This window comes from Sceloporus occidentalis, unplaced genomic scaffold (genome assembly GCF_023333645.1).
Source record: "Sceloporus occidentalis isolate IW3139 unplaced genomic scaffold, rSceOcc1.0.p SCAF_203, whole genome shotgun sequence".
NCBI classification, from domain to species: domain Eukaryota; kingdom Metazoa; phylum Chordata; class Lepidosauria; order Squamata; family Phrynosomatidae; genus Sceloporus; species Sceloporus occidentalis.
This window is the reverse complement of record NW_028317183.1, coordinates 172,395-244,483: the sequence shown is the minus strand read 5'-3', so window position 1 is coordinate 244,483 and position 72,089 is coordinate 172,395. Positions and strand designations below refer to the sequence as shown.

The following is a 72,089-nucleotide window of genomic DNA, read 5'->3' as shown; positions in this document are numbered from 1 at the left end:
GTATAGATCAAATCAATACATGGAAACAGCATTGCAGGTATTAATCAACTGAACAAGACATACAAACCCTGTATTTTAAGGTATACATAAATAATGTATGGAAACATAGCATAGCAGATATGGATCTACAGAATAACACAAAAACCCAGCTTTGTAGGTACAGATCAATTGGAATTCACATAAAAACACGGCATTAAAGGTATATTTAAAACCCCTAAATTACAGGCATAGATCACAGGTTGCACACCCCAACCACGATGCCCACATAGAACCTGGCCAGCACCCAGATAACACACATAAGATTTGCCATCTTTGTCCCATATACACCCTGCCTGTGCCATCCTGTTCCCCAAGGCTCAAACATCCTGCTAGTGCCATCTTTGCCCTTCCACAATTATACATCTATGATACACACAATCACTTTAACTCATGCTCTCCCTCATTCAGACAACTCATCCACATATTAACTCATGCTCTCCCTCATTCAGACAAATCATCCACATATTAACTCATGCTCTCCCTCATTCAGACAAATCATCCACATATTAACTCATGCTCTCCCTCATTCAGACAAATCATCCACATATTAACTCATGCTCTCCCTCATTCAGACAGTTCATCCACATATTAACTCATGCTCTCCCTCATTCAGACAATTCATCCATTTTAAGAAATTACACCCCTTGGAGCTTCAAATGAGGGGTTACATGTATTTCTAGGACAAAAGTTGAGTGCACAAATAATGATGGAATGTGTCGCTTTGGCTTGAAAATATGTTTTTTCTATCCATAGCGACATGTTCGTTTGTGTCTTGCGCACTCCAGGTTTGTACTAGAAACACATGCAGCCCCTCATTTGATGCGCCAAGGGATGTCGTTTTTGCAAATGTGTACTTTTTGTGCAATAATTTAACTTCCTACGTGAGCAGTAATACCACATCAAGGCTTTAACCCTAATTACTGACCATTCACACGCCTTTCATATCTCCATTCACTCACAGAAGCACACGCCATTCTTTCCATACATTTACTCACAGAAGCACACACACCATTCTTTCCCCTTACAATCCCAAAGAAATGATGGTAAAGGGAGAAAAAAAATCACTTTTACAGCAAAAATAAGTTTTGCCGTAAAAAAATGCAAGGCGCTCCAGGGATGAGATGGTTACTCACGTACCGCACAGGCTAAATGGCTGATTTTAATAATATTTGCAGTTCATCAGGATTTCAAAAATTGCCTCCCTCTACCGTTGGCTAAATTTAACCCCATGATCAAAGGGATCATAGGATTAAAAATTAGTATCGGCCATTTTTAAAAAGGGAATGTGACTTTTTATAGCTATATGATCGCTGTGGTAACATTGGCTACCACAGTGATCATTTAGCTAGAATACTTAAACTTTTTTTTTTTTTAAGTTAAACTACTTTATGTTTAAATAATTTAATTTGGGGGTCTCTAGGCAATTTTGATCTTTTTTTATCTGCCTTAAGAGACCCCCAAATCATTTTTTTTACATTTTTATTTTTTTTAACTTAATATTTTTTATTCTTTTTTTACAATCTATATACCGTTGGAAAGGTGAGGCGATTACCTTTCCAATGGTATATGTTGGGGGTATGTAGCTGCTTAGGTGCCTGAGATACAGGCATCTAAGCAGCATGCCCCCACACCTCTTTAACTGACAATTGTCAGTTGTTAATAAAGTTGCGCGGTGACGTCATCGCGTCATTGCGCGAGACGTCACCGGGCAGATCGGGTGGCCCTGGTGATGCCCTTCAGTGTGAGGGGCAGATCGCCGGGGTAGGTGGTGATGGAGGTCTGTGGTAAGATAGTGCTAGTGACGGCATGGTGCCGTCGTTAGCACCTGACTGGGACTGCTAGCGACGGCACCATGCTTTGGTTTCAAATTCGGCGGGGGGGCAACAGGGGGGGCAAGGCAATTGCCCCCCCTTGCCCCCCTGTAGCGACGCCACTGGTAACAAATGTATGTGTATATATTAAAAAACTGTTTCATGTGCACTTTTTGCTTCTTGGACAGGAGGGATATATATTACACAGGCTATTTACTTAACATGTACACAGGTTCCAAAGACCTGTTGATAGAGGACATCTGCACAAAGTTTATCGTCTGTCTGTGGTTTTTACAACAGCATATGACCTTCATGTCAGTGCTGAATATTTGTCTGTTATATATTTGCCTTTTTTCCCTTCATAATATTCTCAATCACCTTCAACCACTTTTATTGGCATTACAAAAATGGAGATAAAGCCTTTTATCCACGCACAACATACTGTAGCTTATGTTCTGAGAAAAAATGTCTACATAAATCATGGGTTCTCTTTTTTTTACAACATTACAAAAGGTCTTTGGGGGTCTTTGTAAACTACATGGGTCTTATACTCGGAGGACCTAACCTTCCAATCATACGGTGATCAAGCACCACCTTTTTCATAGCAACTAAAATAGGGGTGATCAGTAGTATCTAAATGGGCTTATTAAAAGTTGTTATGAAAACCTTGACATGTGAGGAGGTATTCTAAATTATTATTCACACAGGGATTTCAACTATGATCTACCATTAATGAAACCTTGTATCGTTAACAAAAGTTGCAGAAAATACAGTATATCTGCTGACAGACAACACATTTTCTATATCAGCTGACTCACAGATGATCATCTGTATATATATATATATATATATATATATATATATATATATATATATATATATAGTGGTGTATTTAGCTGTGGCACTGCCCTAGGCAGCTGGGCCCTTTTCTCAGTCGGCACCCTTAATGCATTAAAAGGCCCACAGCACCCTTAAAACATGGTGAGCCAGGATCTGGAGTCATATCCGGAGCACTGTTTCTTAAAGGTGAGCCGCATGTATGTATGTTATTCTATGTTGTTAGCATGTCAGAGGTGAGACTAGGATTCATGGTGCTTATGATCAGGGCTGGTGCAACGATTTTTGCCCCCCTAGGCAAAACAAAATTTTGCCGCCCCCTAGCTCCACCCCCCACAAGCCCATCCCCTTGCCCCACCCACGTATACCCCACCTCTTTTAATGCTTGTTATTCTGGGCTGCCCCCAACCAAGTCTCCTCCCTCCTCCCACCAACATCTATGCGAGGGGCAGGAGTGTAATTACAATAGGGGTGCCGCGCAAGCGTGCTGCGGCGCTCCCATAAGGTCCTCCTAACTGACTGACTCGCTCCCACTCCTCCCCATAGTGACCGCAAGCCGCGGGCCCGCTTACTGAATGACTGCAGACGGCGGCTCGCAGCTGCAGGCTGCACTGTCTGCGCGGCAGCCTGCCTCCCATCAACTGACTGCGAGCCACAGCCGCACTTCTAATGAATGACCGTGGCCAGGGCCAGACTGGGAATGAAAAGCAGCCCTGGAAACATTTGGAGACCAGCCCCATATAGTTTATCTCGCGGTCGAGCTCTTATACCCACATGCACCCCTAATACATACCCGAGTCACACTATTTGCCATAAAACATTCTTTTTATCACATTATTTGTATTAAAATGGCAGAAAGCAAAAGTGTTAAAAGGCCCTATTAAATTAAATACATTTGACATAATGGAATCAAAGCATTTGCTACTGCAAAAGTTTTTAGATGAAAAAGTTCCATTTTAAAAAGGTTCACATTATTCTTCACAATATTCTTGTAAGAATCTTTTATTTCTTTATTTATTAATGTCAACTATATTTTTATATTTAATAAAAGCTATGATTGAGAAATTTGTTTTTATTTCCTTTTATTTGCCAACCTGCCCTCCCAGTTATGCACATCTGCCCCCAGGCTTGCCACTCTGCTCCAAAAATACCATATACCCCCCTATATGCCACTCTGGCATATAGGGGGTTCAAAGGCAAATCATGGAACAGAGTGGCATATAGGGGGGGTATAAGGCATTTCTGGAGGCAGAGTGGAAATTTCATGAAGTGCTGATGAACAGCCATTGGGCGGCACGGTGCGTGCACACCATCCCCTTTAATTTCATTAGACGCCGGCGGCTGGAGGAGGCGGCTTTAAATCCCGCTCGGCTGTTTTGTTGGTCTGCCGGCCGGCCGCCCGGCTCACGGACCTGCCGGCGCACCGGGAAATTTCATGGTATCCAAGCAGGCGGGAAGTGACGTCACATCACGTGACTCCGCTGTGTTCCTGGGTGGAGCGGGACTGCGTGGGATTATCGGGACCCGCAGGTACAGTGTCTGACCGCCCACTTCCTCCTGCAAGACCAGCAAGATCGCCTGCGCCCACGAGTTTTTTGGCGTCCCAATGCAGTCCTCTATTATGTAGAACAACTTTTAACAAGCTGAAGTTTGTGATTAATAGAGAAACACAATATTTAATATGTTTCCTTGTAGATTGTAAACCTTGCAGTTTGTACGATCTTTTAACTTCACATATGACATTCCTGATACATCAAGAACAGTTCCAGTGCTAAATGAGTAAAGTGGTCATACAGTGGATATATAAAGTCTAAACACCCCTGTTAAAATGCCAGGTTCTTGTGATGTTAAAGAATGAGACAAGGACAAATCATGTCAGAACTTTTTCCACCTTTAGGCTAGGTTTCCACTTGGTTTTTTTAGCTAAAAACGCCCATAAAAACGCCAATAGCGCCACCTGGCGTTTTTTTTGTGAAAAAACGCAGCAGCCAGATGTTAGCTGTTCTTCAATAGGAAATCGCAGAATGCCATATCCACTTGGCGTTTTTTTGTTTGGCGTTTTTTCAGTCCTCTTTGGCGTTTTTCTGCTTTTTTGGGCTCTGTGGCAGTTTTTCAAAATCGCAGCATGTTGACACTCTGGCGTTTTTTGCAAGGAAATCTTGGCGTTTTTCTCCAATAGAAGTCTATGGGAGAGAAAAAACGCCATGAAAAAGCCATGTGGGTTTATTGCCTTGGCGTTTTTTATGGCGTTTTTTCCACAGTTACAATGCAGAGGATGGACCCAGTATCTGTGTGTCCTACGAGAAAAAGGCTGGAAACAAACAGTTTCACACAAAACAAAGTTCATATTGAATTCTACACCATTTGGAACAAACATGCCATTACAAACAAACATACCCAACTGGATCCTGCGTGCCAAAAGCAACAGCAAACAATTTGCACCATCATTTGGGGGCCAATCTTCCTAGAGGAGCAGACATTCGGAATAAAGCATGCCTTACAAACCACAGAAAAGTGACAAAAGGGTCCGCCGGGGCGTTTAAGTAGAACTCTACCAAGTAAATGACATCAGGGGGCAGATACTTGCCATTTATCCTAATCCCTTTTGTAGCTGGGTGAAACTTCTAACTTGTAAAGGCTGGAAAAACTGCCTAAGGTCAAAAAAAGCAATTTCCACAGAAAAAAACGCCAAAACGCAGAAAAATGCAGTGGCAGTTTTCTTGGCGTTTTTCATCAAGAAAAAAAACGCAGGACAAAAACCCAAGTGGAAACCTAGCCTTAATGTGACCTATAACGTGAACAATATAATTGCAAAACAAATTGAAATCTTTGAGGGTGGCTAAACTCACAATAACCTGGTTGCATAAGTGTGCACACCCTCTTATAACTGGGGCTGGGGCTGTGTTCAGAATTAACCAATCACATTCAAACTCATGTTAAATAGAAGTCATTACATACCTGCCATCATTTAAAGTGACTCTGATTAATCACAAATAAAGTTCAGCTGTTCTAGTATGATTTACCTAACATTTGCTTAGTTGCATCTCAGAGTAAATCCATGGTCCGCAAAGAGCTTGAAAAGCATCAGAGGGATCTCATTGTTGAAAGATATCAGTCAAGAGAAGGGTACAAAGGAATTTCCAAAGTATTAGATATACCATGGAACACAGTGAAGTCATCAAGTGGAGAAAATATGTCACAACAGAGACATTACCAAGAACTGGACGTCCCTCCAAAATTGATAAAAAGACAAGAAGAAAACTGATCAGGGATGCTTACAAGAGGCCTACTGCAACATTAAAGGAACTGCAGGAATTTCTGGCAAGTACTGGCTGTGTGCTACACATGACAACAATCTCCCGTATTCTTCATATGAATGGGCTATGGGGTAGGGTGGCAAGACGGAAGCCTTTTCTTACAAAGAAAAACATCCAAGCCCGGCTGAAGTTTGCAAAAACAAACATCAAGCCCCCCAAAAGCATGTGGGAAAATGTGTTATGACGTGATGAAACCAAGCTTGAACTTTTTGGCCATAATTCCAAAAGGTATGCTTGGCGCAAAAATAACACTGCACGTCACCCAAAGAACACCATACCCACAGTGAAGCATGGTGGTGGCATCATGCTTTGGGGCTGGTTTTCTTCAGCTGAAACAGGGGCCTTAGTAAGGGTGGAGGGAGCAATTCCAAATACCAGGCAATTTGGGCACAAAACCTTCAGGTGTCCGTTAGGAAGCTGAAGATGAAGAGGAAGTTCACCTTTCAGCACGACAACGACCCAAAACACACATCCAAATCCACAAAAGCATGGCTTCACCAGTAGAAGATTCACGTTTTGGAATGGCCCAGCCAGAGCCCAGACCTGAATCCAATTGAACATCTGTGGGGTGATCTGAAGAGGGCTGTGCACAGGAGATGTCCTCGCTTCAAAAGGTGCTTCAACAAAGTATTAGTTTAAGGGTGTGCACACTTATGCAACCAAGTTATTGTGATTTTTTTACCCTCATTAAACTTAAACTGCTGAATCAGCTTGAATTTTGGCTTTAATATTGATCCTTATTTATCTGCATAGATGGTTGCTTCATCTTTCTGAAAGTGTGTGGGTGTCTAGTGATAGCACATCCAAATAATTATTTTTCTTCTTTTTCAAAGCCATGACAACAGTTCTTTCCATCTTGCAAGGTCTGCCAGATGTTCTCAATTTGAACTTTGTGCTGGATTGCCATAATAAAATAAAAAGCTGTGTGAAAACATGATCACTGATCTGGTTACGTGACTTACGTGATTGATCCACTAAAGTTATCAAAGACATATCTAAATTTACTGGAATTATGTGGCTAGATTAGGATAGCACAACACATTTTTCAAGAATGTGTCCATTTTATTAATAAAAAAAAAATACGTAATCTTCTTTAGTTTGAACACAGCCTTTAAAAATGAATCACTGAATAATTAAATGATACAATATGATTGTAGGGATACAAAATCCTTTCCTTATAATATCCTTATGATGTATTTTGGGAAGAAGTATCTTATAAGAACATCACAAATCTTAATGTAGCTAAGTGTATTTATCATATCTTCCTTTATTACATTATTACACCTTATCATTGCAGAGAGCAGAAGATAAATTACCGGTTGCTCAGTATTTGAGATATTGAGTAGTATGATACAATCTAAGATATGTTTTTGGTGAGACGGTTTTGTGAAACGAAAAGAAGAGGCAAGAGAGGCCCGAAGAGGAAAGGTGGATTAGCATGTAATTAGCATAGAGGTAGTAAAGAATAGAGACTCTATAATTGAATCTTGAGGTACACCAACATAAATAAATAGATGTGCCACAGAAGGAGAACTTACAGCCATGAACTTGAGCAACAAGAGATCAATTTGGTGGTCATCAGAGTGTCGAGATGGTGGTCTACTGTGAGTGATCAAAGAAGAATGTAACAGGCATCAGTTTAGAGGCATTACCTAGGATTAGTGTGGGGAACATAGAGGAGAGTGATGTAGGACCAGAGTGTCAACCAACCACATGAACAGTTAGGGGAGACGAGATTGGACAGAGTGAACCCCAAAGAAAGGATATTGGCAGTATATGATTAAAGATGAAGTGGGACAGAAGACCAATACTCCCTCTGTCTGTCTACATGTCTAGCAGTGTGACTGAAGTGTAGGCGCTGTAAGAAAATAAACAGATGAAGAGGTTGTATTATAAATATTCAGTAATAGCAAGGAGGCTAAATAAAGAGGATGCGAATGGCAGTGAGTTTGGAACTATTTTTTAGATTAACTTGACCAGTTCTGTTTGGTGTCATCGCTGTGTTTTTTTGTTGTGTAAGGCTCCTCTATGCCTCCCTGATATTCTTTTTAACCCCATATATGCCACTCTGCCTCCCTGATATTCCTTTTAACCACTCATATGCCACTTTTACCCTCCCCCGACTTCCCCATGCTGCAGATTCTTTGGTGTGTAGTGGGGGCAGCTGGTGAAGGTCTGCACGATGCATGCAGACAACCTCTGCTGCTGCTGCTGCTGGCACTTTCGCTGGGGCTTCTATGAATGAGCACCAGAAGGTCATGTGACGCCGGCGCTCCGTCAATGAAGCCCGGCAGCAGCAAAGGTTGCCTGCGCATTGCACAGACCTCCACTGCCAGAGAGGAGGATCCAGGTCCCCTGCAGCGCTGCGGGGGATCTGGATCTTAGTCTTGTAGTCAGAGCTCTATTTGAGGTCTGATGAGAAGACGACCTCGAATATAAGACATCTTATAATCAAGCAAATACGGTATCCTGACGTGGAATAAGGCAGGTCTGTTCACTCTAAAAAATGGCAACTCACATATTCACTAATAGCACCAAGTATTTGCACTAATTCTCAACTTGCATGTATTAGTGTGCAAGCAACTTGCTGATTTGAGTTTCAGGGGTGCTTGCCAGTTGTAAATGTGTCACATTCCACATATTCCATTTTCGTGTATGATTGTATATATATATATATATATATATATATATATATATATATATATATATACAATCATATACAATATGTATACACATACAAAGAAAAAACAAACAGAATGGGTATCCCCAGGACACCCTATTAACCAAGAACCCTGCCAATACATCCTGCACTTTCCATGCCTTGTTCAATGGGATGGCATGGCTTATAGAAATATAAATATTCTCTATGGGAGACACTGACTTCATTCTATGCCTACTGGGAAAGGAGGTAGATTAAATGTAATGAAAAATCTCTTCAGGGGCATCTACATTTATAATTTTAGTTGTAGGTTTATTTGAACAGTGAGAGACAGAATAACAACAACAAAAATCCAGAATAACGCATTTCAAATAAATTATGAATTGATTTGCATTTTACTCAGTGAATTAAGTATTTGCAAAACATGACTTAGTTCTTGGTGGCAAAACCCTTGTTGGCAATCACAGAGGTAAGACGTTTCTTGTAGTTGGCCACCAGGTTTGCACACATCTCAAGAGGGCTTTTGTCCTCTCAAGTCATTAAGGTTTCGAGGCTGACGTTTGGCAACTTGAACCTCCAGCTCCCTCCACAGATTTTCTATGGGATTAAGGTCTGGAGACTGGCTAGGGCACTCCAGGACCTACATGTGCTTAGACTTAAGCCACTCTCTTGTTGCCTTGGCATGACAATGTTTGGGTCACTGTCATGCTGGAATACCCATGCATGACCCATTTTCAATACCCGAGCTGAGGGAAGGAGCTTCTCACCCAACATTTGTTGGTACATGGCCCCAACCATCGTCCCTTTGATGCGGTAAACTTGTCCTGTCCCCTTAGCAGAAAAACACCCTCAAAAGCATAATGTTTCCACCTCCATGTTTGACAATGGGGATGTGTTCTTGGGGTCATAGGCATCCTCCTGCTCCAAACACGGCGAGTTGAGTTGATGCCAAATAGCTCGATTTTGGTCTCATCTGACCACAACACTTTCACACAGTTCTTCTTTGAATCATTCAGATGTTCACTGGCAAACTTCAGTACATGTGCTTTCTTAAGCAGGGGGACTTTAAGGGCGCTGCAGGATTTCAGTCCTTCATGGCATGTGTTACCAATTGTTTTCTTGGTGACTATGGTCCCAGCTGCCTTGAAATCATTCACAAGATCCTCCCGTGTAGTTCTGGGCTGATTCCTCAACATTCTCATGATCATTAAAACTCCACAAGGTGAGAACTTGCATGGAGCCCCAGATCAAGGGAGATTGACAGTTATTTTGTGTTTCTTTCATTTGCGAATAATTGCACCAACTATTGTCACCTTCTCACCAGGCTGCTTGGCGATGGTTTTGTAGCCCATTCCAGCCTTGTGTAGGTCTACAATCTTGTCCCTGACATCCTTGGACAGCTTTTTGGTCTTGGCCATGGTGGAGTGTTTGGAATCTGACTCATTGCTTCTGTGGACAGGTGCCTTTTATACAGGTAACAAGCTGAGATTAGGGCCACTCATTTTAAGAGAATGCTCCTAATCTCACCCCGTTACCTGTATAAAAGACACCTGGGAGCCAGACATCTTGCTGATTGATAGGGGATGCAAATCAATCAAATAATCAATAAAATGCAAATCAATTTATAATTTATTTGAAATGCGTTATTCTGGTTTTAGTTGTGTTTGTTGTTCTGTCTCTCACTATTCAAATAAACCTACCATTAAAATTATAGACTGATCATGTCTTTGTCAGTGGGCAAACATACAAAATCAGCAGGGGATCAAATATTTCCTTCACTGTATGCTTCACACCCATTGCCCTTTGGCAATTGCCCTAGGGCTTATCTTTCTAAAACACGTTGGAGTTGCAAAAACCCAATCCTATGCTCCCCTTCCACTCTTTGCCTGTAGGTTAGTTGTGTTTTTTTAAGAATAATGACAATAAAATATAACCTTAACTACCCCCCAGACCTATGGGTGCCAGGGGGACTGTAAAAATCAAAGTGAAAGCAATGTCTGGATGGAGCCTTCTATATACCGTATTTGCTCGATTATAAGATGACCCTGATTATAAGACGACCCCCCAAAATCTGAAATTTTTTACCAGTAAATCTTAATTCATGTAAACTATGTAAGCTATTTTTTTTAATAAAAGCTATGGTTGAGAAAAATATTTTGTTTTTATTTCCTTTTATTTTCCAACCTGCCCCCGCAGTTATGCACATCTGCCCCAGAAATGCCTTATACCCCCTTTATGCCACTGTGCCCCATGATATGCCTTTTAACCCTCTATATGCCACTGTGCCCCATGATTATTATTATTATTATTATTATCTTTTATTTATATAGCGCCAACAATTTACGCAGCGCTTAATACAATACATAAGTTCAAGGGATATGACAAGACGAGAATTGACAGACTAAGACAAACCGAAACATTAGGTGGAGAGAGCCCTGCTCGCAAGCTTACAATCTAGAGGGAAATGGGTGACAAACATAAGGCACAGAGAAAGGGTGAGAGGTAGTGCGGGGGGTATCAGTGACGGGTGAGAGGTAGTGTGGGGGGTATAAGGCACAGAGAAAGGGTGAGAGGTAGTGCGGGGTTATCAGTGACGGGTGAGAGGTAGTGTGGGGGTATAAGGCACAGAGAAAGGGTGAGAGGTAGTGTGGTGGTTGTCTCAATGACAAGGAAGTTCTAGCAGCTAAGGTGGAATGCTTCTCTGAAGAAGTGGGTTTTGGGATTTTTGTTGACTGTTGGGAGGGAGGGTGAAAGCTGAAAGTTCAGTAGAAGTAGATTCCAGAGATATGGGGCAGCTTGAGTGAAATCTTGTAGACGGGAAAAGGAAGAGGTGATAACCCTTTATGGTTGGAGATGATGGGAATAAAATTGGTTAGGTTGACCATGTTGGTTAAGTTTGGTGGTTGCGAGTGATAGGAATAGGGAGGAATATGTGGGGGGCAGAAGTAGCAGAGCAGAGGTACTGGGATAGCTGTGATGGCAGAGGGATGGTATTTGGAATGGTTTAATGGGGAGAAGTGGGTACTAAAGGGATCCAAAGAGTTGGTGCCCTCTACTGGCATGATATGCCTTTTGACCCCCTATGTGCCACTCTGCCTCCAGAAATGCCTTATACCCCTAAATGCCACTCTGGCATTTAGGGGGTTAAAAGGCATATTATGGGGCAGAGTGGCATATAAGGAGGTATAAGGCATTTCAGGAGGCAGAGTGCCATATAGAGGGTTAAAAGGCATTTCTAGAGGCAGAGTGGCATTAAGGGGGCTAAAAGGCATTTCATAGAGCACTTTGCCTACAGAAATGCATTATGCCCCCCCATTTAACACTCCCCCGCCCCCCAAACTTACCGGTGCTTCTGACTCCCCGGTCATGTAGCTGGGGCAGCGTGTAGACGTCTATGCGATTCGCGTAGGCAACTTCCACTGCAGCCGGTGCGGGGAACTCTGATCTCTGACAGCCAGGGAAGGTCTGCGCGATGGACGTCTATACATTGCCTCGGCTACATGACCGGGGAGTCGGAAGCACAGGTAAGTTGGGCTAAATGGGGGCATAAAACAGGAGGATCCAGGTCCCCTGCAGCGCTGCGGGGGATCTGGATCTTAGTCTCATAGTCAAGCCTATTTGCTCTGAAAAAAACCTTGTCTTATAATCAAGCAAATATGGTAGTCTCTTATTATAAATTAACCTCCCAATCCCACAGAGCAGGGGATGGGGAAATTAAAATTATTGTTAGGACCTACACACCAAACATTTATTTTATCACCGTTCAACCTATGTGGCCAATTGTCCTCCTCCTTAATATAGAGTCCATTTCTTTTTTGTTTCCTTGTTATTTCTTTATTGTTAATTGTAATCATATGGAGTATGAGGTATGCTAATTTTGTGAGTTTATAGTGAGGACATGGGAAGACATGCATTTATAGAATCTGAAACGTAGAATTTGACTACAGATAAGAACCATTCACGCCATCTATTCTGCCGGTTTTACCTGATGTATGGACACAGTCCTTAGTTTCATTTTACATTCAGGATAGGCATAGGCTTAGCCTGTGCAATCACGAGTAATTTCTAGTGAATATATGAAGTAATTTTGAGAGTTATGATACAATACATACAAATGGTGTTAAGTCTGGTCAGTCAAGTTACTCCTTATCTCGACTGAACACTCAAGTTCGAAGGCAGTGGAGTAGAGTGACCACATCGGCCATGTCTTCCAGGACATATCTAATTTTTACTTATTGTTGACCAACCAAATAGTCAGTTACCTGTGCCTCATATTGCAAGGCAGCATTTTATCTGGGCTGGTCAGCAATATGTAAAAATTATACGTGTACTGGAAAACATGGCCAATGTGGTCACCCTACGGTGGAAAGAGTTTAGCATTCAAACTTGACACATGCTTTACAGGTTTGGGGGACAGAGCCCTAAATCTTGACTGGCACACGTGACATAGAATGTATTGTATGAGGGAGTCAACTAATTTATTACGTATATATTACAGAATGTGTGCACAATGGCAAGCGTTCAGTGAAATGTATGCCCTGCAGGTAAAGAGAGTAAGTACATAGAGGGGATTCCTCTGTATTTATTCATGAATTTGCAACGGGAGGGTGAAAGCGTATATCATTGCTGGAGTGTCCTTTTAGACACACATTTTGCTGAGAAAGCATCCCCTGAGGTAATATTTGTTTTGTACAGAATTTACACAGGTATTTGGCATGAAAGCACAATAAATATATATTTAATTCTACTGCCAAGGAACAGTGAGTGATATCTGGAAATAAACATGGACCCTGTATTTGAAAACATGGTTATTTACCCAGTAGGACCATTTGAAGCCTCTAAGTTTGAAACTAATTTTTCTTTATTATATAGATTTTAGATAAGCTTACAATATGAAATAAATAAATAAAGCATGCTATTGCCTCTGTCAGGCCCCATTCAGGCAGCAGAGCTGCTTAACTCTAATTTCCCCTGCAGGGGCGTACCTAGAGTATTTGGCACCTGGGGCGGATCCTGTATGTGGCACCCCCCCCCCACACACACTTTAATACTGCATAGTTTCTATCATTATATACTGAGGCAGACATTGATGGTGGTACAGCATAACACCTGTCACTATATACTGAGGCAGACAATGACAGTAGTATAGCATAACACCTATCACTATATACTGAGGCAGACATTGATGGGGTAAGGCATAACACCTATTACTATATACTTAGGTAGACATTGATGGGGGTACAGCATTACACCTATCACTATATACGGAGGCAGACATTGACGGGGTACAGCATCACACCTATCACTTTAAACTGAGGCAGACATTGACCGGGGTACAGCATAACACCTATCACTATATACTGAGGCAGACATTGACGGCGGTACAGCATAACCCCTATCACTATATACTAAGCCAAACATTGATGTGGTGTAGGCCTACCACTTCACTGTCTGGCTTAGTAGGGATGCAACGAAATGAAAATTCTGGACCGAAACCGAAAATTCAGCATTTACTTGGCCGACACCGAAAATGACCCCCCAACATAAAAAAAAAATCTCACACTTTTATTAAAAGTAAGTAACACACCGAAATTGGACAAAAATTCAAAAACAATATTAATATATATATGATTGTTAACAGCAATCACACTCCTATCATGCCCAGGCATATCCAGGTTCTAACATTTACTGGTTGCCTGGCCATGATAAGAGTGTGATTGCTGTTATATATTAATATTGTCATTATTATTCACATGTGAACTGAAGGCATAGAATCAGACATACAAATCCCATATTTGCAGGTATACAATAATAATGTATGGAAACATAGCATTGCAGGGATAGATCAACTGGAAATCACATAAAAACTCAGCAATGAAGGTATAGATAAAACCCCCTAAATTACAGGCAAAGATGACAGCCCTGGCATCCACACTGCCCACATAGAACCTGACCAGCACCTAAATTACACAAATTACAGTCCAGAGTGAGACAACATTTTCACCAAACAGCCCAGTGTGAGCCAACTGTGTCCCCAAACAGCCCCGCATGAGCCAGCTTTGTCCCTAAACAGCCCAGTGTGAGCCATCTTTGTCCCCAAACAGCCTGCCCTGACACCAGTTTAGGCTCTGCAACATCAACACACCAAACACACATCATCTTCGTCCCCAAACAGCCCAGCATGAGTCAACTTTGTTCCCAAAGAGCCTGGCCTGTGCCATCTTTGTCCCATAAATACCCTGCCTGTGTCATCTTGGTCTACAAGGCTCAAACATCCTGCTTGTGCCATCTTTGCCTTTCCACAAATCAATTATACATCTATGCTACACACAAACACTTTTATAGTCACTCATTAATTCACACTTTCATTCTCATAATTAATTCACACAATAATTTATTCTCTCACTCATTCACACAAACTCATGAATTATCTCCCTCATTCACACAATGCGTCCACACATTCATTCATTCTCTCACTTATTCTCACTGTTTATTTATTTCAAGATACTTACTATCCTCTTTCTCACTATCTACCCCCTCTCCTTCACTTCTCACTATCTAGCCCCCTCTCCCTCTTTTCTCACTATCTCCCCCTCTCCCTCCCTTCTCACTATCTACCCCCTCTCCCTCCCTTCTCACTATCTAGCCCCCTCTCCCTTCTCACTATCTACCCCCTCTCCCTCCCTTCTCACTATCTACCCCCTTGCTCCCTTCTCACTATCTATCCCTCCCTCCCTTCTCCCTATCTACCCCTTCCTCCCTTCTCCCTATCAACCCCCCTCCCTTCTCAATATCTACCCCTCCCTTCTCACTATCTACCCCCTCCCTCCCTTCTATCTACACCCCTCTCCCTCCCTTCTCACTATCTACCCCACTCTCACTACCTACCCCCTCTCCCTTCTCACTCTCTACCCCCTCTCCCTTCTCACTATATACCCCCTCTCCTTCGCTTCTCACTATATACCCCCTCTCCTTCGCTTCTCACTATCTACCCCCCTCCCTCATTTTTTACTATCTACCCTCTCCTCCTTTGTAGTTAAAGGCAAACAGGTTTTGTACTTACCATCCTGCGGCGGGAACGCAACGCCTCCGTCTCCCTGCTCTGCCGCGCGCTGCCTCACTGCTGAGCGCCGGAGTATGATGTCATAATCCGGCGCTCATCATTCCATGCCAGCACTGCAACGGAGTTAGAGGCCTCGCGGAGGAGACTGAGGGGTGCAGAGCGGTTGCTAGGCGCCCCCTCTCTCCCCCGAGACCTGGGCAATCCGGGAGATGTGGTCACCCTAGCCATGGCACCCCCCTGATGAGCGGCACCCGGGGCGGACCGCCCTCCCCCGCCCCCGCTAGGTACGCTACTGTTCCCCTGTCTCAGTACAGTTCCCCCTGTCTTGCTACAGTTCTCTCTTTGCTGTATCCATTCCTGGGTTTCCTTATGTTCTGTCCTGTACTTCTGATTCTTTAATGCCAGTACTGCTCTTAGCTTCAGCTTCTGTTTCCTTTATAAGGTGTGCCCCACCCTTTTGTTATGTCTGTCTCAGTCTGCAGTCTAAAGGTATGTCCTTCTCGGGTCTGTGTTTAGATTCAATGTTTAGTTTCAGCTTATTAGTAATTCAATAGGCAGGGTTTAGCACTAGGACCTACTTTGGTGTGGTGGTGGGCTAAGCATACTATGGCCATAAGATGTGACTAAATCTCCCAATTGTTATCATATAGTCCTAGGCTAGTTCCTGTATCTTTGTGTGTCAGTCTTTTATGTACCTTTGCCCTCCTTTCCCTGAATCATCTGGTGATCTCGGTTCCTCTCTCCTCCTCCCATGTCCCAGTTAAGATATCCTATCCTTGCTTAAAGGAGAAGCTTCTGAGGATCTCGGCTCATAACTCCATCCCCTGTGTTTCTTGTCTTGTTCCCTGTCCTTTGTTGTGCCCTGCATCATGTATGTCTTGTCTGGTTATGTTTCTTGCTCGGTCTCCCTGTCCCTTGCTTGCTCTGTCCCCCTTGCTTGCTATGTTTCTGCTATTACTCTGCTTAGCTTCCCCACTCCCAGCACCCTGCACATTCGTCTGTAGAGCTATGTCTCATGCCTGCTTCAGGGTACCTGCAGGATATCACTTAGTTTTGTTCTGGACAACATCCCTGGTATGTGGCCACACAACCCTAGGTGCTCAACATGCTGGAGAGTGCAGTCGCCCTGCCCCAGACCCTGTCCAACTCCACTACTGTGTAATATCTCCTGAACACCATCATACTTTTAAGAATCTCTTTAGAACATTCTTTGTAGTGACACACCAGGCGTGTTTCCAATGTATAAAAAAATGTCTCTCAGACTCTGTCTCATGAAAACCGTACCCTGTCATTATGTAAAGATACACTTTATTGGGTCAAGCAGGGGCAACAAGCATAACATACTGATAACAAAAGCACCAATTGGAGTCTTAGATATGATAACAGCATTGTAGAATAAAAAAAGGAGTCAGTTCCAGATTGTGTGACTGTGAGAATCTGCCCCGTCTCCCTGAGAGTCACACTACATGCATGAGAGTTCCAAGCTAAAAGGACTGAAGTACTGGGTCTCTGAGTCACTGCAGGGTAACTCCAGGCCGTGAGAGCAGCGTTGCAGCATGTCCCATTTCCCCTCCAAAAATGTGTGTCCACCGATGAGTGGTCCTTCTGACATCAGTGGACAGTGCCGCCGAGCTTGTCGGGGTCCTACTGATTTTGCGGGACACATGCCATGGATCAGTGGTACATAGGGAGGATTAGATAGCAATACTGCTATGGTCATCTGACACCATTCATAGATGTATACATTGAGCTTGAGTCTGGCCAAACCTTGTCGTAGTCAGAAAATAGAGAATGGTCGAACATCAGAAGTATCTGACAGTGGGTATATGAAGAGCATTGTACAGTATATCATACGCAATACACCTTTGCACATATCACAAATCCATAACATAAGTACATAAACATTATCTAGCACATTTTTTATTTTACACATACAACATATTACACACTTTAGACGTGTGACTGGCAATTGACATGGCATTTTGTAAGACTGGAGTGTATGTAGACTTGTAAGTGGCTTTTGAGCACACTTAGTAATGTGTAAGTAGTGCAAGACTAAGAGTGTTGTTGATATCTTATGGTACATAACATGGGCCAACATTGAAAGGTAAAACGTGTTTGGTAAGGTTTATTTTTGATTGACTGCACATGTGCAGTGTGTTAAATTGGTTCTTGTACAGTGTGTATGGTTAGTTTAGTTGGATCTAGTAGGATTTAGACAAAACATGTAATTGCCTGAAATGTACAGGAAAGGGTTGCCTCTGAAGTGAGGATTTTCTATAGTTTCAATGTAGCGGTAAAAAAATGCTTCTGCTACCTTAATTATAAGTGGAGTGGTTTCCAATCACCTTTGCCCCACCAAAACTTATGTTGTGTGTGTTTCATGTATTGCTCTAAAATTCAGGCAATAAGCCAATATCCAACCTCATGCACATAAGTCCCATTAAGGCCAAAACAGATGTCCATTAGTGGTTATCTGGCTTCTGCATTCTGTCCCAGGCTTTACATGAAAGCTGTCTAGTACAGTGTACATTGTACATGGATGGCTTGGAGCAAAAGTTAATATAAACGAAAACATCATTGTTGGCCTTGTTTACATATACCTACCCGGAATCCAGGGCCGGCCCTACCATGGAGCAGAGTGGGTCGATTGCCCCAGGCGGCGTTTTTGAAGAGCCAGCACTTTGCCGCCCCAAACGCCTTTTTTTTTTTTTTTAAGTGGAGGAGAGAGAGGGGTGCCGAGTGGTTTTAGCTTATCAAGTTGTCAGTACCCGCTTGGCTCCCCTCTCTCTCCTCTATGAGCCCTCTAGCTCGGTCTCGGTGCCAGCTTGTAATGCTGAGCACCGGAATATGACGTCATTTCCGCCGCTCAGCAGTAAAGCAGCACGCACCGTGGCAGAGCAGGGAGACTCACCACAGGACTGCTGAAAGGTAAGCGAAGTACAAAGGGGGGGTAGGGTAGATAATAGGGAGGGAGGGAGAGGAAGGGTAGATAATGACCCCTGGCATCGTCACGGGGGGGGTGGTATTTTAAACTTCGCCCCAGGAGGCATTATGTCTTGGGCCGACCCTGCTGCAATCCCTTGCAACAGTGGCAGCACTACAAGATTTATGTGGGAAAAGTAGGTCTTCTGGTTGGTGAGTGTGGATGAGTGTTTAATATTGCTTCTGCTACCCATGAAAATGGTGGTCTTCGTGAGCACCAGTGCCTCTTCATTTGCAATCATGGATTAATCAGAAAGACAGACAGACTTGTGTTCTTGTATTAAAGATTTTGAAGACATGCGTATAAAAGGTACCAAGCACTCCATGCCCGTTGTACCCTGGACCTCCTTCCATTTCTGGTCCCTCAGGATAAAAGATTGGAAGTCTCAGATGAAGTTGGAGAGTAAATCCATTTTCTAGTATAAGACTTTATCTATCTGTCTGCCTATGTACTTATCTAAGCTGTCATTATATTACTGTATTTGTTCGAATAGAAGATGAGGTTTTTTTTAGAGCAAATACTCTGAAAAATACACCTTGTCTTATATTCAAGGTCGTCTTATAAGCCAACCTCAAATAGAGGTCTGACTATAAGACTAAGATCCAGATCCCCGTAGCGCTGCAGGGGACCTGGATCCTCCTCTCTGGCAGACGGTGAACATCTGCGGAGCGTTGGCCTGACATGACCTACTGGTGCTCAGTCATAGAACCTGGTCCCACTAGACACCAGAGAGTCTGGAGCATGGGGGGCTAGTCTGGTGATACATTGGTCGGGGGGCAGAGAGGCTTATATGGCATAGGCAGGGCAGAGTGGCATATAGGGAGTATAAGGCATATCTGGGGGCAGAGTGGCAAGCCTGGTGTCAGATGTGCATAACTGGGGGGAAGGTTGTCAAATAAAAGGAAACAAAAACAAGAAATGCATTTTTCTCAATCTACCTATCTTTCATCTATCTATGATATAGCTATATATATATATATATATATATATATATATATATATATAATCTCTATAGCTACAGCTATATCATATACTATCTATCTCTGTCGTTGTTATATAAACTGCAATAAAGGGAAGCAGGGTTATTTTCCTTTGTGTGACCTTTTCAAATAGTTGGAAGAAAAGTAGATTGGGGACAGACACCTTAAACAAGGATCAGTTTGTTTAACCTTTTGTTCATAGTTTGATAAAGTAATTACCAAAGACTTTGTTTGAGCTTAACCATTACAAGCTGATTTACAAGGTCTTTCCAAGAGAAGTGGGCCAAGACACGTCTAACATAAAACAAGTTAAATATTTTTTCCCATTACTTGTTTAGATTTGGGATTGTCAGCTAGGCAAATATTAATAAAATATGAGGTAGATTGGTTAATTATTTTCTGGGTTTTTTTTCCTTGAAATAGTATAAAAGGAATGATTTTCATCTTCTCCATTAGGCTTCAAAAAAGGTCCTCCTCCCAGAAAAACGCAGTCATGAAGTGGTTCATCCTAATCTGTTTGATAATTGGCTCCACGGAATCAAGAAATATATTAAAGAGAGATTCTGGTATGGTTATAGTATGCATAAGTTCCCCTTTAAAAGATATTTATTTATAGACAATACTTACAATATCATGCATTTATATACTGAGTTAATGTTATGCAGAATGTTGCTATGTAAAACACCTTATATGAAAACTGTTAATATACCATTGCATGAAATCTCTTCAATTTTAATAAAAAAAATATTTATTAGTATTCAATAAAAGTGGTATTTTCGTTGACAATTACCTTGAAGTAATTATAGAGTTTTTATACTTTTATTAGTGACTGTAGTATTTGTCCTTAAAGTGCTTTTAAAGCATAAAAACTCCCAATGTTATGTAAAATATGCTGCTCCGTGTCAAATTTTTTTCAGCTTTAATTGTTTTAAGGGAAAATAACTCAGAAAAGCATGTCATAATATTTTGAGAAAGTGTCAAGAGTGAACCAGGGCATTTTGTGCTAAGATACAAATCCAAACATTTTTATGCAAGCTGAAATGAAAGTGTATTTTATATATTGTATACATTGTAATTATTTTTTGGTTATAGCTTTATTTAATCTTATAAAATATTTCTAGAAATCATAGTCAAAAACCTTTCCTCAGGAAACAAAATGCATGTTTTATATTTTGTACCACTAATGTTATAGTATGCAATGTCATGCATCATTTGTATTTTAATGTAAAAAAAAATATTTATCATGTAAAATTCTTTTTTTTTTTTCCCTTTCCAGAGCCAAGCCACAGGCACATTGCGGATATTTACAATGCCTTAGGAGAAAATTACTTTGACGCAATGTAAGAATTTTTTATAATATTTTTTAAAAATATATATATATAATCTAAGTCCAGACTGGGTCTTATGCCAACGAGGGCTTTAAAAATCTGGACAGGACATCCTCCCTAACCTTTTTACAACTAACTATGCATGCCCTACTGCATGGCTCTCCTGTCTAAAGGGGAAAGTAAGGCCACTTTCTAGGTAGCCAATTTTTTTTTTAAGCCAAGCGATGCCAAATATTAGGAAACAGAGGGGGAGAGTGACAAAATCATAATTTGCATATCACTTGCCTTGTCCTGCCAGATCACAAGAAAATGCTCTCATCTGCCATCAAAGCCTATGAGGTTTTGTATAAAGGTGTCAAAACTACACAAAGTGCAATGCCTAAAATATGTCACGCTTGTGACATAATGGCACATATAAATAGAATTACTAGCCTTTATACATATGGCCTAGGAAGATGTTTAGGTTAATTTAGTCAGGTTTCTTGGGAGCAAAAACCGACAAATATTTATACATAACGCATGCAAAATTGTTTTGAGTGCATACTATATAAAAAATATAGAATATATAGAAAAAAACTCTCTATATATGTGTGTGTATGTGTATATGTATGTATATATATATATATATATATATATATATATATATATATACAAATGCACAGCCCTTCAGTGCTATACCAATGGCATAAAGTTGAAACAGCAGAATTCAATCCAGAATGCAACTACAAAGGGAGAATGCACTGGGAACATTCAGCACACCTAGTAGAACCAATTGTCTAACTGGTGTTGTCTTCCTCTTATATAAGTTAAACTATTTTGCCTAATTGAAGTTAAGATATATGGTTATTTTGTAGAGTTCTTGTCATGCTGTCACAAAATCTCCAGAAATGTCCACTGGAAGAGCATAATAAACTTGTGACAAAAATTACTGACTTTGCCAAGCACTGTGTTCAGGAGCCTAAAGATGAGGAATGCCTTAAACCACTGGTAAGTGACTAATCCTCATTTGTATTATTGTTATAGATAGTTTATTGTTCGTGTGTTATCCTGTGATGTATGTAATGAAAGCTTATTTATTTTCAATAAAGGTATATAGGTTTAACTTTCTGGCATCTGCCAGAGGTCCTAGTATGGAACTGGTGTCATCAATTCCACAGGGTCTAACTATAACGTTTATTTATGGATTGTCAGTTACTGATTTTTTCTTTTTCTTTCAGGCAACTCTTTTCTTTGATGCAATTTGCGCAGTTCCAGATCTAAATACTCATTATGACTGGAGCAATGAATGTTGTGGTAAGGAAGGTGAAGAGAGAAGCAAGTGCTTCAGGGAACACAGGAATATTGTCCATGAGCCATACAAGAGACCAACACCAGAAGAACTTTGCGTTGAGTTCAAGAAGGACCCAAAGCACATTTTGCAACAGTAAGAATGATCAATCTTGAGCTGTCAATGAACAATCTAGCATTCTGATTCTAGAGCTTAATAACATGATAGATATATATGAATTTCTTTTTTTTTTTATTTGCAGTTACATTCATGAAGCTTCTAGGAGATATCCAAACCTCTATTCTCCAGCAATCTTAGGACTTACTGAACAGTATAAAACAATTCTATCTGACTGTTGTGAAGCAGAAGAGAAGGACAAATGCTTTACAGAGAGGGTACTGTAATAAACCTATTTTTATAGACAATATTTTTTTTTGTTATATAATAAAGAGAATACAATATATATATATATATATATATATATATATATATATATATATATATAATTACACATGACCAAATGCAGGATGTTTTTCATACGTTTTATAATAATTTGTTTCATTTTTCTGCTTGCATACTGTAGTACTGAGTAACCAATGAAGTATTTCTTCTTTAGATGACAGAACATAAGAAAGTGAAACATATTATTGAAGCTCAACAGACACACATTTGCCACATTCTTGATCACTTTCCAGTCAGAGTACTGAAAGCTGTGTAAGTCTCTACTTCTATTTTTTTTTTTAAATATGGTTGCCATTAGTAGCTAGTTTGAATGACTTAGGATACAAGGTGTCATCCTTTATGATGTTACATGGAAGAAATAGGAGTGAGTGGTTCCTGCTTTATATATGAATCTTAAGTCCTAGTGTACAGCTTTAGTTGTTGTGATCCTGTGATATAGAACCACCAGCCAGGGCTTGACCTCGCCATTTTTTGCCTTACTACAGCAAATAACGTTTTTGTGATGTTTATTTAGCAGGCTGCATTGGAAGGGAAATAAGTAATGATGCACCCCAATTGCTGTGGTTACATATAGCATAACTGCGCTCTACCATAGTCTATATGTTAGGACGAGTTTAAAGTTGTCTTAAAAAATGCTCCCAATAAATCAGTATATGATGAAAAATATATTTTCTTAAAAACAGGCCAAGATTGAAAACTGTACATGAAAATGCTAAATATGATTACTCTGAATTGAGATTAGAATTTAATGGCAATATCTTTGGTTTTTGTCATCAGGGTCTATGCATTTAAAGTAGGTAATTCTAAAATCATTTAGAAAATAGGGTTGAGAAAATTACTTTAAGCATAGAGACCTTCAGTATTTATTCAGCCAGTATTATGATATTAAGTGTAACGGCTCTTTGTACAATGCTGTGGACACCATGAGGGCTATATTACATTTAATAATACAAATGATTGAAGATTACCTATTATGCAAGGTGTTGGTATGCTTGATCACGTGACATTGACCAGTCAGGTCATATGGATAACCCTTGACTTGTATCACTACTTGATCTGAATGTTATATTTTTCAATAAATACACTGATCTAAGATTGTGTATAACATCAAATAGTCGGTTGACACAATTTTCATAAGTAAATGTAAATATAACTCATTGTTATTTGTTTCAGGAAACTTGCTCAGATCAGCCAAAAGTATCCACGTGCCTCACTTGAGGTTGTGCATAAGCTTGTTGAAGAAGTTACACATTTACATCAGGACTGCTGTCATGGTGACATGTTAGAGTGCATGGTCGAAAGGGTAAGATATTTATTAGTTAATAATAGTTGCATATTGTGCTATACAGCATACTTAGTCTTCCCATGCTATTTAAAAGATATTTACATACTTTATTGGGAGACATACATGGTGTCTTAAAATATGATCATCTATCACTTACACCTACTACTTAAATAGGAAGTTTTTTTCATTTCCCAGAACTGCCAGTAAACATTGAAAATTCAAAAGATCACAGATTTTACATTTATCTCCAGGATTGCAGGCTATAATTATGTTTGGGGGCTTTAATAAATTACTTGTGACATTCTAAGAACCATTTCCTACATGTTTAGAGTAAACTACCCTCTGTCTGTAGCATGCAAACTGTGTCTCTGCCCATTGCCTGTGAAGGAGCAGCTGGTACAGTGAAAGAGCTAGACCAGCTAGAGGGAGAGGAAGAGAGCAGACCAAAACCACTCACACAGCAGGGGGTGTACAGAATAAATGAAACGCATTTTTTGCCCTACAAGGTTTTTTTTTACTGTCTAGTCACCCTCCTTCCTCTGCTGCTGCTTCAGTGGGCCTCTTTGAATTTTAAAAGTGGGGTGACCCCTCTTGCCCCCTCTGTATGCCCATGTAGATCTTACCAGAGTAACAATGGGGTAGGTTGTAGATGGGGGTAGTCCAAACTTTAAACAAAACAATACCAAAGGAAACACATTTTTTGTTATCTATTCCTCTTTTAACATGGCAGATGGAACTTACCCAGCATACATGTGAACATCATGCAGATATATCTTCAAAACTAGAGACCTGCTGTCAGAAACCTATAGTTGAACGAACAACTTGCATAGTCAACCAGGAAAATGATGACTTACCTGAAGGCCTTCCTCCACACGTGACACAATTCATAGAGGATCCTAAAGTTTGTGAACACTTTGCTAAAGAAAAAGATGGCTTCCTTTCCAGGTAGATTTAACATTGTTTATATGCTCATTATTATATTACAACATATTTTATGTACATCAACCTAAATGGACTACAATCCACCCTAAGTGTAAACATTGGCATCTGTTTAATGCGTAAGTGTTTGCTGTGTGTTTTTGGACAAGCTCATCTTCCAGGTGACCGGCAGCCAGGAGTGATTACATTAAAGAAAAGGTATCAGGTCACACAATTGGCCAGTCTCATAATTGTGCAGGGGTAGGTTCCTTGCTTCTTCTAGATCTGATGGGAGCTAATAAGCACCTTGGGATTTCTAGCTGGGTAAGAATTAAAGATAGTGATAAGCTTCAGGTGCAGCAATTAACAGTTAAATTGAGCTTTCAACCTATCATAACCATACTGTAAAGCATCATGGCAAACAGCTCACATGTACTACACAGTGTGTTTTGTTTGTCATGATTTTGGAACTGTTTTATTATGTCAAGTTAAAACGGAATTTTGTTTTGGTAGCTTCCTCTATGAATATGCAAGAAGGCACCCTGAATTGTCCGTCGAACTGCTCTTGGCAATTGCTCATGGATACCAAAATTTGCTTGAGAAATGCTGCAAAGAGGATAATCCCCCTGAATGCTACAAGGATGCTGTATGCTTCTTTTACAAAGCCTTTAATGAGTTTGATATGAATTTCCAAGAACTTTATTTTTTTTACTTTATAATATACTTTTTTTGTCTCAATAGGCAGCACTATTGTCAAATGCCATTAAAAGCAACACTGACTTATTGCATCAGAACTGTGGAGCCCAGGAAAAACTTGGAGACTACTTTTTTCAAGTAGAGTAAGTCTAACGATATAGGAAGTTATGTATCCAAGTGATGTGATTAATACAGAATGTGCTGTTGCATTTATGGTGTAACATTTTTAACACACAACATAAATGCATGGGCTGCAAAACTGGATAGTGTAACAAACAAGGGAAGATGCACAAAATATTGCCCCTTTACTATTGCAATATTGTAATTTTTTTTATACAGAGTAGGCAAATGCTATTTATCTTCAAGTACCTCACAAAACACTGCTGTTTGTATCTCCGCTTGAAAGTGATACAAATATGAATGAGTGCTATGATCATGCAAAGTCAGGTGCTCTTGAGGCCATTACCTAATTGTCTACTAAAACTGCCAAGCACATGATTAGATACCTCTGCCACTATATGGCAAGTTATTTTTTTATATTAGCTGCTTAGAAACATAGCTGAAATGCAGCCAAAATTAAGTTTTAGAATTCAACTGCACAAACCATTGGTAACTGCCATGCATTGTGTCCAAATCATGATTTAGGATTGTATTCAAATCATAAAATACAAATTTAGGAGAAATATAGTATATATATATATAAATATCCCAAATCTGCACTCAGGGGCGCAAGTTAGATTCTCACTATCTAGACCCAGACCAGCGTTGCTTCCCTTGTAAAAAAAAGTTTTGTATTCATTTTAGATTGCTGGGGCGCTATACCAAGAAAATGCCCAATGTGACAGCCAGCACATTGATTGAACTCACAAAAAGAATGGTAGAAGTTGGTAAAAAGTGTTGTGCACTTGACGAGAAGAAGAAAATGCCATGTGCTGATGGAGGGGTATGACTATTTTCCACTGAACTTTAAGTGCTTTTTAATATTTTTCGGATAGTAAGTCTAAATAAAAAGGTGTTTGAGAAGGTTAATTTAGTTTTGTACTATATGAAATTATATGAAATGTTTCAATATCAGTCATACAAGTTAATTTAACTCCTATGATATTTCAGGGAATCTGTTATGAAGAGGGAGTGAGACAAAATAATGCTTCACTTTTCTAGAATAACAAAGATTGATTTCCTACCTACTAGAATTTCCCTTAATTAACTAACATGTATATATACAATCCATTTGTATTATTGTTGTTAACAACTTGATTATCAATACTCTTAAGGATTCATTATTATTTCTTACTTTTTTGTAGTTGAGCATTCTCATTGGACAAATGTGCGAGAGACAAGAACATACATTTATCAATAACAATGTTAAACATTGCTGTAGTGATTCATATTCAGGAAGAAGAGCATGCTTTACAGGTCTTGGTGTTGATCCATCATATGTACCTCCACCAATAACGGACGATACCTTCCACTTTGATGCAGCCTTGTGCACAGCCTCTCCACAAGACTTTCCAATAAAGAAATTGGAGTATGTTGCATTGATTTTATATTAAGATTTTCCTACCAGGGATACATTTGGATTTTTTATTTATTTAAACAAAATGCAATATCGCATCCTATGAACATTCATTTTCATAACAGACATACACAGAGCATTGATCATGCTTTCATGTGATCACACCATAAAGAAGTCAAAAGTATTAGCAGTATATTGGAGTACTTTACGTACTCAAAGCAGGTGTACTCTCAATTATAGAAAAAACATTCACCAAACCAAGATCTCTATTCCACTCACATACAAACATTTTCATAATATCTGGGATTTTATTTAGGCAAAACGGCATTATTTTAACATCTGCAGAGGGAAGTAGGCTACCAAGCAGATAACACTGTCGTACAGTCATGTGGTTAACAATACAATATCACAATGCCAGAAAACATAACCTTTCTTTTTTTAATTACAGATTATTCATTCAACTCTTGAAACTGAAGCCACATTTGGAATCTGAAAAAACCAAAGAAGTTATTGCTGAATTCACAAAGATGTTAGGGAAGTGCTGTGCTGAAGCAGACCACCAGGCATGCTTCACTGCGGAGGTACAGTATACAGTCTGAATAATACGTGTACAAACTTGACAAAGCAACAAAATATGGTATATTAACATGTTATTTTTTTGTTTTTTTTGCACAATGTGATTTATTTCCGTCATGTGTTATTCAGTAAACTTGGAGTTCCATGGCTCTAAGCTGTAGAGTTGAAATTATGCATTATGGTAGAAGTAGGACGTTTAACTTGTTGGGTTCACTGTTAAAATAATAGAATTTTTTTTTGGTATGTACAGTTGAACTGTGCAAAAAAATGACTAAAATGAAACAAATCAGTATGGCAGAATGTTGACTCTTTGAAAATGCAATAAGTTTGTCAATGTTGATTGTTTAATTGTACCCATGAAATCAGTATTACATTGTGGCTAAAGACTATTCATTGTAACATTACCGGATTTCACATTAGTATTTGAACGTTTATATGTTTTTTCTCTTATAGAAACCAAAGTTGATTGAACATTGTAAGCAACTGATTGAACATTAAACAGAACCAGGTAAAGTTTTGTCTTTCAGCCTAATAGTTTCCATAAAACCACAATTGTTATATTGAATGTGATAAAAAAAAAAAGAGTATAGAAAAAAATATGTGGTAATTAGAAACAAGAAACTGAGTTCAAAATTACTCAAGAATCATTGTATCTGGATGAAAACTACTATCTGGCAGTAGACTATGCACAATGATATAGTTCCTTAAAGTAAAAACAAAAGACATGGTTACCATTTTCATTACTGCTCATTTATCTAGAAGGTTTATCAAACCAATATTTTGACATTTGACATATTTTTCTCTTAATTGGGTTACATTTTCAGATGGTCTAGTTAATGATATTTGCATTAGTGCCACAAAACATATATGTATATAACATTTTATTTCTTTTTCTTTTACAGCCTGTGAGCAGATCGCTAAAGAAGATTTGTCTGCTTAATCAAAAAGCAGATATAATGAAAATAAGCTCATGGCACTTATCTTTGTTCTACAATAAATCAAGCTTTCAAAAATGGAGTATGTTTGCCCTCTTTCCACACTATGCAGATCAGTGGTACACAAAAAAAGGTATGAGGACCACCATGGATCTTTGGGTTAAATATGGTCCTCAGGATGACACCAGGAATGCAAAAGAAAGGGAGAAATCTTGTATATTGGTAATATAGAATTGGGGAACTGGAAGGAACATTTTGGGCCAAAAATTCAGGCCTGCTATTAAAGTTAACTGCATATTTACCTTATAGATGTACAAGTATGTCCTCTAAAGGTCTGTACATCATGTGTTTTTTACAATAGGGAAATGTATTTGCCCCCCACCCCATCAATGGAAGCCAGCAGGCCATTATGACGGATTATGTATAATGGCGCAAGCAATGGTACACTATTACTTAAGGAATTATCAGGCACTGCTGACGCCGACCATAAAGTCACTGGAGGAAATGAGAGACTCTGCAGGGATCTAGAATTGCTACTCATGCAAGGCTATGGAGCCTTGCTTGCTGATCACAGCATGATCAGTGCATGGGAGATCGGAGGGAAGAGCGTGAGAAACATCCTTACATCTCATTGACCTAGCGCTACATGGAAAAAAAAATAAATTACTACCTGCAAACCACTTAAGCAAAAAGTATTAAAAATACTCTTATATGGTGCCCACACAGAGAACATTAGATAACCATGAAGTTTGTAAATATACTTTGAAATATACACAAGAATATCCTTAAGGAATTCCAAGGTGGAAAATTGCAAAAAGTTGTAAAAAAAGAAATTGCATCAAAGGTAGAAATAAAATACAACCATGAAGCACATAATTCTGAAAATGTGAAAATAAATAATACAAATAAGGAGACTATAAACTGAGACCAAGTAAAAGGATTCACATTTAAAAACTGAAAACACCTGGATACAATTAACCGGCCTCCTACATCCTACAACAGAATCACAAGCAGAGGCAGTAGAATTCTAAAATTGGAGCCACAAAAATATAATTTTCCTCTTGTTCAACACAAAATGAAGCAAGAGCTCTCATTTAAAACCTTCACTGGACACCATTAATAAGGCACCTATATGGCAGGCGGGGCTGCGCAACCCTAACTTATGGTAAGAACTTGTAAATATGCAAAACAAAAAAATATACAAAAATAGGAACACATAACCAAAAAAAAGCATAAAAGGCATAAACACTCAGGTACCTGGGTTGCTGATAGAATCGTAATGACCAATAAATACACAAAACAAAGCAAGATTACTACTTATTGTTTTATATTGCACCATCATATTCTGCAGCACTGCACAATAGGATTTCAGTACATACCTAGCAAATATCATTCAAAAAATATGCACAGGAAAAATATACAGAAAATGGAATGCACAACCTAAAAAGCACAAAGGGCATACAGCAGCAATATGGCAATCTGAATATCTATGCCTTTTATGTTGCCCACTCCCCTATTTGTATATTTTTGCTGTGCATATTTGCGTATGAATGGAATCCCACTGATTCAGCTCCTTAGTAAGCAATATAGCCATGAAAAATTAGATGGGACTCAACAAACTTGGGGTACTTTGACATACTGGTGGGCGAAGCAATATATGGCCATATAGTGTGACAGAATCCCCAATAGTTATGCCTTATATAGGTGTTTTTTGAATGGCATTCGTTGAGTATGTGCTGAATTCTTGCTTTTTTGTGCATTTATTCACTCAAGTCAACTAACCTGGTAACTAAATAGTTAGTCATAGCTGACTCAACTGCCAACAAATTGCAATTCACCTATGCCCAAAAAGTTGAATACAGTTGAGCTGCCAGTCATGCTAATTTAAGGAGGATAGTTTACCAGAACTTCACTAAACTTAATAAGACTGCCCAACTCAACCACAGACTTGACTAATTCACACTCTAGACTACTCGTCAACCAACTCTAAATCAACTCAAAAGTAAATTGACACAACTTTAAGGGGGAATGTTGATGTGCAACTTGGATATTGCCCAACTCAACCTTTTTTTGAATAGATTAGTTGCAACTTGAGCTGACTCATTGGGTACTGTTGATTTGTTGACATAATGTCAGTCAAGTATGTCTTAGTGAAGTCATGTTTACTAATCTAATTTAATTCATTATCTTTTCATTAAAGAAGGCTGTCATATTAGAAAAAAAAAAATGATTCCAGAGACTTTGAAATAGTTTCTTTATCCAACATTAAGTTGAGATTACTGTTGCTTATGAAAAGACGCTTAAAATCAAACATTATTGCTGGGTAACGATACAACTTCATTTTCATGACAATATTAGTGTTAGTATTAATTATTAGTGCTTCAGAATTAAGATCTAAAAGGCTTATGTGATACATTAAACATTTTACAACAAATGGATTCACAAAAGAGAGACCTACACAATTGACATTGATATTACCATAGTGCATTCAAATGCTTTTATTTAAGAAGTTAATTTGGGCCTTTTTTCATACTGTGTTTTTTCATACAAGGCCGATTCATACCGTATCTATCCATTTGCCTAGTCACACTTTTCCATCCAATATGAAAACAAAAGGATTTCTTCTGGAATCCTAAATAAACATCCATGCAAATAAAGTCTATAAATATTTTGGTTGAAGTGTGCTTCACAATCTTGTATAAAATATGGTTATACTGTAGTTTCTGTCCTTTTTGTAATTTTGCTGTTAAGATACTGTAGCAATATAGACTTTTCTTTGACATACCTAAAAACAGAATACATTAAGATTAATAGTGGCAGCTTATAAGACATTGTAATTTTGCATGTATTCATACTTTGGAGCTTACAGTATAATAAAAGATGGGATACAATATGAAAACATTAGGAAAGAAGGTCCCTGCTTCACACAGCTTATAGTCTAATTTCGTCTTTTATTTAACTGTAACTATACTAGTCTTGGTTATTGAGCTTCTATGGTGTATACAATCTCTGTTCAGTTTCTCTATTTTAAAAAGGCCTTTATTTAAACATTAAATTACATAAGCCTTTGTGCAAGGGTGGCAATGGAAAGGATGGGTAAGAGTGAGCAATTCCTCTTTAGCTGAAATAATGTAAAGGACATATGCCACCAATAGTATTGTTTACTTGCAGTTCAATACATATGACCACAAGCAGTTTATAAATACAGTGATGCCTTTAAAGACAGGCCATACTGTATCTATTTGCAACATTCTGACATCTTAAGCCCTGCTAGTGTGATAGCATATGTGTATCATGTCAATTGTTTTAAAATCTGGGCATTACTGCCCCTTTTATAAATTAGGAAAAAATGCAGATGGACTTTTGTGGACTACAACTCCCATGACCTTAAACTAGAACGATAAAGAGGTGTTGTAGTCCACAAAAGCTTGTGCAACCGAGGTGTCATACTTGTTAACATAGAAAGTGACAGATAAGAACCATTCGGCCTGTTATGTATTGGTGTAGTATGCAGTTTGTTTTGCCAGTAGATGGCAGCATAATGGAAATGTGCACTTGTTCTGTAGTGTTAGGTCTCTTGTGTATATATCTTAATCTGGTGCATGTGGTTACTGAAGTAAAGAAAATAAGTTATGTTCCACTGCTTGTCTGTGTTTGTGAGCAACATCTACATAACATTCAACTACACAAAATGGCCCATCTAGCCTGCTCAGCCTCTGAATACTTTTCTTAGTCCCAGGCCTTATCTTATTTCTAGCTTAGCCTTATCCCTATCCCATGCTTGCTAAATATTCTTCACTGTATTAATCCCATTCAGTAGGGTAGTGGATGCAATAGGGTATCACTTTTAAACCTTTGCCCCTCTAACTGAACAGATATGGTACAGCATAACTCCTATCAATATACACTGAGCCAGACATTGACAGTTGTGCAGCATAACCCCTATCACTATACACTAAACCAGACATTGACATGGTATGCCTCTGCCTCTAAAACAGCCTGCCTGTGTCACGACTGTCCCTTTAGCAGCCTGCCTGCGCTACCGCTGCTCTTTTAGCAGCCTGTCTGCCCCACCGCTGCCCCTTTAGCAGCCTGCCTGCGCCACCGCTGCCCCTTTTTATCTTTTCTGTCACCATCAGTTTCTACTGTAGCCTTTAAAATGATAGATAGATAGATAAAATACACAACAATAATTCTAAATAGATTTAATTATTAAAATATACATACTTATCAATAGTTCTCTTAATTTCCCTTTCCTCTTCTTCGTTTAACCGTTTCAGAATTGATTGCAGAAGGGGTAGGCTAAATTTAATATATTGTGCTACCTGTTGAAAACATGACAATGGTAAAAATCCTCATTATATTAGACATTAAAGTGATGTGATGTCATTGCAATGATAATATTTTTTGTATGTACATCACTACTAATTTCTTCTACTTCTTTGTCCATAAGGAACATTTTCGCTATTTTTCCTGAAGGGCCTTGCAGAAGTCGTTCCCAAATTGGGCAATCTGTGCTCTTCAATTTTTTCTTTTCTGCAAACAAAGCAGGAAATATATCCAAAGAATGAATGTGACATTGGAAACAAAAATAAGACATGCACTGTAACAGCAACAATCACAATAAATGATTAATACTTATGTTTTAATTTGCTAAACTGGACTTATAATGAACTTTAAGAATGGACCCAAGTCAAAGCAAAATGCATAGAAAGTTACTTAACTCGGAAACATAGCTTCTCCAATAAACATGTGTTGGCCAGGAAACCTTTTTCAGGTCCACTGGCTAACTATAAATCAGTAAACAGTAAAAAGGATTATGTATAAGAAGCAGGAGCTTCATCCTCAATGAAATTTATTTTTTAGACATTTTCATATATTAATCTTGACAGTATTGAAATTACTTTATGGTCATTAGCAGGGGTAGGCAGCATTAGACTCTCAATAGGCACAAGTGATTTCCAGCCAATTTGCCACAAACACTGGTGTCTAATCCTGAACATTGAAACCAAGCATACCAAATCCACATTTACAATTGTAATTAAACAGTAAATGCAATGTAATACTTACCACCTGAGGCATGGATTATGTACAGTGCAAACTCATTGGGGTTATTTTCAATCTAAAAATGATTTGAAGTCTGATATTAATTGTTGTAGATTACTGGTACCAGGGATGAAGCAAAATTAGTAATGCAGCTAGATTAAAATCAGTATTTTTTGCAACCCCTTTTGAAAACAAAAGTGATGTCTTTAATACGCACTATACGGACAAAAGTATTGTGACACCAGAACATTACACAAATAGAGCTAACTGGGACATACCAAGACATTTTGGACAATGCCATGCTTCCAACTTTGTGGGAACAGTTTGGGTAGGGCCCTTTTTTATTCCAGCATGACTGTGCCCCAGTGCACAATGCAAGGTCCATAAAGACATGGTTGGATGAGATTAGTGTGGAAAAACATGACTAGCCCGCACAGAGCCCTGACCTCAACCCCATGGAACACTATTTTCAACTGGTACGTAGATCGAGAGCCAGGCCTTCTTTTCCAACATCAGTGCCTCACCTCACACATGCTCTACTAGATAAACGTGCAAAATTTTCAACAGAAATACTCAAAAATCTTGTGGAAAGCCTTGTGAAAGCTGTTAAAGCTGCAAAGAGGGGACAAACTACACATTTATGTCTATGTATTTAGAATGCATTGTCATAAAGGTCCCTGTTGGTGTAATGGTCAGGTGTCTGAATACTTATGTCCATTTAGTGTATGTGTATGTATATATATATATATATATATATATATATATATATCCATACATTGAAGGAAAACAATATTTGATCCCCTGCTGATTTTGTACGTTTGCCCACTGACAAAGACATGATCAGTCTATTTTTTTAATGGTGGGTTTTTTTGAAGAGTGAGAGACAGAATAACGCATTTCAAATACATTATGAACTGATTTGCATTTTACTCAGTGAAATAAGTATTTGATCCCCTAACAATCAGCAATATGTCTGGCTCCCAGGTCTCCTTTATACAGGTAACGAGCTGAGATTAGGAGCACTCTTTTAAAGGGAATGCTCCTAATCTCAGTTTGTTACCTGTATAAAAGACACCTCTCCACAGAAGCAATCAATCAGGTTCCAAACTCTCCACCATGGCCAAGACCAAAGCGTTGTCCAAGGATGTTGGGGACAAGATTGTAGACCTACACAAGGCTAGAATGGGCTACAAGACCATCGCCAAGCAGCTTGAGAAGGTGAGAACAGTTGGTGTGATTATTCACGAATGGAAGTAACACAAAATAACTGTCAATCTCCCTTGGTCTGGGGCTCCATGCAAGATCTCACCTCGTGGAGTTTCAATGATCATGATCAACACTGGGGAATCAGCCCAGAACTAAACTTGAGGATCTTGTCAATAATCTCAAGGCAGCTGGGACCATAGTTACCAAGAAAACAATTGGTAACACATTATGCCGTAAAGGACTGAAATCCTGCAGCGCCCGCAAGGTCCCCCTGCTCAAGAAAGCACATGTACAGGCCCATCTGAAGTTTGCCAATGAACATCTGAATGAATGAGGAGAACTGGGTGAAAGTGTTGTGGTCAGTTGAGACCAAAATCGAGCTATTTGGCATCAACTCAACTCGACGTGTTTGGAGGAGGAGGAATTCTGCCTATGACCCCTAGAACACCATCCCTACCATCAAACATGGAGTTGGAAATATTATGCTTTGGGTCGTTTTTCTGCTAAGGGGACAGGACAACTTCACCTCATCAAACACACAATGGATGGGGCCACGTGCTGTCAAATCTTGGATGAGAACATCCTTCCCTCAGCCAGGGCATTGAAAATGGGTCATGGATGGGTATTCCAGCATGACAATGACCCAAAACACACGGCCAAGGCAACAAAGGAGTGGCTCAAGAAGAAGCACATTAAGGCCCTGGAGTGGCCTAGCCAGTCTCCAGACCTTAATCCCATAGAAAATCTGTGGAGAAAACTGAAGGTTTGAGTTGCCAAATGTCAGCCTCGAAACCTTAATGACTTGGAGAGGATCTGCAAAGAGGAGTGGGGAAAAAAATCCCTCCTGAGATGTGTGCAAACCTGGTGGCCAACTATAAGAAACATCTGACCTCTGTGATTGCCAACAAGGGTTTTGCCACCAAATACTGAGTAATGTTTTACAACGGGGTCAAATACTTATTTCACTGAGTAAAATGCATATCAATTCATAACTTGAAATGCGTTATTCTGGTTTTTGTTTGTTGTTATTTTGTCGCTCACTGTTCAAATACACCTATTATTAAAATTATAGACTGACCATGTCTTTGTCAGTGGCAAACATACAAAATCAGCAGGGGATCAAATAGTTTTTTCCTTGGGCCCAGCCATCCTTACGGGCTCATATACAGCCATCCTTTTCCCCACTGAGTCTGTCAATGGCCTGGCTAACCCCTGTGTGTCAGTTGTGATTAGATGCAGGTAAACTGCATTGATAGTGAAATAAAAGTGAAGAGAAGAGATTTTATCTTCTTCCCTGAAGTGTTTTATTCCATCTTTTAATTATTTCAATTTCTGGGGACATCTCTCCTTACATCTCTCCGGCTCCTTACATCTCTCCTTACATCTCTCTGGCTCCCACATATTTCTATCCATTCCCAACCCCATAAACCACAAACCTCAGCAACTGCCACGTCAATCTATTACATTATCATACTGTGTTTCTCTGAGCTTTATGATTTACCCATTTCTATGTAGCTTGTGAGCTTGAGAGCCCTCTTTACTTAATGTATTTTTTTTCTTATTCTGTTAGTTCTAGCTTTGAATTTATGCACTGTAAGAAGCATTGCATAAATTGTTGGCATTATATAAATAAAAAAACAATTAATAATAATAATAATTATTACTATTTCTACTCTTGAAATAGTTTCACAGTTATGGCTGCGTGATCATGCTCATTTAGACAACTAAATCCATATCTGTAGCTAAATAATCTATGCCATACCCAAATAACTGTGAAATATCTACACGTTTACTAGGATGTTCAAAAAGTATCATCACAGAAAATGAAAATGATAGGTAAATAATCTATGCCATACCTAAATAACTGTGAAATATCTACACGTTTACTAGGATGCTCAAAAAGTATCATCATAGAAAATGAAAATGACAGGTAAATAATCTATGCCATACCTAAATAACTGTGAAATATCTACACGTTTACTAGGATGTTCAAAAAGTATCATCATAGAAAATGAAAATGATAGGTTTCACAACTGTTTCACAACAGAAGTTAAATTAAAGCTACATGTTACAATAAACATTTACCTTGAACTTGTGTAATAGTTGCTCAATTACTTCTTTTGTTGTCATATTGCTGTTTATCATAACTTTTGTTTCCGATCCAAAAGCTGGAGTAAAAATTGAGGTCTGCAAATAAATCCAGAAATCAGTAATGTTAATTTAAAGGACATATAAATTGGTATAAAAAAACAACTTATGCAGGTTACCGAAATACCTTTATTTTTAGGCAGTATATAATTATAAATAACGATTACTCAAAACAAACAGAGATCTTGTTAGGTACCTTTGCTACAACAGACCCTGGCAAGTCCTAATGAAATATGCACAGAAGGTTGTGGTGACTCTGGTCATGAAGCAGCCATTTGCGCTGCAAATACTCTTAGCTGTAAAATATCTGCCGTCGCATTTACCCGTTTAGGCAACAAACAAAACTTCTCTTTGTATCTCCCTCACTTTTTTTCTGTCATAAATGTATATGAAGAGGTGTACACTAAACAAAAGCAATGTAGTTTTCAATGTAAAATGTATGGGGTTTGACCAGTTAAAAGACAACAAAAATAAGTATTGTAAAAAAAAAAAAACATACACTCTTATTGCGAAACAATATAAAGTTGTATTGTTTGCAACAACCTGTGCAACAATAAGAAGCGGTTACATGGAATGTTTTATTTCACTGTTTCATCAATCCATTGTGATTTTCTTGCTGGAGAAACCCACCTGTTCCGTTCTATTAATATGTTTGCATAATGAGATAACATTTAATATTTTATTCACAATTTATTTATTACTACTGAGATTTTGAAGAAGAAATATTAGTGAAAATTGGTTTTCGACTGCATAAGAATTAGCAGTTGTATTTTATTCTACTTCAGAATCCTACCTTATAGTTGTAAAAGTGTCCATTAATGGAAAACCTATGTTGCTGTAGATGTTCTCTGTCAGGTGTGTTGGGTTTAACCCTCCTTTTTACCAGGGCAGCATCACTCATAGTTCTGTACAATGATGGTGAGTCAGGAGCATTATCATTGAAGGAAGGCTTCAGAGTGCTGCTGTCAAAATCATAACTTCTGTAGTCTTAACAAAACCAATAAATACAAAGATTATACAGATTATTCAACTAACTGAAAACGCTACATTTATTATTTACTAGTAATAATAGAAATTACTAGCAATAATGGATGACTATTTATTACTATTACCAAAAAGAACAGTCATTAAAAACTGTAGTTTTATTGTTGGACCATGTTTACACAAAAACTCAACTCTAATAAAAAAAATACCATCTAGCCCTCACAAAAAATGCACAAGGGTATTTATGATTAATAAGTTATACCTGGACAAATAAAGATGAAAAAATGACAATGCAAAGATTTTATGCGTGTGGAAAATTAGAATGGTACTTTTTAATTTTTAGTAGGGTACCTAGCACTGTGTGCTAAGTACGTTTTTGCTACATATAGCATAAGGCCAAGAAAAGGTTTTCCAGTGTTTGTTAGAGTTGCGTGTGGCCTTTTCTCACTGGAGTTTGGACACTAAGAAATAACTACCTTTGTTATCATCCATTTCTTCATCTGAATGCCGTGTTTGCTCCTCTATTTCTGTAATACGGTAAAGGTCATCAAATTCCCCCCAGCGCATCATTCCACTGAAATAACAAGTCAAATCTTTTTATAATGAAATGTTTCATCAAGCAAGCTCATTTTCTTTGAAATACCTTTTTTGTAAGGTGATAAATTCCTAGATTTGATGACGCTTAGATAAAAGTTATGGATTCTGTTTTTTGGAGAAAAGTCAGCTTTCTCGTTATTCAAAGGCTAGTTGCCTGCCACAGTGCCACTTTCTCTTCCATGGATCTCCAAACATACCAAACTTATACTCACTCTATAGCTAGGATAGGGGGTTCATGTTACTTATTCAGCCTCCTACTAGCTCTGCTCATTTTCTATCATTGGACTACAAAGAGCTCCTGATTTTAAAACTGCAGGAACTTTTCATGGCTATAGCAAAAGTGGCCTATTTACAAACCCTGGGAAATTGTGTGCGGCTGTACATCCTTGTCTGTCTAGGAACATGTTGCTACCCATGTAGGCTAAAATGTGCTAGATTTTGTGCGAATTTTGATTTCAATGTGCCAAATGTTTAGGCTACAAAGGCATGACTCACTAGTAGGAAAACATTCTACATGGAGCAATATGGCAAATACTAAATTAAAAGTTGCACATTCTCATTTTAGTTCTTGAATTTTCCTTTATAATTAATTGCTCTTTGATACCTTTTTGTCATACTGGAGCCAATAACCTCTGGCAGCTGAATCGATTCAGAGGAGAGAAATTTCTCATCTTGCATTTTGAATCTGATTGGCCGTTGAACACCCCAAAAAATCTCAATAAGTCCAGACGCAACAATTTGTCCACTTTCATCCTGAAATGAGATATGTAAACTCATGTATACCCAGCAAATTGCTGTCTTGAAAAATATAGACTTGTTATTCTGACAAAAACACTTTAACGATATTTCACTATATATCATGTGGTGAGACTAAAAATTTCTCCTGATAATCAGATATGGGTTTAAAGGTTACTGGCAAATTGTAACTACGGAGTACTTACCTTCCGTTCCCCCGAACCGCCGTTCTACTGAAGCCCCTCGTCGCCTGTAGCCGCTGGCAGGTTTCCTGAACGCAGACTGCATGAACTCTGGCTCTGTACACACGCGCACCACCGTGTGGCCTCTTATAGACACTAAACCTATGTGTTCCAAGCCTCCGTTTCATGCGGGGCGGGAAATACAATTAGTAGGTCTATTTAAACCTGGCTGTTGCACTAGCTCATTGCCTGTGATAGTGCCTTGTGCATGTTGGCTGTGCTTATTAAATACCTTACGTTGTGATTTTGGCTTCTGACCTTGGCTTGTTTTTGACGTTCCTGTCTATCTCCTGTGTTTGACCCAGCTTGTTTTTGATTATCCTGTCCTTGCCTACTCCCGACCTCGGCTCCGTGTAACGACTACTCTTTTGCCTGTTGCAACCAATATACTGCTCTGCTCCCGTACCGGTGGATGATACCAGGTTCCTGCACTGCTGGTCCTCTAGCGGGTTTGAGCTGGAGATTGCCGGGTGAGCGCTGCGCCTCTGGTTCTCCAGGTCAAGACTCGAATCCTCCGGGTCGCGGGAGCGGGGTCTTGACACGCCCCGCTCACTGCCCATTTTTCCTATAAATGGGGGTATTTCCCGCTACCGTCAGCGGGAACTCCCCCGACGTCAGCAGGAACTCCCCCGACGTCAGCAGGACCGCCCACTGACATCAGTGGGACCGCCCAACGACATCAGCGGGAACTCCCCGACGTCAGCGGGTCCGCCCGCTGATGTCAGTGTGCAGTCCTGACCGCGTCCCGCAAGGGAAGGCCCGGGTAGCCAGAGCCAAGAAGTTCCCAGCTATGCAAATATGTAATGTATCTAAAGATCTCTAGACTGTAAAATTGTTTTAACAGGGCTCTCCTCCATATCCTTTGCTTCTGTTAGTCCAAATTGTTATGTTATGCACTACTTATTATGTCCTGTTTACCTACTGTACAACACTGGGGAATATGATGGTGCTATATAAAACAATATATAATAATTAAAACGTACAATTTTGTTTTAGACCTAAATAACATAGCATGTTGGTAAAACTTTTTGGACTCTGTGATTTTCATTCCACAATTAAGCATCATTTGCCATCAGTAAAATGCAGAAAATTAAAGCTCTACTATTATTGCAATACTTTAATTCTACAGGAAATTGGTTTCCTTTCCAGTTATTACTGGATTTAATTACATAATACTTAACGCAACTTAATTATCTATTCCTAAATAAAAACTGACTGGATAATGGTGTACTCACTTGGTCGTAAGTTATATGTAAGTTCTTTTGGTCCTTAAAGTAACAGTTATACGTTTTCAATAATGAATCAAGTTGACGCCTAAAAAAGAAATAATAGTTTTAATACTCTCAATTCTAAAATGGTACGAAAAATAAACACAATAAATGCTAAGGCAACGCAGCCTTTCAACACATCAGTATCCTTTTTTTTTTTGTGTCACGCGTGTGTCAACTTTAATATGGAGGAGGTTTTGTTTTATTTTTTTGACCAGCTTTCTAGGTACACATCATTGTTCTATTTCTGGTACATCATACAGGAATCTGGTCCTATTTGTAGTAGCCAGTCAGCCACATACATTTTGTATTCATGTTTTAATTATCTTTTCCAAAGTAATTGTTTTGCATAGAGCTGCATATGGAATATTTTTCAGTACCAATTTTGTTAGGTAATCATGAAGAAACTGATGCACCAGCAGTGTTGGATTAAGATAGCACTGCAATCTAGGTTTAATACCAATGTCACGCCATCCTGCATGCATGCAAAATAAAGGAGCACAGCAAGTATTCAAAATCTTGCAATGCTGCCCATCCCAGCTCCAGCACACACCATTTGCCAATTTCCCTTAGCAGGAGTCTAATTTGTATAAAATTAATCCCATTGCATGCAGATAGAACATTTTGATCATGTACGTGCAGTATTCTAGGGTAAAAGTGCTACTTGTATCTGATACGGTTCCATTATTATGTTTGTTAATGTTGTTGTGAACTGAAACACTGGATTAGATCCAGGCTAAATCAGCGAGACAGCTCTAAGAAACCTCCTACAAGGGCCAGCTCAACATGCCAAAATATAAAATCTGAACTGTGTGGGATGAGTTCTCTAATTCCAGGTGGCTTGGTGGAGGAAAAGTCCATGTCACTGCTCCAATATACTGTGTATGACGCAATGGGAATTACCCTGAGTGCAGTGTGCAGGGTGTCAGACATTGGGGGGTCTCTGCTGGCAGAGGATTATACCTCTCTTATCTTCAAACTTCACTATGGTAGGCATGTGCAGGAAGATCTAATGAGCTGCGGTTCACTGGTGTTGTTCTTGGGGTGGATCCATCTCTCTCCCATCTTTTATGCTCACCAAACAAGTGTTAAAACAAAAAGAAGCAGAGATGAAAGGTAAAAGAGATTGCAGATGAAAAATAGGGGTGGAAGGAGAGGAAGAAGGAGACAAGCGGCCACCAAGATTTTGCATGTGCTTTTAAAGTTAAGATGCAGTGTTTATCGAGTTATTTTGTCAATCTTTACTATGTCATTGTCTATAATATAACCATTTTTGGCTAAGTAATCATTATTTATTATTTAGGAGATGTCTCTATAAAAGACATATTCTAGAATCCCAGCTGGTGCTCTTCTCACTCATATATATCTTACCTGAAACACCTGATTGAATACCACTAAGCAATCACCAATATAGTTGTCAATTTTAACTATTTGTTTACCAAAATTAGTGAGTCTCTACAATAGAATCTATGAGATGTAATATTTAAAATATATTTAAAGAGATCCCATGCCAGTTAATTTAGGTAAACAAATAATATGGTTACTGTATCACACTGTGCACACAAAGCTGAATTAGAACACAGCGCATAGGTACCACATTAGGGCCATCTAATGCATGCACCTTTAGATATAAAAAGTATGTTAGTATGCACAGACATATAATGTCTTCCCTTGAAGGGTCACATCTCACTTTGTTTTAGGCATGAGCTAATTTATTTTGTGGCTATACAAGAATTTCAATTTTTGAATGCACGTATTTAGATTTTCTTCAGAAAGAGTAAATGTGTCTGTAAGACTTTTCTTTCAGACTTTTTAGTATGTTGATAATGTTTATTTGGTTACCAATGTTTCTGTGAAGAATATCACAGATCAATAGAAAGTGCTTCCTAACACTAAGCCAGTCGTTTGTCTAAAAATACAAGCATTGTAGAGAATTCTTGATTCAACATGCCTACCACTCTTAAGCAAACTATTTTGGCAACTATATGTCCTGAAGGCAAAATTCCATTTTCTGTGAACAGCAGGACAGTTTAATGCCAGCAAACTAAACTTAATGTAGTTATCAGTTATACAAATAGTACTGAATTAGTCAACACTGGAACACCAAAGAATGGCACATTTAGAAAAGTACATAAAACAAGAATTGAAATAAATAAAGATATGGTAATCTGTTATGTTATTTGTCACACAACAGAACATTAATTATTAGTAAGGAGATAACACCATGCAGGATTAAATTATTAACATATATACAATAAAAAAGGTTATTGAATGTAATTAGTTAATCCAGGTAATCTATATTAATCTGAATTAGCAGATAGCATCATTAAAATATTAGACTAAACAGAGTTTAAAGAAGTCTACTGGACTAGTAGAAAGATACGGTGACTTGGAGGAATTTGCACAATGTGGATTAAAATGTTAGAAACAAGCACCCTAATGAGGCATCCAAAGATTGAGGTCAGAAAGTCAAGATTTCAGAATGTCAAAGGGCAAGCAGAGAAAATGCAAAATAAAGATGAACACCCTTATCACTCAAATAAGAGGTGAAGGAATCACCTTTCTATTATGTCATGTTCAGTGTTCAACTGAAGATAACTAATGTAAGATAACCAGCAACTCAGGGTATGCTATTTGGCTTTACCTCAGTAAATCCATTGATTACTATTTTTCATGATGCACAAGAGGATAACTTTAATCAGATCAACTAAGAGTTTGGTAAAGCTATCCCAATGAGGCATGGCCGGTGTCTAGGCTTATGTCCAGATTACTCTCTAGACAAACATATAGTCACATAAACAGTGAGTTTCATTTGAAAAAAAAAGAATCAAAACATGATAACCAAACATTACAATTTTGGCTTTATAGTTCTTTTTGACTGGAACATTGTTACTAGTTAGAGCTACACTACAGTACATCCCACTTGCTTGAGGGCATAGGTGGACAAAGCTAATTTGCCACAAATCCTAGATTTTTCTTTCTAACTTTCTGTCCCATTTTAAAATTACGTCCATTGAATTATTTCTTGTCTGGTTCATTATTTCTTTTTTTGTAACATAAATTTTTATTAAATTTTTTGTTAGAAAATATAAACAAAATTGTATAAATGTACAGAGGTAATGCAGTTACAATATACAAGGTATACAAATGACATAAGTAAGCTTGTTGAAATCATTCGAAAATGACAAACAGAGCAATAAAAAGATAACATAAAACAATATAAAAGAGAAAACAATTTGCACTCGTGTAAATTGCGTACACGTAAAGTCAATGATTTTTGATGGAATACAGGAGTCAAGGGAGCTGAACCGTGTTGTGTGTACTATGTAACCATATGTCCCATTTGGTGTAGAAGATAGTAGTCATATTTTGGGCAGTGGAAATCTTAAATTCGTGCCAACAATGCTTACTTAATGTAAAACCAACAGAGGGCAGCATTCTGTCCGAACATATATTAGCCATATGTGGCAGCGTGCTCATTTGCATTTATTCAAATAAAATATATTCCCATGATCCTTTCGTGTAATGGTTTAATACAAAAAACCCCCCAAAATAAATAGAAAGAAAGAGTTTGCAAGTTCGACAGAATTAATGTCTGCGAGTGCGGACATTTAACTGTTGCAGCGGGGAGACCAGCGGATCATGGGGATATATTTTATTTAAATAATTAATAAATGAAAATGAACACACTGCCACATATGGCTAATATATCTTCGGACAGAATGCTGCCCTTATTAGCTATATATATGGTAGTGAGCTCATTGGTCCCCAGCAGGAGGCGACTAATAGAGTTGCTTTAAACTACTGGCGCCAGAGCTGCTGCGGTACGCGTTAACCCCGTATTAACCCCTTAACCTGGAAAAAACGAAGAAAAAACGAATATTCGCCCGAAGATAAGACAGAAACGGGCGAATATTTGCGGAATACGAAGATTTTTTTTTTGACGAAGACGAGCACGAAGACGAACACGAAGAGCCCCCTGGTGCCCAAGTCTATTATTAATGTCACAGTTTAAAATAATATATCGACCATTAGCATCATACGTGACATCAATCAATACTTAGCTATAAGTATGCCCCTTTTTTTTTTGTATTAGGTGTAAAAAAGATATTAGGAAAGTTTTTATGTTTAACCCTAAATGTGTCGGAGTCAAGCAAGTGAGTCTCTTGTGCGCAGATTACGTCACATTGCAGGCTACGACATTCTTTCCAAAATAAATTTCGTTTAAAGGGGCTATTCAAGCCTTTCACATTTAAAGTAGATAATTTAACTACCATTGTGATAAATTAAATGATTTGAATGAGATAACGCACCTCCAAAAATAAAGTGGTATACCATCGATAACAATATTCACATAGAGACATTTCGAACGAGTTGAGTGCAATAGAAACAGGGAACATTCAACTTTAGATAACAACAATAGTGTTCTGTGAGAACAAGCCAAAACCGTTAAGTTTACAGTGGCAAATGAGGGAGTGGAGATATACGAATTTTGTAAAGACGTTAAGGCAGAGATTATAACTGACTGCCCAACCCTGAATGAGGATAAAGAGTTGTCACTAACCATAAACGGCTAAAGAATGTCCAGTCAGGAAGGAACTGGAGCATCAAGCAAAGGAGTTTGACGGAGAGACCGGGTGTGTTGGACGGGAAGTTCAAAAGATCTGTGATTCCGGAAAGTTGGATAACACGTGTCCATGTACGTCTTGAGGTGTCCTGGTTTTCAAGTAGGAGATCGGGATCTTGAGTGGGAGCGTCTGTGTCCCAATGATGAATCCACGGAGGAAGACTTTCTGACAGTGGTCCATTCTTAGTGGAGAGGGGGAGGTCTCCTCTTATGCGGCGATGTGGAAGTCTCTTGTACAGAGTCAGGGAACCATTTATTAATTAGATGAAGCGCCGCACTGGGGTGATGAAGTGCATGAGTGGCTCCATTCCTGGTTACAAGAAGTTTCACAGGAAATCCCCAACGATAAGGAATTCCTTTTTCTCTCAGAATTGCGGTGGTAGTAGAGAACGCTCTTCTTCTTTTCAAAGTAGCGGCTGACAAGTCAGCAAATAACGCTATTTTAGAGAAGCGGTCAGGTAGTGTATGAGGATTCTTGGCTGCTTTAAGTACTTCCTCTTTGTATTGGAAGAAATGGATCCTGGCCAGGACATCTCTGGGTATGTCCTTGGAGAGATGAGAAGGTTTCGGAATCCTGTGGACCCTATCAATAATCATATCTCGCTGATCCGCTTGAGGTGTAAGAATTGTAAAATAATCAATGAGAAAGTCTCTGAGATCTGAAGCTTGTACTGATTCTGGGATTCCACGGAATCTAATATTGTTTCATCTAGACCTATCCTCTAGGTCTGCTAATTTCAATTTGAGTTCAAATAAATCATCAGTCATTTCGTTTTGAGTGTCTACTAGAGCGTTGTGGGCATCAGTAAATTCCCCCATTCCCCCAAGGATACTTTCACATGCCCTTCAGTTGTCAAAGATATGAATGCGATAACATAAAGGCCTTTGTTGTGTACTACTGCCCTCCTGTGATAGTAGGTAATTTCTGTAGTGTATTTGAAAAGAACTTTTTTTTTTTTTTTTTAATACGTTTTCTTGATTATCCTGTTAGTCCCTATATCTGCCGAAAATCGGACAATAATGTGCTCAGAAACTGAAAGTTTGATCTTGTGCTAAAAAGCTGCAAATAACAGTGGTTTTATAGCAGAGATTACTGGGTGTCCTGGCCGGGAGATGTCTCAGCGTGTGGGAGCCGGTGCGTGTAAAATGGCGGAGAGCCGTTATAAAGGCGTCCCTTACCCCGCTTGTTCCCTGCTCCTTGCTGCGTGGGAGTGCCGTTTCCACGACTGGAGCTGCAGAGACGGTGCAGCCGCTTCCAGGAGACAACAGAACTTCGTCCGTGCGAAGCAACGGATGGCGGCCGTGAAGCAGGGAGAATGGGAGGTAAAATGGCGGTCGTTTGGCGCCGTTTTTTGTCGGGACCGCTGTCTTCTCCTTACTTTACCCCGTTCGTTGTGTGAGGTGTGGCCGATGTGTGCTCCAGGGCTAGCGGTGTTCCGGGACTCAGTTTGCCGGTATTTTAGCCGGTTAGTGAGCTGAGTTGTGCCGGTTTTGTCAGGGTTGTATGGAGAGGAGCTCAGCCGTGCATCCTCTCTCTTCAGCTGCAGGCCACGCCCCCCTGGTTCATTATTTCTACATAATCTGCTCAGCCCTAATTTACTAGTAACAAAGATGGCGATGGGAATGGTTCAGAAGCCCCAAACGCTTCTTTTTTTTGTAAAACCATCATCAATGTTAAAACCGGTTGCAGAGATATTTGCATTTGTAAATGTTCAACAGGTGCACATGCAAATATAAGGAACGTAAATACTTTGCATTGAAAACTATTCTTAGATGAAAATTAATTTATGGACCCATGGAAAGCTCTGCTTTAAAGCTGTGAAAGAGGATTACATGTGAGTGTATATATATATATATTGTGACAGGGAACAGGGCATTGTGGTGGATAACATGTACATTTCCCACAAAATACTGCAGTGCAATGTATTCGATAACCCCAGGGAGAATGTTTTGTTACCAGCAAAGTAATGGTAATGTTGTAGTTATGTTTGGGTCCCTGGGGTGGAGCATTTGGAGAGAAGGGAGGGCCAGTGCTCCACTCCACAGTTTACTTGCAGCAGGTGATGCAGCCAGTCCAGGAGTTCTGGTTCAGAGATTTACTCACCTGTTACCAATGAGCAGCAGGGGGCTGCTACAAAAAGGAGCCCTGTAAGTTAGTCAGGGGAGAAGCATACAAGCAGTGAGTGAGACTGCATTTTCTCCTAAACAAATCTGCTGAACGGTTCCTAAACGAAAAAGGTCTGTGCTAAATGTTTTTTTTGTTGGTAGCGGGTAAGCCGTCCAACGATAGTTAGTTTGTTTGTCAGTAAGTGCTCAGAGAGCAAGGCTTTTCTTTTTGTTTGTTTTATTTATGTTTGTTTACAGACCTTTTAATAAAAAGGACTACAATTCTAAAAATAATTCAGCCTTATGTGGTATTTCAAACCTTAAGACTGTGTGGTTACATGATCCCAGCTCACAATATATATCTATATATATAAACTGTATGTGCATTTAAGAATTAGAAGTAAATGGAGACAAGAATAAACATTAAAAGTCTTACCGAGTGATGTACTTTTTTTCACTAATACATGCAAAAGACTTGAGAGGCGAATTCTCGGCCATTCCTAGAATTTGAATGAACTATAACTCTGTAGAAAGGAATGAAATGGGTTAATTTATCTTCTGGTATTTGATAGTTCCTGCTATACTATTTGGGAACTGCATTTACTATGATCTGAAATAATCAGATAATTCAGGTGGTTCCTTTCTCAGTAATACTATCTATTGATTTCTTTCACAGAAATCAATCTTTTAACAATCACTGTATTACAAAAGCCACAAAACTAAAATAAGAAGTCTGTAACAGGGTTGAATACATGATATTACTAACGCTATCTGCATCTGCACAAGAAGCTCCCATTGTACAGCACTACAGAATATGATGGCATATTGATAAAACTATATATATTAATAAGCAGGCGGGATAACCATGTTAGCCATTACTGCAATGTTAAACAATACTTTTTTTACTATTTTGGACTTGGACTTATTATTATTATCTTTTATTTATATGATGCCAACAGTTTACGCAGCGCTAAATACAATACATATATTCAAGGGGTATCACAAGGTGAGAATTGACAGACTAAGACAAACCGATACATTAGGTGGAGAGAGCCCAGCTCGCAAGCTTACAATTTGTGGACTTCCATTTTAAGGATGAGTTTTCAAGTGTATCATTTCCTTTTTATCTGTCTGGATGAGTTAGCATTTTAAGAAGTTCCCTCTCCTTTTATGTTGATTTTTGGGGTCGATCCCACAAAGCACTGATTGTCACACGCGCAGCCGCGGCTCTCACCTCGGCCGCTTACACCGGCTCGCGGAGCGCCGGCAGCTCCACCTCCGCCCCGCACGCGCCACTCACAGGGCTTGCGGTCCTGCCTCCTCGAGCGCGTACGCTCGCCCGCGCTGCGGGAACATCACCGCGTCCTCCACGCACGCGCGCCGGGACCACGGCGGCGACACGGCGTCGAGTAGAGAAGCCAGCCGCGACGCACCTGTTTGCGCCCGACGCACGCGACGCACGCAACGGCACGGCCTATGACGTGAGTGCCTCTCTCCAATTTAAACACCATTTGTGTTCCATGTCTTTGCCCGTTCTAAGCGTTATATAGCTTTGGGTGTGCTGTTTCTCGTTCTACTTTATCTCTGCCTTGTGTACCGACCTCTTGCCTGTTTAAACGACCACGATTCTTCTCTGCCTGCCTAGGAACCCGGACCTGTTTACCGTTTTGCACCTGATCTACCTGCCCTGACCTCGCTGCCCGCTGTTGCCCTCGACCTCGGACTGTGTACTGGACTTTCTCTAAACTGTGCTTACCTGCATTGTTGGATCCACCTCGTGTACCTGACATCGTAACACTGATCTAGTGATGTTCCGTTCAGCTATATTGCAATGTTTTTACTACTTTACTTTGTACAATAAAAGAAAGAAAGAAGAGGGGAGTAGAGAATGGGGGGGGGTACAGAGAGAGAGAAAGAGAAATAGAGGGAAAGCTAAATGGTTTTCTTGGATGTTATTTTAATGATGGGTCCATACACCAGTTAAAATGATAATAGAACAGAAATTGTTATTTAAGTTGTTACAATAAATGCAAATAATTGTTTTCAACCACTCTACAAGATTTAAGTATTTACAAGACTGAATGGTTTGTGCGATAAAGTACCTGAAATCGTATTTTTCTATAGTCAATATACAGTGCTTGGTGAATAATGAGGCCAGTGTATGGACGTGTTTATATATTGTGGGATATCGAATGTCTTATATTTTTTTTATGTTTTGCAAGCAGTAACCTATCCCTGAGGAATACATTCAAGCTTGTATTTGCACATGGGAATAAATGTGGCCTGAAACAATAGGCCCTTTATGGTTTCCTAAAGGGCCTACATCTAGAGTTTAAAAATATTTACCTAAAGAACATCTATCACTTTTTGTTGCTTATTATTTTCAGGACCTGTGAGGAGCTAATTAAGCTAATTAAGACCTACAAAGAGTTACTATTCAAATTACTCATAAATTTAGATGTTTTTAAAGATATTTTAATACATTATTATTGTGTAAACTACTCTAACAACCCCTGTTCCATTGCTATTTATTTATTTAAAAATATGATTTAATATTTAAATGACATATTATTGCGTGGAATGGGGGTATTGCTTTGGATGTGACCTCACATTCCCCAGAGAGTTCGAGTGCAAATGTGAGTTTGCAACAAAGAAAATTGTATGGTAACTGGGAGTGTAACTAAGTATGAGATAGACATTATGGGGGTGAAAACGCTTACCTTATACCATGAATATATTTCTGCAAAAATCAGGAAATTATATGCCTTGGAATAAAATAAGAGTTTTCAAGGTGGATATATCTGCAAGTTTGTACTGTCTAATATATATACTGTATATTCCTCATTACATGCCTCCATGCTTTAGAATGCTTAGGCTAGGGTTGAGTGTCTGTCAGGTTTATTCTGCAATCTCCAGTTTAATTGGCTCCTTCAGAGGACAACAACAATCTCTATTAAGGAGTACACAATCATAAATAAATAAATAAATAAAGAGTCTCAAATTGTGTGTATTTTAAAGTGCAGTGTGCCTTGTGGTGCTTACCGTAACAAGCTGTCTCATTTAGACAAAAAAATGCAAAGCTTTGAACAATGTGATGATCAATAAGTTGTATGTAACAAGAGTAGATTTGTGCTAATAAGAAGCCATCTGTCTCTACTGTTCCGTTACCATGATCTCTGTTAAAACATAGTAGTGTCGCTTCTATATAAGCTAATCAAGTTGCTGTTAAGGCCCTTGGTATCTAAAGAGCCTCACAGAGGATGAAATGCAATCAGCTATACATGCGGGATACAGATTCCACATGACTATAATGACTAATGACTATAATGTATTACTTATTTGAGTTAAATAGCGGCCCTGATATGTTCCTTTGCTTAGAGCTGCTAAAATATAATTTTATATTCATCTCCTAACAAAACAACGCTTTATTTTTTAAATGCTCATTAAAACACAAGAATAACACAAGTGATTATTATTACTTCTACTCATCCGAGTTCCCTTGCTTAATGAATAGTACTGAATATGTTTCGAGCATTAAATATGCTGTAGTATACAGTAGTAGTTTCGAAGAGAAGTGGGATTTATTTTATATTGTTCCAATTGTTATTTGCTACTTGTAGAGCGAGAGGTTGTCATTGTTGGGAATTATGTGATATTTTGAAGACATTTCCTACTGGAGCACTCTGTTGATTATATATGCTGGATCTAATGGCATCCCTTTTCCTTAGACATCCCTCTGAGTGATTAAACTATAATTGAAGAAATATATATATAAAAAATAAGATTTAATCACTGGAGTAAGAAATACTGTGGTAAAGGGGTTAGAAACACATTTGTTCTGTTTATATTTATAGGTATTGTTACTTTTATGGCTGTAGAAGATTTGAACCCACCACACGTTCTGAGCTCATGCAAAATAAGGCTGTCTGAGTGGAAGGGGAGATCTGGGTCTCAAAGAGGGACCATTCCTACTAAATAAGGACAGTTACGAGGTATGTCGAAATTTAAATGGAAAGTTTCATGTCCCTGAGCTACAGCCAAAAAACCTCTAAAAAACTGAAAAAATAAAAGCGTTTGTCTGAGGTACAGGATGAAGCTGCAGCACTGCAGCTGCCCTCCTCCTCTGTGAACGGACAATTCTTGCATTGATTGGCTGCTCGACAGCTTGGCAGCCAACCAGCTGAGGGAAACATTCAGTGTTTTCCAAACCAGCATTGGAGCAGACTGGAGGAGAGTATATCACGTGCAAGAAGATGTGTTCACCTGAACACATCTGCTACATGTAAATTAGATAGACAATGAGGAAAGGGACTAATGCATATGGGGGATTTTGCATATGCATATGATGGCAAGATTGTCTCTTTATTAAGTGTCTATTTTGGTGTAGCTGTGTACTTAACATAGTCCTTAACAGCAGATAATAGGGATCTTCTTTTTCCTGTTGACACAAACTAGTTTAACAAGAAATCTAATCAAAAGGGGCATATCAAACACCAGACACTTTAATTAACCTTCTTTAGTAGTCATTAATTCATTGTACAGAATATAACTCCGCAGGGTATCTGAGCCAGTGATATTTTCTTTTATACGCAACATAATATGTAATTGAATCTTTCCTTAAATATCTAATTATTTAGTAAAATTATTATAATAATGATTTAATTTTAAATGTTTTACAGTTTTTGACTCAACACTTGTTGGCACTCACTGTTAACATAATGAAACTTGCCGTATGCTAGTTTCGTTACTAGCAAACCCATGTCATGCATGATTTCATAGCAATAGACAAAGCAAAGACTTTTATCTTTATTAAGTAAACACTTGCTTAGTTAAACATTTATTGAAACTTGCTTTTCTTTGATACACACCTCAAGAAAACCTACTGATCCTTACATGCTGCCTTGTAGGTTAGTATAAAACATATATAAGTATACACTGGCTTATCGTTTCAGGCTACATGCAACACAATTTACACTACACTCTGTTCAGCAATCATAGTTTTTTTTTTGTTTCTTTTTTTAAACTAGCAAGCTCGACGAAATTCATTGACTATTCAAAAGGTATGTTCTCATGTTACCCTTACCTTTGTCTTCTCGAGAGGCTGGAGATACATTGCATTAACTTCTTCACATTGCCCCCGAGTCAACATGACAGAGTCCAACTGATCTTAAGGACTCACCTGGATAGTTTATAAAACATGAAAGGAAGTTAATCATTACTCTCCAGCTACAGAGGTATTGGAAACCTAAGCCACTCCCTTATGCCTCAGTGCATTTCGGGAGTGTTTACTACCCATGACAGCAGCTGATGACAAGAACACTCCCTTATATACAGTCATACTTACCTGTGTAAGAGGTGTGGTTACTGCCTCAGTAGCAAACCTTAAGCTCGAGGGCACACATTTCTCAAAACTAAGAATACGTTTGACAACAAGGGGACGCATCTGGAATTATATGATGTACCTAGAAAGTAATAATTGGATATGTGCTCTAATACCCATCCCAACGTAGACAGCATCAGAATTTATTATCTAGTCAACATTTTGTGTACAATTTAATAGTTAATTCCAGTGGATTAAATGCATATATATATTACAATGTTGGGAATCGATCATTAAAAGTAAAGCTCAAGAAATGCTTTGTTGGAAGTCAGGTCTTCATATGTGTTACATTGCACACACATTTTTCCCCATTAAAAAAGCGATATTGTGCATTGCTCCGCTTTTTCGTATTCAAATCATGTCACCGGCCATTAAATATTCACACTAATGTGACACAAAAGCAGCTTTCTATTAATGATCTTCAATAAAGAATGGGAAAATGTGGTCACAATAGGCTGGTGAACCCCAGTTAACATGATGAACCCCAACTTTCTGTTGCACGGTGAATTTATATTCCTACTATTCACCTGTACCTATAACAGCTTAGGTTATCTGGTTATAGAAGGAGCCAAGTGTCTTCTTCTTGAAAACGCACTAGGTGCACCATCTGAAGAAAAAGCATTTCAGGAATATCCATGATTTGGGGAAAAACTACATGCTTACCAGACTAGGGAAAACAAGCTGTCACAGAGAAAGCTTATATTTAAATTGTGTATATGATTTTTCTCCAAGTATGGATCCAGAGTAAAATGTCTGCAGAAAAAAAAGCCATAAATTGAAATTGGTATTTTATTTACTTTTCGAATAGTACAACTACTATATAAATATTATTGTTGGTTTTCCCTGCATTGTGTGAAATCATTCCAGTCTTACTTTAGGTAATGCCTGTCTGCTTAACAGCAGGGCCGTCTTTAATTTTAATTGGGCCTAGGGCAAACCTCTGTTGAAAGATACAGCATTTACAAATTCCTACTCAAGTTACTAGTGACATCTAATTTTCCAATGTAGTGCTGCACACGTTTTTTGTGGTTTTATTTATATGTATATATATATATATTTATCAGGGGCGTCTTAGCAATCACACTCCAAGTCAGCCAGTACATGCTGAAACCTGGCTAGCTGCCCCCCTTGTGTATTGATGCTGCCAGCAGTATGGGGTCTGCACCTATAGCCACCCTGTACCAGCATGTATTGGCTGACTTGGGATGATAGGAGTGTGATTGCTAACAGCTAACAGCAATCTGCTAACAGCAATCACAGTCCCATCATGCCTAGGTTCCAGCATTCACTGGTTGCCTGGGTGTAAAAAGAGTGTGTTTGCTGTTAGCAATCACACTCCTATCATGCCAAGTCATATTGTTGATTTGTTTTGTCCAATTGTGGTGTGTTACTTTTAATAAAAGTGTGCTTACACACTAAAAAAAATACAATGCTCAGCCAACCAGTGCATGCTGGAATCTGGGTATGCCTGAGATTGCTGTTAATCATAATATATAATTTTTTGTACAATTTTGGTGTGTAACTTACTTTTATTAAAAGTGTGTGGGGGGGTCACTTTCAGTTTCGGCTAAGTGAACCCTGAATTTTTCGGTTTTTGTCCAGAATTTTCATTTTAGTGCATCCCTAAAATAAATAGAACTATTTTATTTTTACTTATCCAGAATCCTGAATTTGTAGGCCCAGAAATCCCAGAAATCAGTGAGAGGAAAAGTAAAGGTTTTGTGTCATTTACTTTATTTTAATCTGCATATTTTATTAAAGACCATATTTTCTCTCAGTGAAAAATGAGTGCGGCCATCGCACGTATACAATTCTGATGAAGTGGCCCACTGCAGAAAAAACTTGGACACCCCTGATATATACATATATATATATATATATAGATATATATATGCATGCACAAAAACGCACTCACTTGACCGTTGTAATATGCCCGGGTGCTAACAATCCAAAAAGTATATACAGCAAACAAAGTTGATGCACTCAGGGGGTCTTCTTTTTATAGAGTTTATTAGCTTGGTGATTTATGTATTCAGGTATCTACTAATCATATTTTGATATTCATATATGACAAAGCTTACTGTACTCAAAGAACTGCATTCTCATACACAACAGATGTTATGATTTTATTATGTACATGAAATGATAAATATTGCTGGTTAAGTAGAAGTACCTTCCACCGGCCACTATACAAGAATGGAAAGGTAAATGAGAATAGAAAGTCTTTATCTACAGGTCATGGAAATTGTGGTTATGCATTAAAAGTGATTCCAAAAGTTCTAACCAGCAGGACCATTCCTTATGTTCCAATCATGATAAGAACACGGTTAATGCTTTTTGCGACAATCTGTTTTGATACATAACCCAAATCTATTTAGTTGCTAACTTGTAAAAACTCTATCTGTAATATTGTATTGAAATGCAAAATAATATAACTGTATGACATAATATTAATAATATAGAGAATATATATTAAAAATAAAAACAATGAAAAACAGCCACATTTTAAGTTCTGAAAAAAATATTACTAATTTTACTGCACCTTCTTGACAAAGTTAGTTTTTCCAAACAAACTAAGCATAGCACGGAAATAAGGCTATATTTTCTAGAGGTCAGAGTCACATTTTTATCTGCTTAGGTATTTTTGAGGAATGCCAGTCATTTACAATTCTCGCCAGTAAGACATGTTAAGCCTAAGACTCGTGTCAGACAGCATGTTCTTGCCTGCCAAGAATAAGACATTCTGTGTCACAGGTAGGGACAGTGAATGCAGTTAACCGTTAACTGACACAAGTTGTTAACTTGTACATATTGCATTTCTATATATAAGCTATTAACATCTTACATAATGTCATAAAAGTATCAAATTCAAGTGTGGCATATTTCAAACAGCAAATTATGCCATGCATATAGATATTATTAACTTATTATGCAAAGACTTTATAAAAAACAATTGGTAAACTTGTAGAAGAAATCAGATCATAGCTTTCTATTTATCACAATGTTTATGATTCAATGTATATTATAAAAAGGGCTATAGGCGCTTATCTTTGCATAACCCCCATTACTATATAGTGAGCCAAACATTAAGGCATACTTGCCAACGGTCCTAATTTATGGGTCTCTCACCCCTCGCCAAAGAGACTCAATAAAGCTTTTTGGAGGGCCAAGATCAACAGCGGCGGTTGTTCTCCAGCAAGCTTTACTGAGTCTCTGTGGCTCAGTGAAGCTGTATCTGAAATGCACATGCATGTCTTCTTTCTTGAGATCAGGCCTTCTGGAGTATTTCTCAAAGGCGCAGAGCCTCTGAGCAAACCCTCTTCCTCCCCTTTTAAGGAAGTGCTCTGTGAGGCCTTGCTCAGCTGAGCTTATACCAGGGAGAAGAGGACACAAGAAAGAAGAAAAGGCAAAACAAGGAGGGGAGCTGCAGGAAAGGAGACATGAAAGTGGTTGGAAGAGGAGGTAGAGAGATATTGAGAGAGAATGTAAAAGAATGTGAGGGAATATGAATGAGAGTGATTAAGGGTGAGAGTGTGAGAGAGTGTGTGAGAGAATGTGAGAGAATATGAGAGTGTGAGAGAAAATGAGTGACTGTGAGAGAGAGCATGGTTAGAGTGTGAGACAGTGTGAGTGAGAGTGTGAGAGAGCTTTAGAGACTGAGTGAGAGTGTGAGTATGAGTGAGAGTATGAGAGAACAAGAGAGAGTATGAATAAGAGTGGGAGTATGTGAGAGAATAAGAGCACAAGAAAGTGTGAGAATGTGAAAGAACATGAGTGAGAGAGCATGAGACTGTGAGTCAGAGACTGTGAGAAGGTAAATAGCGTGAGTGAGAGTATGAGACAGAGTGAGTAAGAGTGCATGAGAGTGTGAGAAAACATGGGAGGTATACTGTACCCAGGGCCGGCCTTAGGGGTGTGCGACCTGTGTGGCCGCACAGGGTGCCATGGCAACAGGGGCGCCTGCCCAGGACTTAAATTAAAGCATCGTTTTTTTTTAACTTTATTTAAATCCTCCATGTTAAATAAAGTTTTTTTTAACTTTATTTAACATGGAGGATGTTAAATAAAGTTAAAACAACAAAAAAAACCCGATGCTTTAATTTAAGTCCCGGGCAGGGGCGCCGAGCAGTTGCTCGTGAAGTTTTCAGCAACCGCTCGGCGCCCCTCACTCTCCGTGACTCCGTTGCGGTGCCGGCGTTTCATGCTGAGCACCGAAATATGATGTCATATTCCGGCGCTCAGCTGTAAACACCGGCACCACGACTGAGTCACAGAGAGTGAGAAGGGGCAGGGGGGGAGGCAGTTAGAAGGGGAAGGGGGGGAGGCAGTGAGATGGGGAAGAGGGGGGCAGTGAGATGGGGCAGAGGGTGGGAAGGCAGTGAGAAGGGGAAGAGGTGGTAGATAGTGAGAAAGGGGAGTTTTGTGACAAGATTTTTTTCCTTTCCTTATTTGGGATGGGGGGGCACCACAGGAGTAGTCCGCACAGGGCGCCGGAACACTTAAGGCCGGCTCTGACTGTACCCACCGTCTGTGATTCTATATTTAATGAAATCGCTGTCACAGTTTTTAATCTGTACCAATCAGAATGCATACATCTTCTATATAGTAATGGGATTTATGCTGTATAACATATCTCAGGCTCACTGTATCATATCTATGCCTGGCTAACTCTATACTGATGAGGGCTAGGGCTATGCTATAACACCTGTATGCCCATTATGGGATTATAGTACACAACCTGTCCAGTGTTTGCAGTCAGCCCCTTTCTTGGTCATACTTGTGGGGGTCCACAATTTTAGAAACATTTTTGATACATTTGCTTTAATAATTGGCAAATCCAAAGAACCGTTGAAGAGGTTTTAAAGTATGTGGATGAGGCCATTTAGAAATGGCAGAGAACTTCTTGGGATCCATTTATAATCGAGGTAAAGGTATGATGAATCCCAGAAATGAAACCCGGGAGACTTCAAACAGGCATTTTTCTAGTTACGCATTTTTAGCGTAACTTATTCTGATGCAAGCGTTGGAGCACTATATGAATGTGTGTCTGATGAGACTGTATCAGGATGTCATCTAAATATGCTGTGACGAGACGACCTGTACCCAGATTGGGGACGCCTGCCAAATCGTGCGGTTAACCAGTGCCGTCTGTAGTAGTTGTAATGACCAATTAATTATTGGTGATTTATATATTTTCCCCATATACGTGGTGTTTATTTGTGTGTGCTTTGTTCTCCCTCATGTCCTACCCTATCCATGTGCCAAATGCCCTGCCCCCACACTTTGAACCCTGCATAACCCGGACACCATCGGCCTGAACACAGCACTATCGTATGGAGATACCCCACGGGTGGGGGGGGTGCCGACCAGGCGTGGTCCGTGGGGGCGAGCCGCCTGTAGATTTCCAGCCGACGGGACTTCCAGGAGAGCGGGGGTTATCCGACGTGGTTACGGAACCCACGCCTGGCTACCTCGCCGTTCGTCTCGGCGGAACTTTGAACTGCTGCCGTTCGGCGTCCCTTCGACCGATCACGTCGCTTTTTGGACAGGATATCCTCAAGACCCCGAGCTATCCATCGGTACCCCGGGATCGCCGCCGCTCCTTTGGGATCACCCCGAAAACTAAAGTTTAAGGTTTACAGACATTGCGGGGCTTGGTGGCCAGAGTATGGTGCCAGACTGTCTGGGCAGGGCAGGGCAGGGCTATGTGGACATGATTTATGATTTTTTTCTCACCTAACCTATATATAAGCCCATGTGTTTCCCTAATAAAGAGTTTCTGTTTTACCTCACTACGTGTCCTGTCTTGTTATTGAGTGTCGCCAAGGTTTCTGAAGAGCTGTGTCCTCTGCTATGATCACTTTTCAGGACAATAGCCCCACAGTGTAGCTCAACTTTGGCTAGCCACAGCGGTAAAGCTGCCCCTTCTCTCTGCAAAGCTGGTTCTGACTGGCTGTGAAGGGGTTAATCTCTGGTGTCCCGGGGGCCATGGGGCGGAGGAAGCAACATTCGGCAGTGTACCCGTCAACCACAAACTTTGGTAAAGGCTAGTGGTAGAATTTGTGCATGGAAAGGGTTAAAATACCAGCATTTGGGGTGTGTCTTCTACGAAGGCCTTCTAAAAGAGTGTGTCTCTGGTCCTTCTGCATCCATGTCTTATGTCGGACATCTTTGAAGCCGGCTTACTCAATTTACTCTACCAAACCATATTTGTTTGAAAACTAGAGACTCCAGGGTATTTCCATGGATCAATTCTTCTACATCCAGATATTTAATAATCCTTGACATAGGCACTGAGAATACGGCTACTGATAACATACCCAATAAACACGCAAAGACATTATTCTTTGGAATGTGAAAAGGCCACAGCACTTTATTAATTTAGACAGACTGTGACACACAAATAACAAAGATAAAACCGGGACTGGCACACAATTATACTCTGGCAGAGTGCCATTTAAATGTCTGAAATTTAACCCCTGCCAGTCCCGGACATAAACAATATACGAAAAGAACAATACCCCTTAAACATAAACAACTTAATACACATGCCGACAATTACCCCCAAGCTGTAAAGTCTCCAATAGCAAGGGGATCGGCTAACTCACATTCCCCAGGGACCCAGCCCATTAGGGAACGTTTAAACAAAACGCACATCCAAAACTGCCGCCTTTTGTCCTGCGGCCCCTCCAATTTTCTGTTACTTTCTTTGTTCTTCATGCTGACTGCCTCCGCCACAGCCTGCTCGTTTGACACCTTGAACTTGCTGGCTACCCCACAAAGCCACTGCCTTTTCTATGCCAAATCTAACATTAAGCAGCTAGATATTATTCCCAATATCGTTTAACTGCACCCCGTCCCCCCGGAACAGCTTACTGTTATCAACTTCTAACTCCGGGTGTGATACCACAAAACCTCCCAAACGGCAGACAAAACTGCCTATCGCCTTATTCAGCTTAACCCTAGCCCTGCTAACACCTTGCATGGAACGAGCTCCACGCCAAAAAAGGCGAGGGACAATGTGACGGATCGTCCTGTGCCCCAGACTGGACGCATCCGCCCGTCAGCTCCTTCCCGCTCCCAGTAAGCGGACACGCTGTGGCTGTCCAAAGAAAGCAGTCACAGACCAGCACCTCCCTCAATCATGAGACAGGACTTCATGCTTTGAGGTTAAAACAGAACTCTCCTTTTATTACAAACACACAGAATTTATATACAATCTCCATTCACTGTGCACCGAACCCAACCCCCAATCCCATCAGCCACATCCCATCACAAACCCCATCAGTATACAGGGGATGTATCAGGTGAGGAGATCAAGGGATACAATGGGGTTCCCCCACCTGTGTTATCCTCCCTGTAGTGCGGGTGCCGTCTGGGCAGACAGGGCTGTGCTGGCTGAGTAAGAGCCCCTGCCAGATTATAGGATTGTCTCTTTGAAGGCCGGAGCTGCAGCCACATTAAAAAACAAGTTACAAATAAATATAATTATAATAACAGTGAAGATCAGACATGGTTCTTCACAGACAACATTAGACCACCCCACAATAAGTGAAGGAAAACGATCCCATAAACGAAGCAAGTCACATTTGATATCCTGCATAAGTACCCTAATTGGTCTGTGGCAAAGGTCATTACCTCCCGAATGAAATAATAGCACATTAGGTGGAGACTCTGCTGAAGCCTGGGCCAGGACATCAATCAGCACATCTGCCCAACGCGATCCGCGAAAACCCAACCAACGGATGTCTGCAGTGTGCTCTGCAAAACCGAGTTGACCACCATTGGCTCTAACCGCCGCCCGCTTTGCTGCCCAGTGCACGTAGGAATGTCCCGCGATCCAAACCCTACATGCTGTAGAAAAATATGAACAGCAAAATGTGAAAAGCAGTACAATACTTGAAGCAAGGAAAAAACTAATGTATCTCTACGTATGTCCCAAAAGACCATAACCAAATAGGACATTCTAAACCTTTGGGACTTGCATCTGGTGCCAGTTGCCTAAAACGGGCCCACTGCTGTCGTGAAAGTGCATCAGCACACCTGCAATATGCACAGCCCGAATGCAGACATTCAACTGTAAACACCGGAGTACTAAATGCTGCAATAACTTAATAACAGGAAGAGATGAAGAGGACAGATGGTGATAGCTGCAACTACACCGGCATTGTCACAACGAAATTTTACCTTCTTATTCCTGAGACTATTACCCCATAACTCCATGGATAACACTATAGGGAATAACTCTAAAAAGACAAGATTCTTACAAATGTCACTTAATTCCCAGGCCTTTGGCCAAACCTCCATTGTCCTTGAAAATAAGCACCGTACCCAATTGCACCTGCTGCGTCCGTAAAAAGCTAAATTTCACTGTTAAAAATGGAATCCTCCTCCTGCAAAAAGGTGTCCCAAACAAGCAAATCATCTTTAAGCTCCCCTGACAAACGAATAAAATGGTGAGGTGCCCGCACTCCAGCCGTAGCCATCCCCAAACGTCTACAAAATATATACGACCCATTGGGATGATTCGGCAGGCAAAATTCAGCTTGCCTATTAAGGACGGCATTTGCCGTACAAGAAACTTTTTTAGCACCCCTAAACAAACTCACCCAGGCCTTTAAGTCCTGCACCTTCGCAGCCGGGAGCCAAAATGTCATTGTAAGAAAGTCAATCTCAATCCCTAAAAAATTTTACCTCGTGCAGGGGCCCTCCGTTTTGTCTGGAGCCAGAGGAACACCAAAACGCTCAAACACATGCTGTACTGTAGCTAATAACATCCCACAAACATTAAAGTCAGGTGGACCAACTCACAGGAAATTATCTAAATAATGCATAATTGATGAGACTTCCACTTCGACACGCACTACCCACATGAACTAAACATTTCAAAATAATGACAAGAAATAGAGCAAGCCATGGGGAGGCACTTGTCAACAAAATAACTACCCTTCCAAATACATCCTAATAAGTGAAAACAGTCAGGGTGTACTGGCAATAAACGGAAAGCCGCTTCTATATCAGTTTTGGCTAATAAAGCCCCCTTCCCACACTCACTCACCCACCGTAAAGCAGCATCAAAATAACACGACAAAGATCCTTATCGATGTCATCATTCACTGACCCCCCTTTTGGGTAAGAAAGGTGGTGAATAAGCCGAAATTTACCGGGTTCTTTTTTGGGAACAACGCCCAGCGGGGAAACTCGAAGGTTATCTAAAGGGGGGGGGGGGGGTAAGGGCCAGCAACTCGCCCTACACTGACCTCCTTGAACAATTTTTCTTGAACTACCCCTGGGAACTACAGAGCCGACTTCAAATTTCATAAAACAAGCTGAGGAGGAGCGTCCTTTAAAGGAATCCTAAAACCCTCTTTAAAGCCGGACTCAATTAACACAGCCTCATCCCTTAACTTATACTGACCGAGCCACGGAAGCATCCTTTCCCACATAACCGGAGTCTTCCCCTTTACTGCTAGCTCCCTGGGTCTTACCGACCTTCCCTTTTTTAACACAAAGGGTGGGAACCGGAGCATCCTGAACATTCATGTTTGAAACTACATGAAGCCCCCCACTTACATGACCCTGCATTAAACTTCCAGCAATATCCTTAGCTGCCTATTAGCTGCCGATGAAGCCCCTGCTGCTCCACCGGCAGCCCCTGGAAAGACTTTTAACCATAAGGCTATGTCTTTATGATCCCAACGAATAGAAGGGCAAAGGGCTTTCCTCTGCCAGAATTGTTCATCATACCTAATCCATGCCTGACCCCCGTAGACCCTGTAATCCTCTCCGATACTATCCATATAACAGAACAAAGATGAACAACATTCAAGGGTTTTCTCACCTATCGCACTAGCAAGTATGGCGAATGCCTGCAACCAATTTGAGAATGTGCGGGGTATCAGGCAGTAACGCTGCTTCTCCTCTTCCTCTTTCTTTTCTTCTAATTTAGCTGACCTATCCAAGTTAAAGCGCTCTAGAGGAAGCAACAAAAAAATCTCCACATATTCACCCTTCCAGATCCGTTCCCTGACCTCTTGTTTCAGATGAGCCCCAAGGGGCCCCTCAAAGCAAACATAAACCTCACATCTAGCTGAATCTGACAACCTAACCTCCTCCCTACTTTTTACAACCTCAGTACTGCTTTTTTCAACTTGAGGACTGGCAGCCTCAGGGGCAGTAACCGTTCCCGCTGGAACAGACGCAACAGTTCCAGACGAACCCTCAATTCGTCTTGTGCCAATCGAATTGTCCCATACTGCTACAGGTGCTCCGTACCGGAGGTCTGGAAAGCTGAGCAATATTGCGGCGCTCTGCATGAAATACCGGCACCAGTGAGCGGGGCAGAGGAGGACAGTGGCAGCATATCTCGGGGAGGGAGGACAGTGGCAGCATATCTCGGGGGGAGGACAGTGGCAGCATATCTCGGGGGGGGCAAGACAGTGGTAGCATATCTCGGGGAGGGAGGACAGTGGCAGCATATCTCGGGGGGCAGCATGTTTTTTTGGTGCTTTTTTAAAGAAAAAAACTTTTTCTTTAAAAAAGCACCAAACTTTTAGGGTGCGGCCTATATACGGGGGCGGCCTATATCCGAGCCAATACGGTACCTTTAATGCCGTGTTTTTATGTGAATTCCAATTGATCTTTACCTGCAAAGCTGGGTTTTTGTGTTATTCTGTAGATCCATATGTGCTATGCTATGTTTCCATACATTATTTATGTGTACCTGCAAATACAGGGTTAATATGTCTTATTCAGTTGATCTATACCTGCGATGCTACGTTTCATATATTATTATTGAATACCTGCAAATACAGGACTTGTATGTCTGATTCTGTTTATTTGATATATACCTTCAGTGCTGAGATCACAAGTGAATTTCAATTAATCTGGGTTTGTGTGTTGATCTATACCCGCTATCGGCAGCAGGGACTAATATATATATATATATATATATATATATATATATATATATATATATATATATATATGTGTATATATATATAGGCAGCAGGGGCTAGTAAATGGATTTTAGATATTTGGACAGGGGCGCAATTTCAGTGCTTGCCATAGGCGCTATTTTCAGTAGATACGCCTCTGTTCCCTAAACACCTCAGATGCCAACACACCAATCAGTGAGGATGGGCTGCCCAGCAACAACCAGTGTCCCCTAGCTGACCCCTCTGCCCTCTGTCTCCTTTTCTGCCTAGCTGTCTCCAGGGCTCCCTTTCTTTAAGCATTATTTTCATTAACTTTCCAAATACTGATGTAAGACTTACTGGTCTGTAGTTGCCTTCCTGCTTCCATTTTCTATGAAGTAGTTCTATAATTGCCAACTCCAGACCTACTGGAACTATCCCTATTAATAGTGACTGGTTAGGTGCTGTACATGTTTCCTTGTTTCTCCTTTATAACTGAGGTCCATTCTCATCACTTTCCTCTGTAAAAACTGAATTGAATGATTTCTTTAGCCAGTCAGATAGATCTTCATTTATCTAACTCCTCTATCGATATAACTGCCTGTGACTATACCTTGCTTACTTTTTCTCCTTTCACCGTGAATGGCATCAAAAATCTATGAGAGGTACCCAAAGGGATCTAGAGCAATACTGCACTGGGAACAGTGCAAAAACAAAAAAAGGAAAATAAAAAAATAAAACATTTGGATATTGCCCAGTGTATCACAGAGCTTTGGTGGTGATGTTAGTCCCTCATCTTAAAAAAAAAAAGCAAAACCTAATGTCCCCCTGTTGCTCAGCCAGTTAAATGTCCCCCATGATACTGGCTGAGGATTATGGGAAGTATAGTACACAGCAGCAGGAAAATTGTAAAGGCTAATATGAGTACCCTACCAGGATCATACCTTAAAGTGGGCTGATTGGGGCAGCAATGACACGGGGGGCTGAATGGGAACAGAGGTGACACTGGGGAGCTGAATGGGGACAGCAATGACATGGGGGGGCTGATTGGGGACAGAAGTGACACTGGACACACACACATACCTATTTTTTTGTTTTTAACGAATACAAAAAAATATTATATAGCTTGTACAAAAATAAATTGGTTTACTAACCTTCTACTTCCACTTTTGGGGGGTTTCATCTAGACCACCATCCCCTGGTAGCAACAAACTGTTTTCTATGTATACAGGATGTCAGTGACACGACATCCGGTGCTCCAGCAGTCTGAGTGCGAGGCGGCGGAGCTTTCACCCCTCACGCTGCTCCCATCAGATTAGTGGAAAACTAATCTAAACGGCCGCTGCGTGCTGATGCCGCCGGCCGGAGCTAATTTAATACTTAAAAAAAAAAAAATTATATGGCAAGCCAGATCGGCTATTAAATGAAAAAAAAAGTATTGAAGTAGCTCCGGTCGGCGGCATCAGCACCCAGCGGCCGTATGCGATGGCCGCCAAGTGATGGGAGCAGCGTGAGGGGTGAAAGCTCCGCCCCCTCGCACTCACCTTTCACCCCTCACGCTGCTCCCATCACTTGGCAGCCATCGCATGCGGCCGCTGGGTGCTGATGCCACCGGCCGGCGCTGCTTTAATACTTTTTTTTTTCCATTTAATAGCCGATCCGGCTTGCCATATTAAATTTTAAAAAAAAGTATTAAAGTAGCTCCGGCCGGCGGCATCAGCACCCAGCGGCCGTTTAGATTAGATTTTGGGCGGCCTTGGGGACCCCTGTCCTCACGCAATTGCCATTAAATATGATAGAATCCTCTCTTGACCACAGAGGTTAAAGGACATGACAAAAGCTTAATGGTTTACACTTTATACATGCTACACTTTGCTTCCCTGTTAGTTGTTCAACCTCTGCGGTTAAATTAGAATGTATATCAGATTTAAGTGCAGCTGATTGAGGCAACATTTGGTGGTGGTGGATCGTGTAGCTTGATGTCCAAAGAACCCCAGTGATATCAATTTAATGTAAGAAGGTTTTACTAAATGCATACCTCCCAACATTAAAAAATGTGAAAGAGGGACACTTTTTGTTTTTTTTTTTATCTCCCAGAGCTCACCAACACAAGCAATTGCACTTTACAATGTCGCGCTTGCATCGCCACTTAAAACAGGCTAGCTAAAACACAGATGCTAGCTGTGAACTAAAACTCCTATGATTCTCAGCCAGCCAGGTGTGCGCCATAATGCTGGCTGAGCACCATTGGAAGAGTAGTCCACAGCAGCAGAGAATTTTTTTTAATTAAAAAAGGCTAATGTTAGCCTCCCTCCTTTGATTTTGGAATCAAAACATTTGCTACTGCAAAAATGCCTTATACCCCCCCCCATATGACACTCTGCCTCCAGAAATGCCTTATACCCCTATATGCCACTCTGGCATATATGGGGTTAAAAGGCATATCATGGGACAGAGTGGCATATAGGGGGTATAAGGCATTTCTGGAGGCTGAGTGGCATATAGGGGGTTAAAAGACATTTCTGCAGGCAGAGTGGCATAAAGGGGGTTGAAAGGCATATCATGAAGTTAAAGGGGCCGGTGTGCACGCACCGCGGCGCCCAATGGCCGTGCCTCAGCACTTCGTCCCACGTCTTAAAAGGGGTGGGACAGAGAGCTGAGGCACAGCCATTGGGTGCACGGTGCGTGCATGCCAGCCCCTTAAATTTCATTAGACGCCGCCGGCTGCCGGTGTGCCGGCCCTGGCCTCACCCTTCCTCTGCCCCTGCAACGGTGAATGTATAATGATGTTATATATAGTTAGTGGTTCAGTAATACTGAGGTAGCACTGAAGGCAGTTAAGAAGCATAGCTCCAGAACGCCCAGAGTTAAGCAGTCATTTATCTGTTTTCAGATGAGAATCACAAAATAAATGTGTTGCACCAGAATAAGCTCTGTCTCTTTATTCCAAAAATGCAACACAATAATTAATTGAAGCTTTTTTTCCTTCTGCTGTATGTAACCTCTCTCTGTTTCCTGTGCATTTTGCATTTGCTAATATCTAATAAGCAGCACCTCTTAGATTTATTAGACTCCTGAATGCTAAACACATGTACCCACTTTCAACCTTAACCAAAATTTCTGTGAACGTCTAAAAAAATGCTTGCTTATTTAAGCTGGTCTGACTCCAGCAAAAGTAACATCTTCTAATTAACTGGCAACCATACCAGAAAACGTGTGAGAGGGACATATGACAAATTAACAAATGTTAATGAACGTTCAGAGATTTTCCCATCCCTTTGTTTTGTTGGGGGCCATCCTCGTTATTGAAAAATCATACAAGTGCACAAAATATGCAATATTTGTTAAGGATAAAGTTTGTATGAATCTGAATCCACAAGTCTAGTATGTATGTGCTAAAAAAAATGATTATGATTTCCTTCAACAAAATTGCTCGTAAATAGCAATTGTTATAGCAACTTGTTTCTGGAACCTACTTTGGATTTAAAAAAAAAAAAAAAAATCATTCTGCAGACTGACTCTTTTATCCAATAGAGGGTATATATATATCTACTGTCTCTAGGAAGAGCGAGGATAACAAAAACAGTTAGGCTACATTAGATCTACCAACCACTTTATGCTTTTTAGAAATATACTTTATACTTTAAAGTTAAGGTTAAGTTCAAATGCAGGGCTGCCCAATGGGACTTGAGGTCAGTAAAGCAATCATGCTCCAGTTTTGCCCTATAGTGTTCTCAAAACTTGACAAATCTAGCCACATGTAATGATATACTAAGGGGATAATAAGATGTATGGGGCTGTTTCCCATTAATAGTTTGTTTTACTATGGATCTGTGCTGTCATCTAATGTATCTGTCAATTATGCAGATGGAGATATTATCTCTTTAACTGCACAAATTAGCATCACTCCCAGGTAGGAGGTTAGTTGGTGCACAATTGTATAACATCTGGCACTCTGCATAGAGAAGAATCTATATACATTCATTGCTTATCTACATTTGAGATCTAGATTTTCTTAATAGAAGGGATGCTTAATATGTCAATGGACTTTGTAATGTCACTAGTAAATAAAAAGTGAGTTGTTTTCAAGTTGGTAAATACCTTTTCACACTAATTTCTCTTATTCCTCTTGAAACACCTAAACATTGCTCTTAATAATATTTTAATATTTTAACATATCCATTAGGTGGTGCTGTGCACTGACTAGTAATGCATTGGATCTAGAAGACATTATACAATTCTTTTTTGCAAGACATTAAAACTGGCAAATATAAAAACAAATATTATGACTAATACAGTGTAAGATATAACATTTCATTGAAAAATGGAATCCTGGCTGACTTGTGAGAGAAGCTATGTTGCATTTGATAGACGCCTTTCTCTCTCTCAACTCTGTATGGGAAGATTAGTATTACGGTATATGTAGCCAGGCCCGGACTGGCCATCGGGGCTAATGGCCTATGTGGCCGTCCTTAACGCAGAGCAAAAGGGGCATCTGCCCCTTAAGCCCGCAGCAACTGCGACCTGGCAGACGTGCGCTAGCAGCGTCTATTCTACCGCCAGGGGGAATCATATGGAGTCACGTTACTTACGTCACGTACGTCACATGACCGTGCTGCGCGTCTGCTTCCCCTGTGCAGTAGAACAGGTTGTCCGCGGAAGTCTGCGAGTGGCGCGTACATCATGAGTTCAGGTAAGGGAGGCGAGGGAGGCTGTATGAAGGAGTATGTGAGATTGAGTGAGTGAGTGAGTGAATTAATGAGTATCTGTGAAGGAGTGAGTGAATGAATGTTTGTGAATGAGTATATGTAAATGAGTATCTGAATGAGGGAATTAATGAGTATCAATGTATGAATGAATATCTGAATGAGTGAATGATTATCTATGAATTAGTGAATAAATATTTGTGAACAAGTGAATGAATATGTGTGTGTGATAGCATGGATGTGTAAGGGGGGGCAAAGATACCACGGGCAGGCTGTTTTGGTGGCAAAGATGCCAAAGGCAGGCTGTTTTGGTGGCAAAGATGCCACAGGCAGGCTGTTTTGGGGGCAAAGATGCCACAGGCAAGCTGTTTTGGGGGCAGCGACCATCACATAAATCAATACCAAACTGACACCGTCTGTGGAAACCCTCCGGATGCGAGTGTCTGGCAGAGCCTGTCCTGGTGTTTGTATCTGGGTCTCAGTGTGGCAGAGTCTGTCCTGGTGTGTGTGTTTGGGTGTCGGTGTGGCAGAGCCTGTCCTGGTGTGTGTGTCTGGGAGTCGATGTGGCAGAGCCTGTCCTGGTGTGTTTTTGGGTGTCGCTGTGGCAAAGCCTGTCCTGGTGTGTGTGTGTTTGGGTGTCGCTGTGGCAGAGCCTGTCCTGGTGTGTGTGTGTGTGTGTCTGGGTGTCTGTGTGACAGAGCCTGTCCTGGTGTGTGTGTCTGGGTGTCGGTGTTGCAGAGCCTGTTCTGGTGTGTGTGTGTCTGGGTGTCGGTGTGGCAGAGCATGTCCTGGTGTGTGTGTTGGGTGTCGGTGTGGTAGAGGCTGTCCTGGTGTGTGTGTGTTTAGGTGTCGGTGTGACAGAGCCTTGTGTTAAGTTTAAAGGTTTTGTGTTATTTACTCTGTTTCAATCTGCATATGTTATTAAAAAGGATTAATGGCAGTAAATTGTGGCTTCAGGCGTCCTGTGACTTTTTAGTGTACTGATTACTCCCGGTCCCATCACATAAGATTCTATCCTATATTATCTGCCGAGCACTGATGTTCTCTTTATGTAGTACACATCGATGCTGAGGAGTTAAAATTGTCTATTTTATTTATTTCTATAAAATGGCCACCAAAATCCTCAGCACCAGGCCCATGATGCTCTTAATCCGGCCCTGATCAACTCAGTGTGCGTCAGACAGCTTAAATCCAGCTTGTACCCACAGTGTGCTCAAGCCTTGTGCAGTTTTATCTGGCTAAACTTTTTTTAAACGGTTTGTGGACTGACTTTGTTTTACTGTTTAAGTAATTTAGTAATGATAGAATGACATAAAACTTGATCAAAAAAAGTTTCCACTGCTTTTTTCATTATCACCAAATTAACCCTATATTAATATGCATTATAAAGCTAAAAGGCCACATTTTCTCTCACTGAAAAATGAGCGCGGCCCACGCACACATGCATTTCTGATGAAGTGGCCCACTGCAGAAAAAACTTGGACACCCCTGGTCTAGAGCATACCATGAAGTGTATTTGAAGGGTATCTCTGATTCTAAACTCAATCAAGCCCTCTATAAAGTGTCCTGTTTGTTGAAAAAAGCTTTTTGACAGGCTTCTTTTGCCAAGCTCGTCTCCAGCCAATCCATTCTCAAGATAAACAATAACTTGGATTTAAGCAATGGTTAAGCAATAAGTTGCGCGGATGTCTGGATTCACTGCTGTAGGATCGACATCCTGACAGCTGCCATCAAGATGTGTGGCTGCCCAAAAAGCCCTAAATCGGGGGCATTCCCAGAAACAGTGGTATAAATCAGCTTCCAAGGTGGGTATCCACTCGAGCCACCAACAAGCCCCCCAACACAGGTAAGTATTGTGTGTCTCTCACAATGAAATACACAATTGCTGTTGAGCACACAATCAAGTCAATCTAATCAGTTTATTCAGGGGGGTTATCCCAATCCTCAGGGGCAAAACATCATATTTGGGCCATAATGTAGCTATGTATTTGAAAATAAACAACTCTGGCCTCAAGGCTCTTATCCCCTCATATGGGAGTACTGTCTTTGCCGTACAGTCCTGAAATGGATTAATCATGTGTGTTGCTAGCTCTCCAATGAGTATAAGGGTGTGCGGCCCTACTCTCCTGAAAGGCGGGATTACCCACCCACGGCAAAAATAGAGTTTACTGCCACTGAAGGTGAAGACGCAGCCTTAATCACGTGATCAAGAGGGAATCAGTTTGAACAGAGTCGGGAAGCTGGGAGGTTGGGTATTTAAAGCAACCATGAAGGATAGTTCCTGACAGGTGGCCTGTTCAGTTGTAAGGGTGTACAGACCCTCGCGTTTGATCAGGCAATTGTATTTTTTCATTTTATTTTTGAGATGGCCCCATTCCTTAGGTTGCAAATGAGGAATGAAGGTTTTAACAATGCTGGATAACATCATGTTACCAAAATGGTACATTGGATGCACCTTGCCTACAACTACATGCAGGACTTGGAGGCGGGGGTAGGTAGTTCATTTTTATTTACATGTAATTGTTGTATACTTCTATTTACTTAACCTCCTCCATCCCATAGCACAGGGGATGGAGCAAGTGAAGTGGGCACATGCTTGACCTGATGCAAGTATTGTTTAAAACAAGTGTCTTTTAGTGTAAGCTTGCTAGTTTACTGTTGCAACCTTGTATGTACTACCAACTCCCATGCCTCCCCAAATGGTTAACAGCACATGAACCAACTGGCATTTAGTCCAACTCATGTTGTTGCAACCTTACAAGTATTGCCCGTTCTCATGTACAAGCAGTTTAGTTGCTAGATTTAATTGATTTATTATATCTAGACTGGCCAATAAGCAATACAGATATATTGTATATCAACATGGCAGGGTGATGAGAAACAATTGTTTTATCAATTTAAAATGGAGAGAGTTATTGTGAAACAGGAACAATAGACTGCAATATTAATTAGAAATTGGGGGAAATGTATCAAAGCACTGGAAGGAAGTGAGAATCATTTAACCCACAGTGGTTGTTAGCAGCAACTTAATTAGTTTTCTTTTATGTACCGTATTTAGTTAGTTATTTAGTAGAACTACATTTTTATCTAAATATCTTTGACTTGGTAGATTTTGACCCATAATTGTATTGTTGGTATTTCTTCTTTGTCTTTGTTTTTTTTTTTATGTAATGTTAATTAAAAAAAACCCAATAATATCAAAATGTATTATTCAAATGACTATGCACACTATGCATACTATGCATGTAGTATATAGCATGTAGATGGTATACAGATACACATTTTATAAGCAGAATTGACTGTCTAATGTGAAACATCACATAGCTAAATCATGTGTTATGCATGTGTAGATGTGTGGTTGGCAGAATTAAGGCAGGAACTCACTCAGTAAATACATCACCAACAGATTTCAAGACAACAAAGTCTTCGAAACACACAATGTATTACGTTGGG

The 72,089-nt window shown here is 39.9% G+C and overlaps 2 protein-coding genes across 2 annotated transcripts; one reads left to right on the top strand and one right to left on the bottom strand.

Moving 5' to 3' along the window:
- The first annotated feature begins 12,135 nt into the window (after positions 1 to 12,135).
- Positions 12,136 to 28,680, top strand: LOC149278043 (serum albumin-like). The gene is made up of 15 exons (XM_089502440.1): positions 12,136 to 12,187; positions 20,969 to 21,032; positions 21,875 to 22,007; positions 22,238 to 22,443; positions 22,550 to 22,682; positions 22,904 to 23,001; positions 23,923 to 24,052; positions 24,765 to 24,979; positions 25,466 to 25,598; positions 25,694 to 25,791; positions 26,453 to 26,591; positions 26,953 to 27,176; positions 27,613 to 27,745; positions 28,194 to 28,215; positions 28,643 to 28,680. Exons 1-15 carry the CDS (start codon positions 12,136 to 12,138, stop codon positions 28,678 to 28,680), a joined length of 1,818 nt encoding a protein of 605 aa, XP_089358566.1.
- Positions 28,681 to 31,384: 2,704 nt separating this feature from the next.
- RASSF6 (Ras association domain family member 6) lies at positions 31,385 to 48,132 on the bottom strand. The gene is made up of 10 exons (XM_089502453.1): positions 48,071 to 48,132; positions 40,869 to 40,947; positions 39,261 to 39,409; positions 38,520 to 38,633; positions 37,869 to 38,052; positions 37,013 to 37,114; positions 33,746 to 33,797; positions 33,093 to 33,211; positions 32,903 to 33,000; positions 31,385 to 31,460 (listed from the first exon to the last, which is right to left on the bottom strand). The coding sequence occupies exons 1-10, from the start codon at positions 48,130 to 48,132 to the stop codon at positions 31,385 to 31,387; spliced, it is 1,035 nt and encodes a 344-aa protein (XP_089358579.1).
- Positions 48,133 to 72,089: the final 23,957 nt, after the last annotated feature.

Excerpts from the sequence above, each read along its gene's own strand:
- LOC149278043 (XM_089502440.1), top strand. The coding sequence starts at position 12,136 with ATGGACGTCTATACATTGCCTCGGCTACATGACCGGGGAGTCGGAAGC. Across the intron at positions 12,188-20,968 it reads CCGGGGAGTCGGAAGCACAG|AGCCAAGCCACAGGCACATT; the intron begins GTAAGTTGGGCT and ends TTCCCTTTCCAG. Across the intron at positions 27,746-28,193 it reads AGGCATGCTTCACTGCGGAG|AAACCAAAGTTGATTGAACA; the intron begins GTACAGTATACA and ends TTTCTCTTATAG.
- RASSF6 (XM_089502453.1), bottom strand. The coding sequence starts at position 48,132 with ATGGCCGAGAATTCGCCTCTCAAGTCTTTTGCATGTATTAGTGAAAAA. Across the intron at positions 39,410-40,868 it reads TACATATAACTTACGACCAA|GATGAAAGTGGACAAATTGT; the intron begins GTGAGTACACCA and ends ATCTCATTTCAG. Across the intron at positions 31,461-32,902 it reads ATTAAGAGAACTATTGATAA|GTATGTCAAAGAAAAGTCTA; the intron begins GTATGTATATTT and ends TTCTGTTTTTAG.